This window comes from Mobula hypostoma, chromosome X1 (genome assembly GCF_963921235.1).
Source record: "Mobula hypostoma chromosome X1, sMobHyp1.1, whole genome shotgun sequence".
NCBI lineage: Eukaryota > Metazoa > Chordata > Chondrichthyes > Myliobatiformes > Myliobatidae > Mobula > Mobula hypostoma.
This window is the reverse complement of record NC_086128.1, coordinates 19,272,864-19,344,952: the sequence shown is the minus strand read 5'-3', so window position 1 is coordinate 19,344,952 and position 72,089 is coordinate 19,272,864. Positions and strand designations below refer to the sequence as shown.

The 72,089-nt window shown below is 43.8% G+C and overlaps 1 protein-coding gene across 1 annotated transcript; it reads right to left on the bottom strand.

The window, feature by feature from the left end:
* Positions 1 to 24,690: 24,690 nt before the first annotated feature.
* Positions 24,691 to 63,528, bottom strand: rdh5 (retinol dehydrogenase 5 (11-cis/9-cis)). Its single transcript, XM_063037754.1, has 6 exons — positions 63,317 to 63,528; positions 42,376 to 42,692; positions 40,911 to 41,169; positions 38,291 to 38,454; positions 26,199 to 26,422; positions 24,691 to 25,032 (listed from the first exon to the last, which is right to left on the bottom strand). The coding sequence occupies exons 2-5, from the start codon at positions 42,686 to 42,688 to the stop codon at positions 26,199 to 26,201; spliced, it is 960 nt and encodes a 319-aa protein (XP_062893824.1). The 5' UTR covers positions 42,689 to 42,692; positions 63,317 to 63,528; the 3' UTR covers positions 24,691 to 25,032.
* Between the last annotated feature and the right edge of the window lie 8,561 nt (positions 63,529 to 72,089).

Below are 72,089 nucleotides of genomic sequence, written 5' to 3'. Positions count from 1 at the left end.
ACTGCTCACAATACTCCAAGTGAGGCCTCACCAGAGCCTGATAAAGCCTCAGCATTACATCCTTGCTTTTATATCCTAGTCCTCTCAAAATGAATGCGAACATTCCATTTGCCCTCCTCACCACTGACTCAACCTGCAAGTTAACCTTTATGGAATCCTGCACGAGGACACCCAAGTCCCTTTACACCTCTGGTTTCTGATCTTTCTCCCCACTTACAAAATAGTTCATGCCTTTATTCCTTCTGCCAAAATGTGTGACCATGCACTTCCCTACATTATATCACATCTGCCACTTCATTGTCCATTCCCCCAATCTGTCCAAGTCATTCTGCAGACATCCTACTTCCTCACTGTCTGCCCTTCCACTTATCTTTGTATTGCCCGCAAACTTGGCCACAAATCCATCAATTTTTTTTATCCAAGTCATTGATATACAACATAAAAAGAAGCGGTCCCAACACTGACCCCTGCAGCACACCCTCCACTAGTCACCGGCAGCTAACCAGCAAAAGCCCCCTTTATTCCCACTTTGTTGTTTCCTCAAAAGATTTTTCAGGCAAGATTTGCCTTTTAGGAAACAATGCTGACTTTGGCCTATTTTATCATGTGCCTCCAAGAACCTTGAAACCTCATCCTTAATAATTGACTTTGTTACATACTTCATGGATATCTTGTGATTGTCTTTGTGAGGATGATGTAATGGTCTTGTGGAGGTCACATGATGTAATTTTCCTGCCGATATGAGGTCACGTGATGACCTGTTCTCACCAGGTATATAAGTGTAGACCCCTGGTGACGCAGTTAGTTTTCAGTTAGATCGTCAGTCAAATACTCCGCTACGCTGCTTATTAATCTCATGACACAGCATAGTTTTAAAACGGAGTTTTACTTTCTATTGTAAGGTACAGAAATGTTGGGCCGGTAGTTTCACCAATAGCTGTCAGATTTGTTGATGTACCTTTTCAGTAGTATTGGAGAGTGAAGGCAGGAACCTGAAGGAGTCGTTCGACGGTTGAAAGGATTGATCATTATTGAATTCGTTCAAGAAAAAGTGACCTGCATAAGATAGCCTCTGCTAAAAGCAGCAGAAAGGGCTGTGCAGGATCTAGTATTCAGAGGGAAAGGTCAGTGCCTTTAAACCATTTTATTTCCGTCGTTGTGAATCCTGCGGACAAGGCAGGTTCTGACTGGGATCGGCCATGACGTCGTGTCTTCGAGGAATTCTTTACTTCAGGAAAGTCTCTCCTAATTGACTGTATAAATATCTTGGACTTTCAAAATTACCATTCTAAGAACTGTGTCTGAATTTACCACTTTAAGAAATGTTTTCGCATTTATCGCTTTAAGAACTAGTACTGAGTGGCGGTTTGTTAAATGGCCTCATAGCAGTTTACTTCGGTTAAGATTTTAGTCTGTTTTTTTTTATATTGAGCAGAGTTGGATAAATGTTTGTTTGTTTTTATAAAACCTGACTCAATTCTATATTCATTGTTGCCGGTCACGTGACAACTTCAATATCTTTCTAACACTGAAGTCAGGCTAAATGTCAGATAATTTTCTTTCTTCCGCCTCCCTCCCTTTTTAAAGAGTGGAGTGACGCTTGCAATTTTCCAGTCCTCAGGAAACATTCCAGAATCTAGTGATTCATGAAAGGTAATTACTAATGCCTCCATATTCTCTTTAGCCACTTCTTTCAGAACCCTAGAGAGTAGTCGATCTGGGCCAGACCTTCTACTTTCTTATCTACCTTCAGACTTTTTAGTTTCCCAAGCACCTTCTCCTTAGTAATAGCAATTGCACTCACTTCTGCCCCCTGACACTCTTCAATTTCTGGCATTCTGCTAGTGTCTTCCACAACGATGACTGATGCAAAATAATTATTAAGTTCCCCCACCATTTCTTTGTCCCTCATTACTACCTCTCCAGTGTCATAAGACCATAAGACCTTAAGACATAGGAGCAGAATTAGGCCATTCAGCCCATTGAGTCTGCTTCACCATTTCATCATGGCTGATCCAGATCCCATTCAACCCCATACACCAGTCTTCTCGCCATATCCTTCGATCCCCTGACCAGTCAGGAAACAATCAATGTCTGCGTTAAATATAAGACCAGTCTTGGCCTCCACTGCAGTCTGTGACAGAGGAATCCACAGATTTACTACTCTCTGGCTAAAAAAATTACTCCTAATCTCTGTCCTAAAGAGCCACCCCTCAATTTTGAGGCTATGCCCTCTAGTTCTGGATACACCTGCCATAGGAAACATCTTCTCCACATTCACCTTATCTAGTCCTTTCAACATTTGGTAGGTTTCAATGCGATCCCCCAGCATTCTTCTAAATTCCAGTGAGTACAGGCCCAAAGCTGCCAGATGCTCCTTATATGCTAACCCCATTATTTCCAGAATCACATCCGTGAAGCTTTTCTGGACTCTGTCCAATGACAACACATCCTTTCTGAGATATGGGGCCCAAAGCTGTTGACAATACTCTAAGTGTGGCCTGTCTAGTGTCTTATAAAGCTTCACCATTATCTCCTTGTCTTTATACTCTATTCCCCTTGAAATAAATGACAACATTGCACTTGCCTTCTTTACCACAGACTCAACCTGTAAATTAACCTTTTGGGAGTGATGCACAAGGACTCCCAAGTCCCTCTGCATCTCTGATGTTTGAACTTTCTCCCCATTTAGATAATGGTCCGCACTATTGTTCCTTTTACCAAAATGTATTATCATATATTTCCCAACACTGTGTTCCATCTGCCACTTTCAGTTCAGTTTCGTTTATTATCATTTAGAAATGCATGCATTAAAAAATGATACAGTGTTCCTCCAGAATGATATCACAGGAAAACACAGGACAAACCAAGACTAAAACTGACAAAACCACATAATTATAATATATAGTTACAACAGTGCAAAGCAATACCGTAATTTGATAAAGAGCAGACCATGGGCACGGTAAAAAAAGTCTCAAAGTCCCGATAAACTCATCATCTCATGCAGGCGGCAGAAGGGAGAAACTCTTCCTGCCATGAACCTCCAAGCGCCACCAACTCGCCGATACAGCACCATTGGAAGCACCCGACCGCAGCGGACTCTGAGTCTGTCCAAAAACTTCCAGCCTCCGACCAGCCCCTCCGACACAGCCTCTCCAAGCACCATCCTCTGCCGAGCGCTTCAACCCCACCCCGGCCGCTGAGCAACAAACAAAGCCGAGGACTCGGGGCCTTCCCCTCCGGAGATTCTGGACCACACAGTAGCAGCAGCAGTGAAGCAGGCATTTCAGAAGTTTCACCAGATGTTCCTCCGTGCTCTCACGTCCGTCTCCATCAAATCAGGATTGTGCACGGCACCCTACTTGACAGTTAACAGACATCACCACCGGGGTGGCCGCTGTGAGCTGCGTCGTGCTGCCATCTTCTGCTCCTCCTCCTTTTTTGCTCATTCTTCCAATTTGTCTAAGTCCTGCTGCAATCGCATAGCTTCCTCTGTACTACCTACCCCTCCACCTATCTTTGTATCATCCGCAAACTTTGCCACAAAGCCATCAATTCCACTCTCTGAATCATTGACAAACAATGTGAAAAGCAGCGGTTCCGATACTGACCCCTGAGGAACACCACTAGTCACTGGCAGCCAACCAGAAAAGGCCCCTTTTATTCCCACTTGCTGCCTCCTGCCTGTCAGCCATTCGCTATCCATGCCGGTATCTTGCTTGTAACAGCATAGGATTTTATCTTGTTAAGCAGCCTCATGTGTGGCACCTTATCAAACACCTTCTGAATATCCAAGTAAATGACACCCACTGCCTCTCCTTTGTCTTTGACTTATTTTATCATTTGTCTCCAAGTACATCAAAACCTCATCCTCAATAATAGACTCCAACACTTTCCCAACCACGGAGGTTAGGCTAACTGGCCTATAATTTCCTTTCTTTTGCCTTGCTCCCTGGTTAAAGCGTGGAGTGACACTTACAAGCTTCTAGTCCTCTAGAACAGTGGTCCCCAACCTCTGGGCCACGAAGCATGCAGGGGTGCAGCGGTAGCCAGAGCACATCCAACACATCTTTAAGAAAAAAGCCGAAATAAACAAGCTATTTAATTAGGTGCTGCCCAGAAGCCAGTCTTCATTAGAGGAACTGAGGTGGAGAGGGTCAATAACTTTAAATTCTTCGGCATTAAGGATCGACGTTTCTCTCTCTGAAAAGTGTCACAGGATCTGTCCTGGGACCAGCACATAACTATCATTACAAAGGAAGCATGGCAGCGCCTATACTTTATTAGAAGTTTGTGTAGATTCAACATGTCACCTCGATCCTGACAGCCCTGTCTTTTCAGCCTGTCTGGGCTGGCATTTAAATTGACCAAACAATGGAACAGCTAAAGGCTCCAGTGACCTTGAAAGAGGAGTGAACATCTCACAGAGCAAGTGAAATCTGCAACTGCCTCTGAACTGGGCTGACATTTACATGCCGGGTGGCACCTAATTAATTAGCTTGTTTATTTCAGCTTTTTTCTTAAAGATGTGCTGGGTGCGCTCCGGCTACCACTGCACCCCTGTGTGCTTCGCGGCCCAGAGGTTGGGGACCACTGGTGTAGAACCATGCCAGAATCAAGTGATTTTTGAAATATCATGACCAATGTATCTGTTAACTCTTCAGCAACCTCTCTCACTACTCTGGGATGAAGTCCATCTGATCCAGGTGACTTATCCACCTTAAGACCTTTCAGTTTGCCTAGCACATTTTCCTTTGTAGTAGCAATGGTATTCACTCCTGCTCCCTGACACACACATACCTCTGACACACTGGTAGTGTCTTCCACAGTGAAGACAGATGCAAAGTACCCATTAAGTTCATCTGCCATTTCTTTGTCCCCCAATACTACCTCACCAGCATCATTTTCCAGTGGTCCAACTCTCACCCCCCTTTTACTCTTTACACAACTGAAAAAACTTTTGATATCTTGTTTTATATTATTGGCTAGTCTGCCCTCATATTTAATCTTTTCCCTTCTTATCGCTTTTTTAATTGCCTTTTGTTGGATTTTTAAAAACTTCCCAATCATCCAACTTCCCACTCACTTTTGCTACCTTGTATGCCCTTTCCTTGGCTTTTATGCAGTCCTTATTTTCTCTTGTCAGCCACAGTAGCCTCCCCCTGCCATTTGAGAACAACTACTGTGGGACATATCTATCCTGTGTCTTGTGAACTATTCCCAGAAACTTCAGCCACCTCTGCTCTGCCATCATTCCCATCAGTATCCTCCTCCAATCCACCTGGGCAAGCTCCTCTCTCAAGCCTCTGTAATTCCCTTTATCCCATTGCGATACTGATACATGTGACTTATGCTTCTCCCTCTCATTTTCCAGTGGGTTTTTTAGTTGCCCTCTACTGGTTTTTAAAAGTTTCCCAATCCTCTAGCCTCCCACTAATTTTTGCTATATTATATATTTCCTTTACCTTTCATGCTGTCTTTGACTTCCCTTGTCAGCCACGGTGGCCTCATTCTCCTTTTAAAATACTTCTTCACCTTTGGAATGTATCTATCCTGCTCCTTCCAAATTTCCCCCAGAAACACCAGCCTTTGCTGTTCTGCCATCAACCCTGCTAGTGTTCCCTTCCAATCAACTTTGGCCAGCTCCCCTCTCATGCCTCTCTAATTCCGGTTATCCCACTGTAATACTGATAGATCCAATTTTAGCTTCTCTTTCTGAAATTGCAGGGTGAATTCTATCATATTATGATCATTGCCTCCTACAAGTTGCTTTACCTTAACATGTCTAATCAAGTAAGGCAGGATCACATTTCAATTTGATGTCACATTCTCATTCTGAAATGTCTGTTTATAGCCTCCTCTACTGCCATGATGAGGCCAAACTCAAGTTGAAGGTGCAACACCTCACATACCATCTTGATAGCCTCCAATCTGATGGCATGAACATCAATTTCTGTAAATTCCAGTAATTACTCTCCCCTTTCCTCCCTTCTCTCTTTTTCCATTCCCCATTCTGGTTGCCCTCTCGCCCTTCTCTTCTCATCTGCCTCCCTCTCATTCCCCTCCTCCTTCCCTTTCTCCCAAGGTCCACTGTCCTCTCCAATTAGATTTCTTCTTTTGCCCTTTACCTCTTAACTATCACCTCCCAGCTTCTTACTTCATTCCCTCTTCCCCACCCACTCACATTCCCTCTCATCTGGTTCCACCTACCACCTACCAGCTTATACTCCTTCCCCTCCCCTCTCCTGTCACCTTCCTTCCCACTCTTGATGAAGGGTCTTGACCCATAACTTCGACTATTTATTGCCCTCCATCGATGCTGCTAGTCTTACTGAATTCCTCCAGCATTTTGTGTGTGCTGCACAATATTTCCAACATTTGCACAATCTCTTGTGTTTGTAGGTATTAATGGGCCTTTTTCTGTGTTGGATATGGGTGATATTATGATCAAGAGGTTCTTTGGAACTTAAGAATGAAGCATAAAACCTGATGGCTACAGACCTGATGGCTAGGTGTTACAAGAACAAAGAACAAACAAAAAAGAAGGAAGTCGTGGTGTCTTATACTAAAAACTAGCTCTGACTAGAAAGATAACATGATATTCTGACGATAAAGATTGGCTTTTAAAATAATCAGGTTCAGAGGCGTGCGACAAACTATAGAGAAGCTTACAGAAAAATACAGGATCAGCTATACTACATTTACTGAAAATTCACTGAATATCTAAACATATACCGGTGATTACATAAAAATTATAAGCAAACATAGAGAAAGTTAAACCGCAAGAAAAATAACAATTCTACATTCTAATCCACCACACGGTGGCTTGTAGTAAGTGGTTTGCTACAGGGTTGGGTTCTGAGACCTAACATTTTACAATGATATCCATAACTTGGATGAAGTTACCAAAGGTATGGCTGTTAGAGAAATGATAAGTAAGTAGGAAGGCAAATTGTGAGAAGGATGTAAGGAGAAGACAAGGGGATAGAGACAGGCTAAGTGAGTGGGCAAAGATCCGGTGAACGCATAAACTGTATAAGAGGCTGTGCCACAACTGTATGAGTGGACAGCCAGTGACTTGTTACCAGGGTGGCAATTGCTCATACAAAAGGGCATAATTTGAAGGTAATTGGAGAAAGTATGGTGGCGGGGGGTGGGGGGGGGCGGGGGGGGGAATGTCTGAGTAGGTTTTTTTTAATACAGGATGTAGCAAGTACCTGGAATGAACAGTCGGTGGTGGTGGTAGAGGCAGATACATTAGGGACATTTAAAAGATTCTTAGATAGGCACATGGATGAAAGAACAGTGGAGAATTACGGGCTCTGTAGGAGAGAAGGGTGGAGTAGATTAAAAGGTCAGCACAATATGGTTCACCAAAGGGCCTTACTATTCCACATTGTTTTGTGTTCTATGTTCTTCTTCACACAAGTGGCCAAACTGCTTCCAAGCAGGCAGCATCAAAGCATGGGTTGGTTGGCAGTTTGTGCGACTTACAGCTTCACTGGTCTCAGCTACACCACCTTGTGGCCAATGTAGGAGCCGTTTCTCCCTCAGGCCCAGCGGTCAGGGTCTTACTTTGGGAACAAATCTGAAAGGTTACTGTACATTAGGCAAAAATGTAATTAATATTAATATTGATACCCCACAAGTAAATATAATTTTGGGCCCTATATTTAAGAATGGATGTGGTAGTATTGGAGCGGGCTCAGTAGAGGCTTATGGGAATGATCCCAGGAATGAAAGGGTTAACATATGAGGAGTATTTGCTGGCTCTGGGTCTTTACTCACTGAAGATTAATAGAATGAGGGGTGATCTGATTGAAACCTATCAAATATTGAAAGGCCTGGATAGAGTGGATGTGGAGAAGATGTTTCCTATGGTGGGAAGAGTCATGGATGAGAGGGATCAGCCTCAGAACAGAAGGATATTCCTTTAGAACAGAGATGAGAAGAATTTCTTTAGCCAGAGGATACGAACCTGTGGAATTCATTGCCACAGATAGCTGTGGAAGCCAAGTCATTGGGTATATTGGGTAAAAAAGCAAAGCTTCGAGCCACTTTTCTTCAACTTGGGCAATCCGCACCAGGGGTGTGTGAGAAGAGTGACTTTTGAATCAGGGCGGTGATCGAGAACTCAAAGGCAGAGATTTGTGACAGTTTCTCTGAGTTGAGGAGTGACCAGTCAGCAAGAGGGATTCATTGGAAAGGGGGAATAAAAATAGCACAGATGTAAACAGAGTGGCTGTTCTTTGAGTGGCCATTCTTGTGAGTGTGTCAGTGGCTTTGGTTCATCATGTTTGGGTGAAGTAAAGTATCTTGTAAGTTTCTGCCTCTTTCCCCCTCTCTCTCCTTATTTGTTCATTCCTGATCTGTTAGGGCATAGCAGTTTAGTGAGAATGGCTCCAGCGGCAGTGTTCTGTACTCTGTGTGGGATGTGGGAAGTCTGGGAGACCTCCAGCCTCCCAGATAAACAGATCTGCACCAGGTGCACCGAGTTGTAGCTCCTCAGAGAATGTATTAAGGAACTGGAGTTGCAGCACGATGACCTTCACCTCATCCGAGAGACTGAGGGAGGTGATAGACAGGGGCTACAGGGAGGTAGTCACGCCTAGATTGCAGGAGTGACTGTCAGGAGAAGAATGGGAAGTGAACAGCCAGTGCAGAGTACACCTGTGGCTGATCCTCTCAATATTAAATATATAACTTTAGATACTATTGAGGGGGATGACTTACCGGGGGAGGAGTGGGGGGAGCCATAGTGATCGTGTCTCTGGCACTGAGTCCGGTGCTGTGGCTCAGAAGAGCAGGGAGGTGGAGAGGAGTGCGGCATTGATAGAGATTCCTTAGTCAGAGGAACAGAGACAAGGCTCTGTGGAGACACCCAGATGGTATGTTGCCTCCCTGGTGCCAGGATCAGGGATGTCTCTGATCGGCTCTACAGCATTCCCACGGGCAAGGGTGAGCAGCCAGAGCCTTGGTACATATTTTCACCAGTGACATAGGTAGACAAGGTGAGGAGGTCCTGAAGAGAGATTTAAGGCAGCTAGGTAGAAAGCTGAGAAACAGGATCTCCAGGGTAGTAATCTCTGGATTGCTGCCTGTGCCAGTGAGGGTAAGAATAGAATACTCCGGAAAGTGAATGTGTGGCTGAGGAACTGGTTCAATGGGCAGGGGATCAAATTTCACCAAAAGGATGGTTACACCTGAACCCGAGGAAGTCCAATATCCTTGCGGGCAGGTTGGCTAGAGTTTTTCATGTGGGTTTAAACTAGTTTGGCAGGGGGATGGGAACCAGAGTGATCGTGCTGAGGATGAGGTAGCTGGTTTACAATCAGAGGCAATGTGTAGTGAGACTCCTAGTAAAGAGAGGCTGAGGATAGGGCAAAGTTACAGTCAACCGGATGAGTTGTAACGTAAAAGGCGGACAAAATCAAAAAGAGTGAATGCAGGACTGAAGGCATTATATTTAAATGCATGCAGTATACGGAATAAGGTAGGTAAACTGCAGCACAGTTTCAGATTGGCATGTATGATAAGAACATAGAACCATAGAAATCTACAGCACATTACAGGCCCTTTGGCCTGCAACATTGTGCCGACCATGTAACCTACTCTAGAAGCTGCCTAGAATTTCCCTACTGCATAGCCCTCTATTTTTCTAAGTTCCATGTACCTATCTAAGAGTCTCTTAAAAGACTCTATTGTATCCACTCCCACCACCGTTGCTGGCAGTGCATTCCACACACCCACCACTCTGTGTGAAAAACTTACCTCTGACATCCCCCTTGTACGCCTTGTACGATGTTGTAGGCATCACTGAATCATGGCCAAAAGAAGATTATAGCTGGGAGCTTTATGAGCAAGGATACACATTGTATCGAAAGGACAGAAAGTGAAGGCAGAGGGGCTGGCGTTGCTCTGTTTGAAAGCAATGAAATCCAGTCATTAGAAAGCAGTGACATGGGGTTGGAAGGTGTTGTGGATAGAACGAAGGAGCTGCAAGGGTAAAAAGACACTGATGGGAGTTATATAGAAACCCCCAAACAGTATCAAGGAAGTGGTCTACAAATTACAATGGGAGATAGAAAATGCATGCCAAAAGGACAATATTACAATAGTCATAGGGGATTTCAAAATGCAGGTAGATTGGGAAAATCAGGTTGGTGCTGGATTACAGGAGGGGGAATTTCTAGAGTGCCAATGAGATGGCTTTTTAGAGCAGCTTGTGGTTGAGCCCACTAGGAGATCAGCTATTCTGGATTGGGTGTTGTGCAATGAACCAGATTTGATTAGAGAGTTTAAGGTAAGAGATCATAATATGATAGAATTCACCCTGAAATTTGAGAAGGACAAGCTAAAGTCAGATGTATCAGCATTACAGTGGAGCAAAGGGAATTACAGAGGCAAGAGAGAGGAGTTAGCCAGAATTGATTGGAAAAGAACACTGGCAGGGATGATGACAGAGCAGCAATGGCTGGAATTTCTGGAAGCAATTTGGAAGGTGAAGGATATACACACCCAAAGAGGAAGAAGTATTCTAAAGGTAAGATGACACAACCGTGGTTAACAAGAGAAGTCAATGCGAACATAAAAGCAAAGAAGAGGGCATATAATAAAGCAAAACCTAGCAGGAGGTTACAGGATTGGGAAGCTTTTAAATACCAACAGAAGGCAACTAATAGTCATTAAGAAGGTAAAGATGGAATATGAAAGTAAGCTAGCCAGGAATATTAAAGAGGATATGAAAAGAGTAAAGGAGGGGTGAGAGTGGATATTGAACCACTAGAAAACAATGCTGGAGAGGTAGTAATGGGGGACAAGGAAATGGTGGATGAACTGAACAGGTATTTTGCAACATTCTTCATTGTGGAAGACACTAGCAGTATGGTGAAAGTTTCATGTGTCAAGTTTCATGAAGTGTATGAAGTTACCATTACTAGGGAGAAGGTTCTAGGAAAACGGAAAGGTCTGAAGGTAGATAAGCCATCTGGACCAGATGGTGTACACTCCAGTGTTCTGAAAGTGGTAGCTGAAGAGATTGTGGGGCATTAGTAATGATCTTTCAAGAATCGCTAGATTCTGGAATGGTTCCGGAGACTGGAAAATTGCAAATGTCACTCCACTCTTCAAGAAGGGAGAAAGGCAGAAGAAAGGAAATTGTAGGCCAGTTAGTCTGACCTCAGTGGTTGGGAAGATGTTGGAGTCGATTATCAAGGATGATGTCTCGGGGTACTTGGAGGCACATGATGAAGTAGGCCGTAGTCAGCATGGTTTCCTCAAGGGAAAATCTTGCTTGACAAACCTGTTGTAATTCTTTGAAGAAATAACAAGCAGGAGAGACAAAGGAAAATCAATTGCTGTTGGGTACTTAGATGTTCAAAAGGCCTTTAACAAAGTGCCACACATAGGACTATTTAACAAGCTACAAGCCCATGGTATTACAGAGAAGATCTAGCATGGATAAATTAGTGGCTGATTGGCAGGAGGCAAAGGGTGGGAATAAAGGGAGCCTTTTCTGGTGGTGTTCCACAGGGGTCTGCGTTGGGAACTGATTCTGTCAATGATTTGGATGATGGAATTGATGGCTTTGTTGCCAAGTTTGCAGACGATACGAAGCTAGGTGGAGGGGCAGGTAGTTTTGAGGAAGTAGAGAGACTACAGAAGAACTTAGACAGATTAAGAGAATGGGCAAAGAAATGGCAGATGGAATATACTGTCAGGAAGTGTATGGTCATGCACTTTGGAAGAAGAAATGAAAGGGCTGACTATTGTCTAAATGGAGAGAAAATACAAAAATCTGAAGTGCAAGAGGATTTGGGAGTGCTTGTGCAGAATTCTCTAACGGTTAATTTGCAGGTTGAGTCTATGGTGCAGAAGGCAATTGCAATGTTCGCATTCATTTCAAGAGGACTAGAATATAAAAGCAAGGATATAATGCTGAAACTTTATAAAGCACTGGTGAGGCCTTAGTTGGAGTATTGTGAGCCATTTTGGGCTCCTTATCTTAGAAAGGATGTAACTGGAGAGGGTTCAAAGGAGATTCCAGGATTGATTTGCTTGTCATATGAAAAGCATTTGATGGCCTGGGCCTGTATTCACTAGAATGCAGAAGAAAGAGGTGTGACCTCATTGAAACCTATTGAATAGTGAAAGGCCTTCATAGAGTGGATGTAGTAGAGAAGACGTTTCCTATGGTGGGATAGTCTAAGACCAGAGGACACAGTTTCAGAATAGAGGGGCATCCTTTTAGAATGGAGATGAGGATGAATTTCTTCAGCCGGAGAGTGATGAATCTGTGGAATTCGTTGCACCGGCAGCTGTGGAGGCCAAGTCTCTATGTATGTTTAAGGCAGAGATTGATAGATTCTTGATTGATCATGGTATTAAGGCATACGGGGAGAAAGCAGGAGATTGCGGCTGCGAAGAAGATTGGATCAGCCATGAATAAATGGTAGAGCAGTTTCGATGGGCCAGAAGGCCTAATTCTGCTCCTATATCTTATGGCCTTATGGTCTTATATGTCAAATGGAGGTTGATAGGTTCTTGATTAGTCAGAGTGTCAAAGGTTATGGGGAGAAGACTGGAGAATAGGAATGAGAGGGATAATAAACCAGTCATGATTGAATGGTAGAGTAGGCATGATGGGTTGATTGGCCCAATTCTGCTCCTATGTCTTATGGTCTTATTATGAGTGACTTTACCTTCTAAGGAACTGATTAGAGATTCTGGAAATAAAATAATACTACCAGGGATCACAGGACTTCAGTCAGAATTCTCTGTTTGTCCCATTATTGCACCCAATGTTGAGGACACACCCGGGCCCAGTTGGAGCTTGCAGCCTACATCACAGAAGTGTAACATGGAGTGTTACCTTTATGGTCCTTGAACCGTTGTGGACCAGGGCAGCACCTACAGTGTCCTGTATCTCAGTGCAGTGCTGGAATCTTGAGCAAACGTTTTGCACTATGTTACGGGTGGTGCTCCCAATGTGGCCTCCTCTTCATCAGTGAGACTGGACGCGAGGCGAGACCAAACACCTTCACTCCAACTACTGTGGCCATCTGGAGCTCCAGGGTGCCATCCATTTTAATTCCCCTCCCCATTTCCACACTAACTTGTTTTGCCTTGGCCTCTCCAATACCAGGGCAAGGTTAAACACAAACTGGAGGAACAGAACTTCACCTATCCTCATAGTCTACAGCCCGACAGCATGAACGTTAAATTCTCCAACTTTAGGTAACCTTCTCCCTCCCTGTCCCTTTTCTCTCTCTCACCCTGATCTACCCAGTTCCTCCTACACCCACCCCGGCCTCCATCACCCTGTTCCTTTCCCCTCCCCACCCACCCAATCCATCTGTCCATCACCCACACACCTCTCAATGAGTTCCCTCCCCCACCCACTCCATCTGTCCATCAACCACACACAACTCCCACTGGGTCCCCTCCCCCACCCACTCCATCTGTCCATCACCCACATACTCCTCCCACTGGGTCCCCTCCCCCACCCACTCCATCTGTCCATCAACCACACACCCCTCCCACTAGGTCCCCTCCCCCACTCCATCTGTCCATCACCCACACACCCCTCCCACTGGGTCCCCTCCCCCACCCACTCCATCTGTCCATCACCCACATACTCCTCCCACTGGGTCCCCTCCCCCACCCACTCCACCTGTCTGTCACCCACACACTCCTCCCACTGGGTCACTTCCCTCACCCACTCCATCTGTCCATCAGCCTCACACCCCTCCCACTGGGTCCCCTCCCCCACCCACTCCATGGGTCCGTCACCCACACACCCCTCCCACTGGGTCCCCTCCCCCATCCACTCCATCTGTTCATCACCCACACACTCCTCCCACTGGGTCACTTTCCCCACCCACCCCATCTGTCCATCACCCACACAACCCTCCCACTGGGTCCCCTCCCCCACCCACTCCATCTGTCCATCAGCCACACACCCCTCCCACTGGGTCCCCTCCCCCACCCACTCCATGGGTCCGTCACCCACACACCCCTCCCACTGGGTCCCCTCCCCCACCCACTCCATCTGTTCATCACCCACACACTCCTCCCACTGGGTCCCCTCCCCCACCCACTCCATCTGTCTGTCACCCACACACCCCTCCCACTGGGTCCCCTTCCCCACCCACTCCATGTGTCCGTCACCCACACACTCCTCCCACTGGGTCCCCTCCCCCACCCACTCCACCTGTCTGTCACCCACACACCCCTCCCACTGGGTCCCCTCCCCCACCCACTCCATCTGTCCATCAACCACACACCCCTCCCACTGGGTCCCCTCCCCCACCCACTCCATCTGTCCATCACCCACACACCCCTCCCACTGGGTCACTTCCCCCACCCACCCCATCTGTCCATCAACCACACACCCCTCCCACTGGGTCCCCTCCCCCACCCACTCCATCTGTCCATCACCCACACACCCCTCCCACTGGGTCACTTCCCCCACCCACCCCATCTGTCCATCACCCACACATCCCTCCCACTGGGTCCCCTCCCCCAACAACTCCATCTGTCCATCACCCACACACCCCTCCCACTGGGTCCCCTCCCCCACCCACTCCATCTGTCCGTCACCCACACACCCCTCCCACTGGGTCCCCTCCCCCACTGTTCCTATCTGACCTCCCACCTTCATTATTTGGTTTCATGCTCCACCTTCCTTTTAGAATCAGACTTGCTATCATTGACATACGTCATGAAATTTATTGTTTAGTGACAGCAGTACAGTCCAATGTGTCATGTCTAGGCAAACATAGAAGGCCTCTTTTTCATACTGTACATGTGAGTTCAGAGTTAGTGCATAGGCACTCATGGTGGTTGCCATCTTTTTGTTGACAAGCACCAAACCGTTTGTCATGAGACCTTCACTGATTCCCAGTGGAAGTTCAGAGTTGCAAACTTAACACCGTGGATCCTGAATGTATCACCACAGGACTTAGGCTGGAATGATGGGGTCCTTATGGAGAATGCCTGTGTGTGACTTTGTTTAATGTGGCGAGGCTGATGCTTGGTCCTTGGCAGATCAGGTTTCAGGTTGTCTGTTAGTTAACAAATCATAACTTCCTTTCTTTTCAGCATCACCATGTACTGCAGTTTGCCAATCACCTGGAGTGTTCTACCTGATGAACTGGAGTGATGAGTTGGTTTGACTTGTGGGGACTAAGTGCCACCACATGCGTTTGGAGATTATAGTGATGTCTGATGCCTTGTAAAGTTGTAACTTGACCAACTGATTGTTGATAAATATGTTGACATACCTTCTCCTGGGGGTGAAGTCAACTTTGAACATGGTCCTTAAGTTCCTTGCAGATTTTGATGACTTTGAAACTTCTTGTCCTTGTGCTTCACTGGAACGAGGAGATAGTGAAAGACGGCAAAAGCATTCTTTGTGACCACAGCGTTGGCATTTGCTGCAAGTGGCTTCTTGTACTGTCAGTTGCTCGCATTATGCCACGCTCCATAGTTCCAACAAGCTGCGTATGGCCGCTTAGAGACCTGCTGAGTGACGATGTCAGTGCAGTTTCCAATGGCCCAGACACGGTTCTGTTGGACCAGATTGGAAACGTGTTTCCAGTTGATCAAACACTGACATTCTTGAGTGACAGCTTGTAGAGTCATATCAGGGTCTTGCTCCAGTCTGGTCAGGAGCCTTTTGTAAATGTCTGCATCAGCAGGTGCCTGGAGTCTGCAAATAAAAATCAGACATTTCAACTGTGATTCAGTCATGTTACCCAGCTGGAACTTTTTCACATTTGTAATTGATGACACGGCATATGTGCTGAAGTCATTGGTGTTGTATTTAATGAGTTTTAGCATTGGTAGTGAATGCTAAAGAGAATACTGCTTTCCAAAAACGCTTGTTAGCTGTTGGACAGTTTCATCGAGCGTTAGGCCACATGGGTTCTAGCATGAATGAAGTTGAAATAATGCTCAAGTTCAGCAGTACCCAATTTTTGGAGCAAGGTGCGTATCTTCCACGAGTCGTCTTTACTGGTGAACTCAACCAGGAAGATACCTTCGTAAACTTTAAACCATAATTCAAACATAACTCCTGAAGTGGCATTGAACTGGAAATCAGCCCTTGCACGCAACGACTAACTCACATGAGTCTGTTCAGTGTTTAACTTTTCACTTTTAACCTGCTGGTCAAAGTTTCCATTAATTTCAACTGGGCCACCTCAAATTGGGTTTTCTGCTGTTGTAGAGTTCAGCTGAAATTGCAACGTTGATATAATACACCACTTTGTCGTCAATTTGTTGTGTTTGCTCACCTATAACTATTGATGGTACCCGAAGCCGGGAGATAGGATAAAGCCAGAACTCGAAACACTGCTTTATTCAGTAAAACCACACAACTTCTACTAATCTCAAAACTCAACTCTACATCCCAGAGAGCATTCAAGATGTTGATTGAAACAACGATCAATTAGTGAAAGTCAGCCTGGGATTGGTTGTGATGTGAATATCACAAGGACCATGATTGGCACAGATTGTCAGGAAATATGCAAAAGGCTTGACCTGAGCGCAGAGCAACGGAGACAATTCAGCGGTGAGCGATAACCTTAATAATAAACTTCAAAGTAACAAGCCACGAGGAGCCATGAAACAAGAGAGAACAGATACTTAACACAACAAGGCAAAAAGGTAAATGAAAACACCAGGATTATTTCAAGATCAACATGGAGGTGGAACAAGAAAAGGAAAGCTTTTTGTGCCTAGTAGAATGACATTGGCAGCAAGGCCAAAACAGAAGTTACTCCAGAGCCAAAGCAAATGTCCAGCACAGGGTAAGGGGCTAAATAATTCTTGGTGGACTGAGAAAGATCTGGAAGTCCAGAAAATGGCACTCTGGTGACATGAGAGGCTTCTTCAGTGCTACCAAAGTAGTTTATGGTCCAAGTTCCTGATTTGACAAAGGCATTTGATACAGTAGACCACCAAGCTCTCTGGTGTATACTATCAAGACACGGCTGCCCTGACAAGTACCTATGAATACTGAGGCTTCTGTACAATGGCACATCAGCCACAGTATTTAGCGAAAGTGGCACTGAATCAGAACCTTTTACTGTCAAGACAGGAGACAAACAGGTCTGTATCATTGCACCCACTCTATTTGCCATCTTTCTTGCTGCCATTCTTCACCTCATTGGCCAAGACCTGCCACAGGGAATCCCAATTGTGTATAGAATGGACAACAGGCTTTTCAACCTCAACCAGTTCAAGGCCAAGAGCAAGGTCAGCACTGCCACTATCATGGTCTTCAATATACGGATGACAACACCATCACAGAACACTCTGAATAAGACCTCCAATGTATCCTGAATGCCTTTGCCAAGGCATATCATGCTCTGGGTCTTGTATTGAATATAAAAAAGACACAAGTCCTATATCTGACACCATCCAACCAGCCACTTATCCAGCCCTCCCTAAAAGTTGACAATATTGTTCTTGAAAATGTAGACCACTTTCCCAACCTTGGCAGCATTCTCTCCTCAGAAGCAGACATTGACGTAGAGATCAACCACCATCCAAGTGATGCTAGTGGAGCCTATGAAAGATCAAGGAAAAGGGCCTTTGAAGACCCCAATCTACAGGCCCAAAGAATACTTTAGGTCGGCAGAGCAGTTGTCCTGACGAAGGCTCTCGGCCCGAAACGTTGACTGTATCTCTTCCTAGAGATGCTGTCTGGCCTGCTGCATTCACCAGCAATTTTGATGTGTGTTGTTTGTCCTTCCTACATGATTGTATGAAGGTCAATCATGGACTGGACCACTTACATTCACCTCCTGAAAGCCCTGGAACAATACCCCCAAAGAGCCTTACGAAAGAGTTTGAGGATCAGCCAAAAGCACAGACACTCTAACACCAGTGTACTGGAGGAGACCAACATGAACAGCATCTCCACCACGATACAGCAACACCAACTCTGATGGATAGGTCTTGTCACTTAGTTGCTTAACTCACATCTCCCCAAACAGATCCTTAACTACCAGTTCAAAGGAGGTCAACAAGCCCCTGGTGATAACATGAAAATCAGCCTGAAGAAATTCAACATTACATCTAAAAACTGGGAAGACATTGCACTCAATAGATACACCTGGAGGAAATCTGTTCAATAAGGAGCTGCACTACATAAGAGTGATCTCCGCTGTGCTACACAGAGCGAGTGGCAGCTTTGAAAGAAGAGAATGAACAACCAAACCATGAACCACAGCCACCACTTACTCTTGCCCTCACTGCACTAGAATGTGGATCTTGGATCGTCTTTACAGCCACCTGAGACAACCCCTTAGGAGAACGTCATCCTCAATTCATGTAAGCTCGTGGGATTGCACTACTACAGTGCAATACATAACACAATTACTGTAAGTCACAACAAGAAATATAAAAAAGATAAACAAGTCAGGCAAAAAGTGAGTTAGTGTCCATGGGTTTATGGTCTGTCAGAAATCTGATGGTGGAGAGGAGAAAGCTGTTACTAAAACATTGAGTGTGTGTCTTCAGGATCCTGTACCTCCTCCCTGAGGGAATTAATGAGAAGAGCTCATGTCCTGGATGGCGAGGGTCCTTAATGATGGATGTCACCTTTTTGAGGCATCACCTGTTGAAGATGTCCTCAATGCTGGGGAGGCTAGTGCCCATGATGGAGCTGGCTGAGTTTATAACATTCTGCAGCTTTTTCCGATCCTGTGCAATGGCCTCTCCATATTAGACAGTGATGTAACCAGTTAGAATGCTCTTCACAGTATAGAAATTTGCTTGTCTTTGACAAATCTCCTCAAACTCCTAATGAATTATAGCCTCTGTCCTGCCTTCTTTGCAATTGCATCAATGTGTTGGGCCCAGGATAGATCCTCAGAGATGTTGACGCCCGTGAACTTGAAGATGCTCACCCTTTCAGGTGCTGACCCCCTCTGAGGACGAGCATGTGTTCTTCCAATTTCCTCTTCCTGCAGTCCACGATCACTTGCTTGGTCTTGCTAATGCTGAGTGCAAGGTTGTTGCCACGACACCACTCAACCAGACAGTCTCCCTCTTGTACGCCTCCTCATGGGCTTCTGAGGTTCTGCCAATAGCAGTGGTGTTGTTGGTAAATTTATAGATGGTGTTTGAGCTGTGTCTAGTCACAGTCATTGGTGTAGAGAGGAGTGTAGCAGGCTAAGCACACACCCTTGAGATGCGATGGCGTTGATTGTCGGCGAGGAGGAGATATTATTTCCTATCCACACAGACTGTGGTCTCCTGATGAGGAAGTCAAGGATCCAGTTGCAGAAGGGGGTACAGAGGCCCAGGGTTTGGAGCCTTTTGATTGGAACTGAGGGAGTGATGGTGTTGAGCACTGAGCTGCAATCAATAAACAGCAGTCTGATGTAGGTATTACCGTTGTCCAGGTGGTCCAAGTCTGAAAAGAAAGCCAGTGAGATTGCTTTCATTGTAAGCCTTGCTGTGGTGGTAGGTAAATCGCATTGGGTTCAGGATTTTGCTTAGGCAAGTGTTAATTCTGGCCATGACCAACTTCTTAAAGCACTTCATGACAGTAGATGTGAGTGCAACTGGGTGATAGTCATTGAGGCAGCTCACCCTGCTCTTCTTGGGCACCAGTATGATAAATGCTCTTCTGAAGCAGGGTGGAACCTCTGATTACTGTAGTGCAAGATTGAAGATGTCCTTGGGCACTCCTGCCAGTTGGTTGGCACAGGTTTTCAGAGCCCTTGCCAGGGTTGTTGCAGATGGTAGGATCTGACTCCCCTGCTATCAGATCCCACAATCCACAACCCTTCATCACCTACACTCCTCACCTCCCAGCCTCTGTCACTATCTCAACTTTGCCTCCTCCATCTGCCTATCCCTCCTCCTCACCTGGATATATCTATCTCCTGCCAACACGTACCCCAACCCTCTCCATCACCTTGTTATACTAACTACCTTCCCTCTATTCTTTCAGTCCTAATGAAGGGTCTCGACCCAAAAAATCATCCATCCATTTCCCTCCACAGATGCTGCCTGACCCATTGAGTTCCTCCAGCATCTTTATTTATTGAGATACAGCACAGAATAGGCCCCTCTGGCCCTTTGAGTTGCGCTGCCCAGCAATCCCTCAATTTAATCCTAACCTAATCACAGGACAATTTATAATGACCAATTAACCTACCAAATGGTATGTCTTTGGACTGTGGGAGGAAACCAGAGCACCCAGAAGAAACCCACAGGGTTATGGGGAGAACGTACAAACTCCTTACAGGCAGCAGTGGGAATTGAACCTGGGTCGCTGGTACTGTAAAGTGTTGTGCTAACCGCTACACTACCCTGCCACCTCGTTTTCTCATCTTGATTTTTCTCACTTCAGAAAGTATCTAATATTTCCTTCACCATTGCTGATTAACGTTCCAAAGTCACCATCAGATCAAGAGCCACTCCATTCTCAGGACCACTGCTAAGATGCCCAAGACCAGAGGGTGTAGGTTGAAAGTGAGGAATAAGAGGTTTAGGGTGGATCACAGGAAAAATTGTTTCCACAGAGGGCAATTAGAATCTTAAACACACTACCCTGAGGAGGTAGTTCAGGCAGACACTCTCAGTGTTTAAGAATCATCAAGACAAGTATTTGGATCACTAAGGCAGAGAAGGCTATGGACCGAGTATAGGTGAATAGGATTAGTGTCGTTGTGTACTTAATGTTCAGCATGGAGATGGTGGGCTGAAGGGCCTGTTTTAGGGCTCTAATTACTGTCCATCATAGCCTGGTGACAAATGAAATCCAAGAGACTGCACTCTTCAAGACAAGAGACTACAGATGCCTGATTCTGGAGGGAAGAAACCAAACTGATGGAAGAACTCAGCAGGTCGAGCAGCCTCTGTGCAGGTAAAGGGATGGTTGATGTTTCTGGTACTGATGCAGGAACTTGGCGTAATTTTGTTTTATGGCTCCAGATTTCAGCGTCTGCAGTCTTTTATGCTTCCAAGCATCAAACTTTGCCCGTGTATGAATGAACTGTGTACGTGCATGTTCCTCAAAGGAAATGTTATCTAAGAAGTACATATCTTGAGGAAGGATAGGGTTGCACTGTGTTACCCTAGGAACTGATTAGATCACACATGAGATACTGGATCCGTATATGATCATCACAGCAGTAAACGTTCAAACAAAAACTCTGGAGAAACAGCTTCAATGCATGAAGGAGAAAGGTCCCGGGAAACAAAGGGTGGGGTCGGGGGTTGAATCTTACTGTCTTATACAAAATACTAATGATCAAATTCAGGATGTTGCCTTAGAGCAAGGTGAAAGCAAGAGGAAGTGAAGAGTAGTCTAGGAAAGTTTTATTTATTCAAATAAAATATAAGATGACTTGGGCAAAAATATCAGGGTTATTTGAACACAATTATATTCTGCAATGAGGCAGTTAAAGTACCAGAGTATTAGTTCTTGTCTTGGACTCTAGTGGCAATTTTTTTTTAATTATCCAGAGCATTCGGCCCATCCCAATTTTAATCATTCTATCACAGCTGCCAAGGGGTTAACCTTTGGAATTCCTTCACTAAAACTTATCCCTCTCCTCCTTCAGGATGCTCTTTAAAGCCTCCATTTAACCATCTTCATTCATGGCCGATTTGTCTGGTAATCACTCCTGTGTGGGAGGGTTTATTGCTCTGAAGGTGCTAGGTAAATACAAACTAGAATCATAGAGCACAACAGCACAGAAACAGACCCTTTGGCCCATCTAGTCTGTGCTGACATGGTATTCTACCTAGTCCTATCAACATTCACCTGCACCATATTCCTCTATACCCCTCCCATCTATGTACTTACCCAAATTCTCTGATGTTGAAATTGAACCCACATCCATCATTTCTGCTGGCAACTCGTTCCTTAGGTTTCTCTTAAATATTTCACCTTTCACCCTCACCTACTGTTGTAGTCTCACCCAATCTTGATGAAAAAGTCTGCTTGCATCTACCCCCTCATTATTCTGTCTAACTCTTTCAAATTTCCCTTCATTCTGCAAAATTGATTATTGCTGTTGCTGTCGTAGCATCAGACAAATACTACAATGGAAGAATTTACATTCAAATTCACTGGAGGTTGTCAGCATCAAGAATTATCTCAGCTATATTTACTTTACTGAAACAAAAATATAAAGTGCTGCATTTTATATGCTTAATGTCAACAAACAGGAAACTGTGAAAAGGTGCATTTGCTGCCCTCTTGTGAACATTAACTTACTTAATAACAGTTACAGCGAGACTCAACAGTGCTGATACAGAGCGATCTTGGGGTCTAAGTCCATAGCTCCCGGAAAGTGGCCACACAAGTTGATCATGTGGTAAAGGAGGTGTATGGCACGCTTGCCTTTGGTCATTGAGGAACTGAGTTCAGGAGTCGAGAAATTATGTTGCAGCTTTATAAAACTTCAGCTGATTTGCTCATTATCACAGTGCTATTTGTGAGATCTTTCTGTGCACCAATTATCTACCGTCTTTGCCTGATTATGACAGTGGGTGTAAAAGCTTTGTGATTAGCTGAGGTTGTGAAAGATGTCATTAAAAACTCAGCTTTCTTTTCCCCTTTGGAGCACAGTGATAAGGAGGGTAGAGAGGTGCAGAGTCCCGGTTTAGTGCTGACGATGCTCGTAGTTCAAGGAAAGTTTGAAAACTTTCTGGGTGAAGTCCAGAGGACCATCACACCAACAGGTCATTTCCCTCACAGATACTGCTTGACCTGCTGAGTTCCTCATTGGTTCTATTGGCAGAACATGTATAGAACAAACAGTGACCTAGTCCAGACATTCAACTGACAAAGCAAGCAACTGATGTTTTGCATGAGCAAAACCAGCAGGCAGTCAGTAGGATTCTAGTCTCAGGATGATGACATCACCAGCAAGACTCACATCATTGTGTTTGCTCTGAGTTTTTTTTCCCCCAGGTGATCCAGCAATTTCATAGATTCCATTGCTAATTTCTTAATTCCAGATTCATTTAGTTAATTTAATTTAAATACCCCGGAGGCTGTGGAAGGGAACTTGACTTCCCATTTGCAAATCAACAGCGCAAATCCAGTAACATAATCAGTAGGCCACACTCCCTCACTGGTACCTGCAAGGCTGTTAAAGGGTGTGCACATTCCTATTAACACACACAAAATGCCGAAGGAACTCATCATCAAGACAGGCAGTATCTATGGAGGGGAATGAACAGTTGATATTTTCTAGCCAAGATTGTTTATTTCCCTCCATGTATACTGCCCAACTTGCTGAGCTCCTCCATCATTTTTTATGCATTGCTCATCTGGAATCTTGTGCATTCCTAGTGCAAAGTGCTTTAACAGCCGCTGAGTTAGATTTAGTACATCGTTAACGGCCCTCACCAACCAGGACATGCTCTCTTCCCACTGGGGAGCCTGAAGACCCACACTCAACATTTTAGGAACAGCTTCTGAGCAGAGGACGGCTTGGACTGAGGGTCCCCATCCGCTGGTTTGAAATGGGCACCAAGGAGGGAGTGACAAATTGTTTAAAGTGAGCAGCAGAGAAGGAGTGAGTAACATGGGTTTTTGGCTACAGCTGGCTTCAATCACATCGGGGTATTCACTCGGACCCTTATCCCGACATTGTTTGACCTCTTCACTTGGATTCTCTCGGTTAGGGACTGCAGCAAAAGACTTAGCCGGTAACTTGGCCTCCCCTATTTCAGTGACTGTCATTTGGCCCCTATCAATCAATGCTGCAATATTGTCGTCCCTATGAATCCACCACCGCGCGCAAAAAGGATTTGGGGTCCTGGAGCCAGCTTGGGAGCCGCACTCGGGTGTGCACCGTGATTTTGGAAGTAATTGCAGGTTGCACACTGGAACGCTGTCCAGGAGTTCTATAGGCTGGAGAGGAGGAGACAGCACGCTGGTCGCTGCTATTGTTCTCAGGCTGGCAATGAATTACAGGATATCCTCTTGGTTCAGCACTACTTTAAAGTGCAATAAGGTCTTGGAACATTTAATGACACTGGATTCAGTTTTATGTTTGGAAGATGAAATTAGGATAGCACAGTCCAACTGGAGGCGGTAATGCACCTTTAAGTAGGACTGCCAACCGCTGTTAAAAGATAGAAGGAACAGCTTCTTCCCCTTTGCCATCAGATTTCTGTACTGTCTATGAGCACTATCTCATTATTTGTCTTTTACACTATTTAAATTTTTAACTTGTAGTAATTTTATGACTTTGCACTGTACTGCTGCCACAAAACAACAAATTTCATGACACATGTCAGTGACAATAATAAACCTGATTCTGATCTTCAATCTTTACACATACCTGAGAGGGAAGATGGCATTTGGTGTGACATCTCATTCAAAAATGTGGCATTTCCAACACTGACACTCCCTTAATACTGGACTAAATTTTGTGCTCAAGTCTATGGAGCGTGACTTGAATCCACAAACTTTTGACTACAAGCTGGGAGCACTACCCTCCAAGGCATGAGATCTCACAAGTTATTAGTTAATGACATTAAGAGCAGAATGCATATGACACAATCTGCACCGAATCCAGGTGAAATGAAGAGAGGTGGGGGTTGGTTCACATTTAGTGTAAATGCCAGCATTCATCAGTTCGTTTGCTTCACTTTTGGTTGTTAAAAACATGGAATCAAATGAAAAGCCAAAAAAGTGCCAGAAAATTTTATTGTATTGATACATGTATTCTCAGCTTTGCTATAGTTAGCCAAAATTATCATCATAATTAATAACAATATGATTAATGTGTTTTACAGATAATATGTTTCACTCCCTCCCCCAGACTCACCAATTGTACCATGTCCTGAAGGCATAGACAGACTCCTTAGTGGGTTCCCTCCAGCACTTTCCCAGATGTAGCATTATTCTCATCTGAGAGCACTGGGAGCATATTCACTGAGCAATCAATTAAGGAGCCAGGTCTTGGTGTCACTACCTGTCCAGGGACCAATCCTAGGCAAATAAACCAGAAAATGCTGGAAACACAGCAGGTCAGGCTGCGTCTGCGGAGAGAGGAACAGTTAAATTTTCATCAAAAATGGGAAAAAGAAAACCAAAACAGTTTCTTTTCTTTCCCAGTTCAGACAAACGATCTCCAACCTGAAATGTTACCTGTTTCTCTTGCTGTGCTTGACCTGTTGAGAGTTGCCAGCAGCTTCTGGTATTATTTTAGATTTGCAGCATCTGCAGGTTTTTTTTGACTCATCGATCTTTTACTGAACAGCCTGATATGAATGACTCAGTATGAACATGTCAAGTTGCACTGTGCAAACAAGGCCAGTTATCCAAGGAGCTATTTATTTTTTACTGGCTTGATTTTTTTGCTGAAACTACATTACTTTTTCTGCTTTGGTTGTAGATTCTAGAGAATGCTTGCCAACAGGCACCTTGCTGACTATTATTCACATCGTCAATATGTACGCCTAAGTGACCAAGGCTGGAACTTTTTCCCACTTTCAACCCTCTCACAATTGGGGCATGACAGGATTGATATTGAGATGTTTTCAGCCATCTCAAAAATAAGGGCAGGTGTGTAGAAATTTCTTCTTGCAGAGTGGACCCCACAGGGGGTGGTGGTAGCACAGTTAGTGAATGTACAGTATTTAAGGTGGGGGTAGAGTAATTTTTGAACAATTGAGGAATTGAGGGTTATGGGGAAGCATCACAGAGAAGGGTTTGAGGTCTGCATAGATCAAACATGATTAGGTTGAATGGTGGGACAGGCTGGAGGGAACTGGAGGCCTTCTCCTGCTCCTATTGCGTTCAATGAATAGTTCCAGTGTGACTTTCAAGAGATGTCACAGGTAAATGCAAGGGGTGGCCTTGAAACCAAAAGCTACCCTGCCATGGTGGCCTCTTACCAACGGGAGTGACCGTCACTTCACAAGATCTAGTGGATAGGTTGAAGGACTGATCAGGCTATATCTCTCACCTAGGAAACATGGAGGGGGGAGTGGTGGTGACTTAAGTTTGGAGAGAGACAACAGTGCTGTTGATTTGCTCACTCGATGGCCTCAGGCATGATGCCAGTGATCCAGTTTCCTGGATTTGGAGAGTTGGGGAAGGGATATGACAGGAGAGAAACTAGCAAGTGAAAACTCGGGAAATGGCGGGAATTGGGAAAGTCCCATCCCTTCAATCCAATCTGAAGGCTGGCTTTCAACCTCACCTATTGGACGTCTGAGAAAGGCTTCGGAATCAAGGTAGAGAGCAGGAAGTCACAAACTACTGTCGGCATGTATGAAAGCGGAATCCAGACCAACTTGGCGTCCCATCCAGCTGCGTACCGCGTGCGTGGGTATTGGGCAGTGAGCGCATGCTCCATGCAGTCGGTGACTTTTGACAGGTCACTGTCACATAGGATCTTCATGGAAAACTTCTGGACCTTCAAATCTGGGAAGAGAAATGAGAAAAAGGAAGTTGTGTATTCTTGGTAACTGGTTTATTATTACCACATGTGCTGAGTTACAGTGAAAATCTTTCATTTGCCTGCAAGTCAGTCAAATCATTCCAAATATAAGTATATTGAGGTAGTACACAAGGGAAGAGAAACAGAATGCAGAATATAAACTCAGTGGCCACTTGATTTTATTTTATTTAGAGAAAAAAATCCATGCATTTTGTGTTGCAGTAGACTGTCCAGACTCCTTGCAGGCAACACTGAAATGAACTCCGAACTCAGTTGTATTTGCGTCCAAAAATACAGGCGCATTACACATATATCAGTTACACCCGTACACTTGCTCGTTAATGCAAATATCTGATCAGCCAATCACGTGGCAGCAGCTCAATGCATAAAAGCATGCAGACATGGTCAGGAGGTTCGGTTGTTGTTCAGATCGAACATCGGAATGGGGAAGAAATGTGATCCTAGTGACCTTGACCGTGGAATGATTGTTGGTGCCAGATGGGGTGGTTTGAGTATCTCAGAAACTGCTGATCTCCTGGGATTTTCATGCGCAACAGTCCCCAGAGTTTACAGAGGATGGTGCGAAAAACAAAAAAGAAATCCAGTGAGCGGCAGTTCTGTGGGTGAAAACGCCTTGTTAATGAGAGAGGTCAGAGGAGAATAGAACATTGAACCATAGAACCATAATGACACTAGCATAGATAGAAGATTGGCTAATTGGCAGGAGGCAAGGAGAGGAATAAAGGGAGCTTTCTCTGGTTTGCTGCTGGTGACTAGTGGTGTTTCACAGGGGTCTGTGTTGGGACCGCTTCTTTTTACATTTTATATCAATGATTTAGATGATGGAATTGATGGCTTTGCAGCCAAGCCAACAATACGAAGGTAAGTGGAGGGGTAAGTTGTGTTGAGGAAGCAGGGAGGCTGAAGAGGACTTAGATTAGGAGAATAGGAAAGTAGCAGCAGATGGAATACGGTGTTTGGAAGTGTATGGTCATGCACCTTGGTAGAAAGAATAAAAGCATAGACTATTTTCTAAACAGGGAGAAAATTCAAAAATCCAAGATACAAAGGGTCTTGGGAGTCCTCATATAGAATTCCCTAGAGGTTAACTTACAAGTTGAGTCAGTGGTGAGGAGGGCAAATGCAATGTTCGCATTCATTTTGAGAAGACTAGAATATAAAAGCAAGGATGTAATGTTGAGGCTTTACAAGGCACTGGTGAGGCCTCACTTAGAGTATTGTGAGCAGTTTTCATCCCCTTATCTAAGAAAGGATGTGCTGACATTGGAGAGGGTCCAGAGGAGGTTCATGATAATCATTCTGGGTATGAAAGGGTTATCATATGAGGAGCATTAGATGGCTCTGGGCTTGTACTCACTGGAATTTAGAAGAATCGGGGGGATCTCATTGAAACCTGTTGAATGTTGAACGGCCTTGATAGAGTGGATGTGGAGAGGATGTTTCCTATAGTGGGAGAGTCGAAGACCAGAGTACACAGCTTCAGAATAGAGGCACGTCCAGTTAGAATGGAGGTGAGGAACTTCTTTATCCAGAGAGCGGTGAATCTGTGGAATTTGTTGCCACAGGCAGTGTGGAGGCCAGGTGAGTGGGTATACTTAAGGTGGAGTTTGATAGGTTATTAATTAGTCAGGGTGTGAAAGGTTACAGGACGAGGGCAGGAGAATGGGGTTGAGAGGAAAATGGATCAGTCATGATGAAATGGCGGAGCAGACTCAATGAGCTGAAAGGCCTAATTCTGCTCCTAAATCTTATGGGCTTATGGACAATAGCCAGACTGGTTCAAGATAACCCAAAGGCGACAGTGACCATGCATTCCAATAGTGGTGTGCAGAAGAGCATGTCTGAATGCACAACACACCTTAATATTGAAGCGGACGGGCTACTGCAGCAGAAGACCATGAACCTACACTTAGTGGCCACTTTATTAGGTACAGAAGGGGTCTAATAAAGTGGCCACTGAGTGTATTGTTACAGTTACAGAGAAATGCAGTGCAAGGCATCAGATAAAGTGCAAGGACCATGACAAGGGAGACTGGGATGTAGACTTTCGCAAATAAAATGGCATGAGGTGTTTTATGTTTAAGATAAACAGTAACAACTCATTTATTGTACTCCAAACGCAGAACACAAAGCATGGCAAGAAAACTTCACGTAACTACATCATCATGTCAGACCAGCCTCTTAAAGTGAACCCCAAGTCAATGTCGGTGGTTGTGAATTATGTATTTTTCCACCCATTATGATACCCTACACATTTCCCCACCCCCGCAGAATTCACTGAAACCAGTATTGTGAGCCTGTCTGGAGGTCAGGCGAGCCGGTTGGCTCGGGTTCTGTGTTCCATGGGTGGAGGAACCGCAGGTGCCTCTGGCTCATCCAGAGATGTGTTGACATACTCTTGGTCATGTCGTGACGGCAGGGGCGTGATTGTGGAATCCTTCAACTTTTGGTGGGCTGGTTTAAGGTGATCTACTGAAATACATTCAGGTTTACCCCTTTTATCTATGATAGAAGTCTTTTCTTTCTGTTCCGAAATGCATCGTAAGGGGGCCTAAGGGGATGTTTGTGCATCATGGTGGACAAAGACAAACAAGGCAGAATGTCGGTCAGCTGGAACCCAAGAGGCTGTAGGCCATGATGGGATGTAGGAATAGGTGAAAAGGAACTGAATTTACTGAGGAGGGTGGAACACTGTTGAGAGGCCGGCCAGGCGGTCGTGGCTTCAGGAATGAAATTACCTGGCACTAGTAACGGCTGCCCATATCCCAATTCTGCCACGGGCGACTGTAGCATCTCTTTCAGAGCAGTTCTGAGCCCCAGAGGGACCCATAGGAGATGATCATGCCAACACCATCTGTCGGTGAAGCCCTCACAGCAGTCTTTAAGGAGCAGTGAAACCACTTGCTTAGGCCATTGGACTGTGGGTTGTATGCCATGGTGTGATGTAGCCTCATGCTGAGGTTCTGGGGCATTGCAGCCCAGAGGTCTGATATGAATTGGGGACCGTGGTCAGAGGAAATATCAGATGGGATGCTAAACCAAGCAACCCAGGTGCTGAAGAACACGCGAGCCACGTCTGCAGCCATCATCGATGCTGGAGGGACAACCTTTGGCCCCAGGTGGTATGATCCACCAAGGTAAGAAGTTGCGTAAAACCGCAGGAGGCGGGAAGAGGACCAACATTGACGTGGTCAAACCGTTGCTCGGGGACCTCAAAACTGTGCCAATGGTGCCTGTACATGAAGGTTAATTTTTTCCTGCTGGCACTCCACACAAGCTGCAGTCCAATCATGCACGTCCTTTCTGAAGCCGTGCCGAACAAACTTTAGTGCAATCTGTTTCTGTAAGGTTTGGCCCGGATGCGAGAGGCGATGTAGGGAGTTGAAAAAAGTCCATCTCTAGTTTGTGGGCACAATGGGGTGAGTGCGACCAGTCGAGACATCACACAGGAGAGAAACGCCAACTTCCCCGAACTTAATGTCAGCAGGCCCATGACTGCTGTTCGGTAAACCTGGATCTCTAGGTCAGTAGCTTGGTTGGCTGCCATGCCGGCATATTCAACCCCTATGTGTGTGGCCTCAATGGCTGGCCATGAGAAGCAACCAGCCACAGTACTTTTCAGCCCCTTGATATGTTGTACATCAGTTGTAAACTCTGATGTGTAGGCAAGGTAGTGTTGCTGCCGTGCAGATCAAGGATATTTTGGCCATTGCGCGCATGCCGTCAACGAATGCTGTGAAATAGCGACCTTCTGGAAGAAAAATTAGTGCACCGCCAGATTGAGACCGAGAAGCTCAAGGTTAAGCGTGCTGTACTAGGGACAGAGCTGCCGGCTGAAGAAGGCAAGCGGCTGCCCACACCTCCAACTGTTCATGCATAGCAGCCACAGCATCGTTTGGTATCATCAGATGCCCTGGTCATGTCTGCTAACTAATCAAGCACTTGATTAGGGATATTGCCTTTAAGCACACTATACAGGGGGAAGATAAGTCCAGCAGTTCACGGAATGAAGTGGCGATAGAAATTCACCAGAACTTAAAAACTCCTGTAGTTTTTTGTGGTGCGGGGCAGTGGGAAACCCATAATAGCGGCTGCTTTTGATGGGAGGGGTTTCGCATCTTCTGCGGAGATGCAGTAGCCAAGAGAGTCAATGGTTGACAATCCAAACAGGCATTTAGCAGGGATAATAATCAACCCGTGTTGGCTTAAGTGCTCAAAAAGTGCGCGGACATGAGATATGTGTCTGGATTTGGACACACTGGTGACATGTATGTCATCCAGGTAAACAAAAAGAAAACCTAAAGCTTTTAATATGGAGTCCACCAGCCGTTGGAGGGTCTGTGCTGCGTTCCTTAGTCCAAACAGCACGCGCAGAAACTCAAAAAGGCCAAACGGGGTTATCACAGCTGTTTTGGGAATGTCTTCCAAGCACACAGGCACCTGATGGTAGCCCCTAACTAGGTCGATTTTAGAAAAAAATTATCTTTCCAGCAAAATGTGCTGAGAAGTCTTGGATATGTGGGACCAAGTAAGGATCGGGGGTAGTGACCTTGTTAGGGTGTCGGTCATTGCCACAAGGGCGGCAACGATCATCGGACTTGGGGACCATATGGAGGGGCGAAGCCCAGGGGCTATTCAATGGGCACAGGCCCGGCGAAGTTAAGTCCTTCGATGTTGGCAAACTCAGCCTTCGCGGTTACCAGCTTTTTCTGGGTCCAGTCTATGCCATCCGTTTTGCAGCCGCCGTGTCCTTGCTGACTGAGCTTGCTGAGGCTGGGAAGGAGGAAGAATGATGCACCTCTGCCAGGCTGAGTGCAGACTATCAGCCATTTTAGCAAGCTCCCTATAGTCCGTCACAGGTGCATTTGCTGCATGAAGAGTTCTTTAAAAATAAAACAAGGATGGTGATTTCCCAGAAGGGACAGCATGTGGGCCATTAGCTCCGACAGCTTCACATCGCTGAGGCCAGGCAAGGAGAGCAAATGTTTGGTGCAGTTAACCTCTGATAGCCCAAAAGTCTGTAAAAGGTGAGTTTTCAGCGATCGGTATTTATCGTGTTCAGGTGGGTGTTCTAGTAGACTCACCACTCTCACAGCTGTGAAATTGGTGAGTGTCGCTACCACGTAGTAAAATTTGCTGTTGTCAGCACAGATTTCTCAGAGTGAATTGGGCCTCGGCCTGTACGAACCAAGGAATGGCATTTTGCTCCCAAAACTCCGACAGTTTCAAAGAGACTGCGTTGACTGACATGTTCAATAACTCTGGAATAATTCGAGAGCATCAGGGTCACCTATGAAGGTTTTTGCAAATAAAATGGCGTGAGGTGTTTTATGTTTAAGAAAAACCATAACAACTCATTTATTGTACTCCAAACACAAAGTAAAAATAAACTTCACGTAATTACATCATCACGTCAGACCAGCCTCTTAAAGTGAACCCCAACTCAATGTCGGTGGTTGTGAATTATGTACATTTCCACCAACTACGTTAACCTACAGGGAGGCCGAAGGTTCATCATTATTGTACAAGATGTCCTTTCAAGCTGCCCTTGATCTGGTGGTACATGTTCTCAAGCCTTTGTATATCCTGCCTGATAGGGAGAGAGGAGAAGAGAAAATGACCAGGGTGGAAGTAGTCTTTGATTATGTTGGCTACTTTCCCAAGGCAACAGGAAGTGTAGATAGAGTTAATGGAGGAAAGGCTGGTTTGTGTAATGGACTCGTCTGGGTTCACAACTGTGCAATTTCTTGCAGTCATGAGCAGAGCAGTTGCCATGCCAAGCTGTGGTGTATCTGGATGCTTTCTATGGTACACCTGTAAAAAGTGGTGAGGGTCATTGGGGACTTGACAAATTCCCTTAACTTTCTGAAGAAGTAGAGGTGATGGTGTGCTTTCTTGGCCATAGCATCCCCATAGCTGTAGCAGGACAAGCGAATGGTGATATCTGAAGCTGTAAACCACCTCCACCATTGATGCAGACCCTCCACTCCATTCGCCAAAACTACCCAATGCTCATAAACGCGAAAACATTCCCATTTTTTATCACATCTCCACTCCCCACAAATTGTGCTGTTCCAACCCCAGATGTAAGTGAGCTTCAAAGTTGAGTTTATTGTCTTATGCACAAGTACATTGTGCAGAGTACATAGAGCACTACAGCACAGAAATGGGCCCTTCGGCCCATCTAATCACGCCAGCCCATTTTCTGTCCCTTCATTACTCTCCCATTCACGTACTTATCCAGACTTCTCTTGCAATCAAACCCGCATCCACCACTCCTGCTGACAGCTCATCCCACACTCTCACCATACTCTAAGTGAAGAAGTTCCCCCACAGGTTTTTTACCTTTCACCCTAAACCTATGACTTCTAGTTCGAGTCTCACCCAACCTCTGGGGAAAAAGTCTGCAAGTATTTACCTCCGGACTGGTGACACTATTATCGTCAATGATTCCAATGACCCTGAGCAAATCCAGAACCCTGATTCCACGGCCGATGCCAGTTCCTACGACCCTGGACACCTTCAGACTGCAAACTGCGCGGCCTTTAGCTCCGGCTTCAGTCTGGACCTTGACTGCCAGATAAGGTTGAGACTTTACCTGCTGTTGCTGGGCCCCCTGGCCCCCCTTCCATCACCACCACTCTCCAATGCCATGTCTCTCAGGCCCCAGCATCACCTCTTGAGTCCTTGGAGACTCTATCCTCCTCCTTCCCCACTTTCCCTGAACACCCGAACCCTCCCCTCTCCTCTGGCACCACCAACTTTCTTCCCCCTCTGATCCCAGCTCTAGTCCTTGTTGTGTCTTCACCATTCCCTCCAACCTTTCCCTCTCTGAGGCAGAGAGTTCTGCCCTCAACAAGGGCCTCACCTTTACCCATGCCTTAGTGAGTTCTGCGCCTGCCATAATGCCGAGCTGTTCTTCCATCACCTCTGTCTCTGAGCCCACTTCTTTGGCCAGGATTCCACACCTCGCACGGATGACTCCTCCTCCTGCCTTCAACATTCCTCCTCCTCCTCCTCCTCCTCTTGGACAGCCCGCTCTGGTTCTCTGCCTGCTCTGGGTCTCGTCATCTCCAATTGCCGACGAGACATCAACTGGCTCAACTTCAGCACTCCTCTCTCCTCTCGGAGCCTTACCCCCTCTGAACGCACTGCCCCCGCTCCCTCCACACCAATTCCCACCGTACCATTAAACCTGCTGACAAAGGGGGTGCTGCTGTAGTCTGACACTCTGACCTCTACCTTGCTGAGGCCAGGTGGCATCTCTGACACCTCCTCTTACTTACCCCTTGAAAAGGATCCCACTCCAGACCATCAGGTCACCATCACTGACCTTATCAACTCTGGAGAACTCCCATCCACTGCCATCAAACTCATAGTTCTCCTACCCTGCACTGCTTGCTTCTACCTCCTGCCCAAGATCCTGACTGTCCAAGTAGGCCCATTGTCACTGTCTGCTCTTGCCCCACTGAACACGTGTACTCACACCTCAACTCCATTTTGTCCCCCTTGGTTCAGTCCCTTCCCACCTACACCTGTGACCCTTCACCTGCTCTCGATCTCCTCAACAACTTTCAGTTTCCCGGCTCTGAGCGCCTCATTTTCACCATGGATGTCCAGTCCTTATACATTTCTATCTCCCATCAAGAAGGCCTTAAAGCTCTCCACTTCTTGCTTGCCAACAGAACCAACCAATTCCCCTCCATGATCCCCTCCTTGCTCCTTCCACTTTCTCCAAACTAGATGGCTAGCTATGGGCAGCCACTAGGCCCCAGCAATGTCTGCCTCTTCGTTGGTTACATCGAAATGTCCATGTTTGAAGCCTTCCTCGGTAAAACTCCCCAACTCTTTCTCCAGTACATTGATGACTGCATTGGTGTTGCTTGTCAACTTTGCCTCTAACTTCCACCCTGCCTTTAAATTCACTTGGTCCATTTCTGACACCTCCTTCCCCTTTCTCGATCTCTCTGTCTCCAACTCTGGAGAGAAACTGTCAACCGACATTTTTTGTAAACCTACTGATTCCCATGGTTATCTTGACTATACCTGTTTCCAACCCATCTCCTGTATAAATGTTATTCCCTTTTCTCAGTTCCTTCATCCCTGCCACATCTGTTCCCAAGATGTGGATTTCCTTTCCAGGATATCAGAGATGTCCTCCTTCTTCTTAGAATGGGGTTTCCCTCCCTCCACTATTGATGCTGCTCTCACCCACATCTCCTCCATTTCCCGAACATCTGCACTCACCACATCTTCCCACCACTGTAACAGTGATAGAGTTCCTCTTGTCCATAAACCTCTGCACCCAACACGTTATCCTCTGCAACTTCCACCATCTCCAAAGGGATCCTACCACAAAACGTATCTTTACTTCCCCCCACCTTTCTGCAGGGATCGCTCCCTCCTTGATTCCCTTGTCCATTCATCCCTCACCACTAATCTCCCTCCTGGCACTTATCCCTGTAAGCAGCCAAAGTGCTACACCTGGTCATACACCTCCCTCACTTCCATTCAGGGCCCCAAACAGTCCCTCCAGGTGAGGCAACACTTCACTTGTGAATCTGCTGGGATCAGCTATTGTGTCTGGTGCTCCAAATGTGGCCTCCTCTGCATTGGTGAGACCGCTGTAAATTTGGGGACCGTTTCGTCGAGCACCTCTGCTCCACCCACAACAAGTGGCCAAGCAGTTTAATTCTGATTCCCATTCCCGTCCTGACATGTCAGTCCGTGGTCTCAACTTGTGCCAAGATGAGGCCACCCTCAGGGTGGAGGAGCAACACCTTATATTGCACCTGGGTAACCTCCAACCTGATGGCATGAATATTGTTTTCTCCTTCTGGTAAAAAAAATCCCCCCTCCCCTTTTCCTCTATTCCCCACTCTGACCTTTCACTTCTTCTCACCTATCTATCACCTCACCCTGGGTCCCCTCCTCCTACCTTTTCTCCTATGGTCTATTCTCCTCCACACTCAGTTTCCTTCTACTCCAGTCCTTGACCTTTCCTACCGACCTGGCTTCACCCATCACCTTCCAGCCAGTACCTTTCCCCTCCCCCTCCCTATATTTTTATTCTGGCATCTTCCCCTTTCCTTCTCAGTCCTGAGGAAGGGTCTTGGCCTGAAACGTCAACTATTTACTCTTTTCCGTAGATGCTGACTGACCTACTGAGTTCCTCCAGCATTTTGTGTGTGTTTCTTACTCATAATTTTGTATACCTATCAAATCTCCCCTCATTCTCCTAGGCTCCAAGGAATGAAGTCCTAATCTATTCAACCTTTGTCTATAACTCAGGTCCTCCAGTCCCAGCAACATCCTTGTACATTTTTTCTACACTCTTTTCAACCTTATTGATATCTTTCCTGTATACAGGTAACCAGTACTGCACACAACTCTCCAAATTTGGCCCCACCGACGTCTCATACAACTTCAATATAACATCCCAACTCCTGACCGCAGGGGCATTACAGGCACGCTGAATCAGATAAGCAGCATTCATCAGGTAAGTATATCGTCATGCACTTTGGAAGAAGAAATGAAAGGATTAACTATTTTCAAAATGGAGGGAAAATACAAAAATCAGAGGCGCAAAGGGACTTGGGAGTCCTTGTGCAGGATTCCCTAAAGGTTAATTTACAGGTTGAGTCTCTGGTGAGGAAGGCAAATGCAATGTTAGCATTCATTTCAAGAGGACTAGGATATAAAAGCAAGGATGTAATGTTGAGGCTTTAGAAAGCACTGGTGAAGCTTCATGTGAGCAGTTTTTGGCCACTTGTCTTAGAAAGAATGTACTGAAACTGGAGAGGGTTCAAAGGAGGTTCACAAAAATGATTCCAGGATTGAATGGCTTGTCATATGAAGAGTGTTTGATGACTCTCATTAGAATTCAGAAGAATGAGGGGTGACATCATTGAAATCAATCAAATGGCAAAAGGCCTTGATAGAGTGGATGTGGAGAGGATGTTTCCTATGGTGAGAGAGTCTTGAGACCAAAGGACACAGTCTCAGAATAGAGGGGTGTTCTTTAGCCAGAGGGTGGTGAATCTGTGGAACTCTTTGCCACAGGCAGCCGTGGAGGCCAAGTTTTATATATAGTTAAGGCTGAGGTTGATAGATTCTGGATTGGTCAAGGCATGAAGGGATATGGGGAGAAGGCAGGAGATTGGGGCTGACAGGAAACAGGGATCAGCCATGATGAAATGGTGGAGCAGACTTGATGGGCCAAATGGCCTAATTCTGCACCTATATCTTATGGTCATATCTTATATTCACAAGAAAAATCAAATTAAGCACAACATATTCTCAATTTTTACAAGAACAAACACAAATAGAACAAAGGAGACTAAGCCCATCGTTGTGCAGAGTGATGGAAGTAGTCATAACATTGCTATACTGAAGTAGTGATCAGGGTTGTGCTGGTTGGTTCAAGAACTGAATGGTGATGCCTGAACCTGGTGGTGTGGGACTTCAGGCTTCTGTACCTCCTGCCCTACAGTGGCTGTGAAAAGATGACATGGCTTAGATGGTGGGATCTTGATGATGATAGATGTTGCCTTCTAGAAGCAGTGCCTGCTGTAGCTATTATAGATGGTGGGGAGGAATGTGCCCGTGATGTATCGGAATGGGTCCACTACTTTCCACAGCTTATGTACCGTGATGCAACCAATCAGGATACTTTCAACAGCATATCTGTAGATTCTAGTGGCATGCTCAATGTCCTTACTTTCTCAGAGGATTAAGGAGGTTCAGCATGCCCTCTTTAATCCTCTAAGAAAGTAAAGACATTGATATGCAGTTCCCTCCTCCCTGAACTGGGTAGAATCACTGGAACATTAAATTCTTGACTGATCAACCTAGTGATACAAGCAAACTCCTCAGAGAGAAGTTCTCAGTCATGCAGCTATGAGGGAACCTGGCATGTTACTGAACCACACCCGCTAGAAAAGGTCTTGGCTTCAACCCCAGGGGATGCCCAATGTGGAGAGAGCTGAAGTTTGCCCTCTACCCTCATTTGTTCAAAATCCTTAAAAGCCAAGATTCCAAGAGGACCAGGAAACAACAGGAATTCTGCAGATGCTGGAAATTCAAGCAACACATATCAAAGTTGCTGGTGAACGCAGCAGGCCAGGCAGCATCTCTAGGAAGAGGTGCAGTCGACGTTTCAGGCCGAGACCCTTCGCCAGGACTTTGTTATTTGGCTTGGAGGCTTGTGTGCCTCAATGACCCGGAGAGCGATGCTGGCTGGAGTCAGGGCTTTATGCTTTGGCTCTTGGTAGGGACTTCCATGCCAAACGGGTCAAAGGATAGAGGCCAGACTAAGAACTGGTCCTCCAGGTTCGGGGGCTCAGCTTAGGGCTAACAACTCTGACTGATAAAACAAATTTTTTATGGAAACAGGAATGAAGAATCCTTCTACGGCTGAGTTTGATGATATTCCTGAGTCTCTACCCAGGATTTGCATGACTGACAGTAGTGAAAACTGAGAGTAAGCTATTGACATGATGAGGGACGCCCTGAACACCGTCAAAGATGGAGGACCTTCGTTGCTGCCCTAAACACCAGCAGTACAATGGGCAGTAAGTATGTCAGTTAAAAGCTGAGGAGAAGAACAGTGCTTCTGTGCCCAGAATGTAGGACAATATTATCCCAGATCATTATAAGCAAACAAGTTCACACATCGATGAATTTACTATACATTTAAGTCAGAATTTAGTTAGTAGGTAACACCTAACCTACTGACAGAAATAAGTGACTGAACTTGATTCAACTTCAGAATTTTCCAATAGTTGGAATGGGTGTCATGCACAACCCAAAATCAGCTACAGGCTACTCACAATTTTCAAAGTATTTCTGTCCGTAACTCTCGCGGACTTCATCAGACAGCCTGCCCCACAGTCTCTGCAGGTCACTTTCAATGGTCTCCAGATTTGTCACAGCTGTCCTGAAGAATCCGGGCTCAATAATGCTAACCTGTACACCAAAGCTTTGCATGTCCCGTCTGAAACATAAAGGCAGAAGAAATTACGAGGTTCAAGGCGTGTCAGAATCAGAATCAGGTTTATTACCACTGATATAACAGTATGTTGCAAAAATTGTTGTTTTATGACATCAGTACAGTGCAGTACATTAAAATACTATGCATTATAATAAAAAATAAATAAGCAAACAAACAAATAAATACCTAGTGCAAAAGAGGAATAGTGAGGTAGTGTTCACGGGTTTGTGGAATATTCAGAAACCTGATGGCGAAGGGTAAGAAGCTGTTACTAAAATGTTGAGTGTGGGTCCTCAGGCTCCTGTACCTCCTCCCTGATGGTTGTAATGAGAAGAGAACATGTCCTGGGTGAGGGGGATCCTTAATGATGGATGCAACCTTTATGAGGCACAACATTTTCAAGGTGTCCTTGATGGTGGGGAAGGTTGTGTCCGTGATGGAGATGGCGGAGTCTACAACCCTCTGAAGCCTCTTATGATCCTGTGCACTGGTACCTCCATACCAGATGGAGCAGAATTAGGCCAAGTCTGCTCTTCTGCATTTTACATTGGTTATTAGTTTTGTAAAGATCACCAATAACACTAGGCAACAAAGATTTTGCTTCCTGAGTAGTTTTGGGTGCATCTTATGGATTTTGGGCTGCTGATCTTGAAAATCACCATGAAGTTTCCCTATCACATGCCATTTTTCTGAAATCACCTATATTTGTTATTTTAATTCATAATTCAAGTCAATGAAAATGTTGCCCACAATGTAAGCTGAGAAGTTTTCTATCCTGTCCAGGCATGCGTGGGCAGGCTTAGGCTGGGTGGATGCTGCATGGCAGGACAGGTTTTAGAAAGGCTATAAAAACACCATGTGCACACACTTCTCTATGCATTGCACTTACAAGTATATCGATTTGCGATCATGTTGACGCGCATGCTCTACGCGCATCGCATAATGTGTGTACTCATTATAATAAAGCAATTGTATTTTCAGCAGTATTTGTGATGCAATGTTTCGCAAATGTTGCAGCAGCCGCAATACTTTCTGTTATATGTGTGGGGAGTATACACTTAAATCTCAAAGATGCAGAGTGACTCCTCTTATTAAAAAAGTCTATAAGCTCTGCTTTGGGTGTAAAATTGGCGACCAAGACTGGGCTTCTCACATTTGTGGTGCAACATGCACTGTTGATCTTGGAGTTTGGCTCACAGGCACTCTGAAGACGGTGCCATTTGCTGTCACGATGATATGGTGAGGGCAAAAGGATCATGTGACAGACTGCTGCTTCTGTCTGACCAGTATGTTTGGTTTCTCTGATTTTAAAAACAAGAAATCCATTGAATACCCCAATCTCTCTTCAGCCATGAGACCTGTGTTCAATGACGATAGTCTTCCAGTACCAAAGCCAGCAGAGACATGGAGTCCAGAGGAGGCAGATGTATGAGCCAGGAATGGAAAACTACTGATACAGATGTTAAACCTTTTATGTAGAGTGAGCCTCCTCTTATAACTCAATCTGAGTTGAATGACCTGGTTAGAGATATGGGTTTGTCAAGGGCAAAAGCAGAATTACTGGGTTCAAGACTGGCAGAATGGAATTTGCTGTGACCAGGCACAAAAATCTCTGTGAAGGGTTTCGATATTTGAGACAGGTGTTTCCCAGAATAACTGAAGCCAAGATTCAGGAAGGCATTTTTGTTAGTCCACAAATCAAACAGGTCATCAATGACAGGCAATTTGAAGAACTTCTAGTGGGACTGGAGAAAATCACATGGAAGGCATTCAAGGATGTTATTGAAAGTTTTTTCTTGGCGACTACATAGAACCAAACTATATGGTTGACAACATGCTTCAAGCATACAAGACCATGAAATGCAACATGTCACTAAAGATTCATTTTCTGCATTCCCATTTGGACTTTTTTCCTGCAAATCTTGGCGCTGTCAGTGACAAGCACAGTGAAAAGTTTCACCAGGGCATTGCGATCATGGAGAGATGGTATCAGGGCAACTAGAATCCATCAATGCTGGCTAATTATTGTTGGATACTGCAGGAAGAAGCCTCAGACACTGAGTACAAATGAAAATCATCAACAAAACATTTTTAGCTTAGTTGAACTATTGCAAAGCTTCAGTACCATTGCGCAATTAAATGCATTATATTCAATAAAAGTTAATTTCTTGTTTCTCCAAATTCTTACGTGATACAAGTAGTCTGAAATTATATTTGTGTTAAGCTTCAAGCGATCTACCATTAGCACACTTTTCTAAGGTAGCAACACTTTCAAGAAAATTTGCTGTCCAGTGTAACAGATAGAAGACAACTCCCCCTCATCAAAAATATTAGGGTGAAACATATCCCTTATACATTATATTTTAAAACCCCACAAGCTAAGGATAGTTGTCTTTTTGAAAACAGTTTGTGTTGCTGAACCTAAGAAGTCGTGCACATTTGCAAGTTAGGGTGCTAACCTCAAACTGTCAGAGAAAGACTCTACTCCATTCTTGGAGAGGCAGTATCCACCTCCCAGAAACGATATCCTGCCCAAAACACTGGCCACATTCACAATCCGGCCCCTGGCCTTCTTGACCAATGGAAGGAAGGTGAGCGTCACTTCCATCAATCCCAGCAGATTCACATTCAAGACCTTATAATAATCCTCCATCTCCATCCATTCCGTTGGACCAATTGGAGTGGATCTGCCTGCATTGTTGACCAATCCCCAGAGACCTGGAATAGAAAGCAGATATCTACAATTAGCAATAGCCAGTGGAATCAGCATACATTGGCCACAATTTTATTTCCAGACTCAAATAAAAAGAGGTTCTGTCTGAAAGTAAGGCTTGAAAACACAAGAATAATGTGAATGTCCTGAAACCAGCATAATTTCTCTGGTACATTTGAGATCTTCTATTGACAGATTTCACTGTACAGATTATAATGACAAAGGGAAAAACAGAGACTTGACTGAGACAAAGCTTGGCTTTACAAAGAACCTACAATGAACAATGGCAATCACTGAGTAACCGTGGTAGTTCTGGCTTCAAAGTTTGAATGTGTTTAAAGGCATAAAGGAGAATGTACAAATGGTTCAAGTTTGGCTCCCTTTGTTGGAAAATGCACACAAGATCAGTCAGGTCTGTTTCATTGCATCTTGCTTCCAAACAAAATTTCTCAATTCCAGAGAGCAGAACAAAATCATGAGAAGAGAACAGCTGCATGAATTACAGCACAGAAACAGGCTCTTCAGTCCACAGAGTCTGCACTGACAATCAATAAAGCATTTACACTAATCCAGCATTAATCATGTTTTTTTTAAATTCCCCATATTCTCATTGATTTTCCCCAGATTTTTAGCTCTCACCCAACACTAGGGGCAATTTACAGCGACCAATTAACCTACCAACCCTGCACATTTTTGGGATGTGGAATCAAACTGGAGCACCTGGGGGAAAGCTATGGTGGGGAAGAGGGTGTCACAGGAGAGCGTGCAAACTCCACACAGACAGCACCCAAGGTCACGATTGAACCTGGGTCTCCGGAACTGTGAGACAACTGCTCTACCTGCTGTGCCACTGTGCTGACCAATTGCTACAGTATAGGAGGAGGCTATTTAGATATTGAATCAATGCTGGCCTCCTGTGGAGCTGCATCCCATTCTTCTGCTCCTTCCCCACAGTCCAGGAAATTATTCGCTCTCAAGTGGCTATCCAATTCCCTTTTGAAGGCACTAATTTTCTGTTTCCACCACCCCTACAGAAAGGAAGTGTGCTGAGTTACTTTACTTCAAACATACACATATAGAAGGCACTATACCTGGTTTAACATTGTATATGTCTGTTGAAGACAGTCTGTTAACATTTGTGATGGTACTTTGTTTAAATGTGTTAAGAGTTTTCTTTGAACCTTAGATAAACAGAGCAGGCTCACGGTTACCTTTCTCTCCAACCTCTTCCTGGACCCATTCAGCTGTTTTCTGGATGCTGATGCTGTCAGCCACATCGAGCAGGATGGCTTTCAGTCTGGATGAGCTGCACCTGTGCATGGAGTCCACACCTTTTTGCGTCAGGCAGCCAGCAAGGACACGGAATCCCTGGCGGTCCAAGCACTTCGCCAGAAGGTTGCCAAAACCTGTGTCACAACCAGTGATAAGAATGTACTTGTCTTTGACATCCCGGATCTTTTGGCGATCCTTGATAAACCATCCAATGACAAGGAAGAAAGCAGCGTAGAGGAGGTACAGCAACATGAATCTGAAAGGAGGAGGCAGAATATTTTAATCCACAAAAGTAATCTTAACTGGTTCACAAGATGAAATTGCTTAAATGATTGTCTTTCTTTGATCTGAAATTGATGTCGTATGCAACAGGACAGGGTTGGCAAACCCTCTTGTGAGTGTGGGCCCAAACTGGCGAAAATCTTCTGAGAAATTCTCTCATGTGCTGCGGTAATTTTGAAAAGACATTATCATTGATTAATGAATTAGTAACAAGAATTATAGACTCTTAAGGAAAAAGGATGAGTCCTGCTGCTTATTTATGTGTATTTTTCATTTTACTATTAATAAAATTATAACAGAGACAGATTGAAATAAATGTAACATTTTAAAAACCTGTTTGAAATTACGAATATTAATCTTTTAAAAAGACAACTGAAAAATATAATTTTCATCATTTCTAAATAGCATTGATATTGAAACTGTTTGCTATCCAAATACTGATGTGTACTCTGTGAGGGTTTCAAAACATATCATCAAACATTATGTGTTCTTGCAACCGTCTAGCTGGCACCTAGATGGTGTGAGACATTTCCTGTGAAAACATCTCACAGCTCTTGTGCTGTGAAAAATCATTTGCTGCTTCATTTGGCAGTAAAGATAATCATTATGTATATTTTTCTTATGCGTGGGGTTCAAAGAATCAAGGGCGCACCGCATACCACAAGGCAACAAAATTTTACGCGTGCCGACTTGGGCACGGTGCCATAAGCTCGCCACCCCAATACGTGCCCTGATACTACTATAAAGTCTCAGTCAAAGTCGAGTTTATTGTCATAGGAGCACATATATGTAGGCACAGGTGCAATGATAAACTTACTTGTAGCAGCATCACCAGAGCATTAGAGACACAAATATTCACAAGAAATTAAACATTTTTATACAAGAAAAAACATGATTAAAACAAAAAAAGTAAATTTTAGTGCAAAGTGATCAAAGTGGTCACAGTGCTTCTGTACTGAGGTAGTGATTAGGGTTATGCTGGTTTATTTAAGCATGGTTGAAAGGAAGTAGCTGTTTCTGAACCTGGTGGTGTGGGACTTCAGGCTTCTGTACCTCCTGCCCGATGGGAGCAGCAAGAAAATTATTTACCATATAAGTCATGTATACAAGCAAACTTTTCTCAAAGATGTCGAATGATCTTATCAGAGCAGGTGAGGCAAAAGAAGTCAGCCCTATCTTTCATGAACACAGTACAATGCCAATTAAAAACCTATTTTGAAGTGAGCAACTATAGTTAAAAATAAAACTTTAAAAATGACTTGTAATTGCCCTATATGCTGCCACAACCATGGACTCTGTTGCAAGGTCTGTGTGCTCGTGCAGGCAGGCTGCAGAACAGGTTTGGAAATCGTGCCCATGACTATGCACATTCCAGCTAATTAGTAATACACACAAAATGCTGGAAGAACTCGGCCGGCCAGGCAGCATCTATGGAAAAGAACAAGCAGTTGACGTTTCGGGCCGAGACCCTTCTTCAGGACCGGAAAATAGAGATAAGATGTCTGATAAAGAAAGTAGGGGAAGAGAGGAGGAAGTACTATGTAGTAGGAATAGGTGAAACCGGGAGAGGGAAAAGGATGAAGTGAAGAGCTAGGAAGTCAATTGGAGAAAGAGATACAGGACTGGAGAAGCGGCAATCTGATAGGAGAGGACAGAAGACCATGGAAGAAAGGGAAGGGGGAGGAGCACCAGAAGGAGGTGATGGGCAGGTAAGGAGATAAGGTGAGAGAGGGAAATGGGAATGGGAATGCATGAACATCGATTTCTCAAACTTCCGGTAATGCCTCCCTTCTTTTTCACCATGAGCCAGTACTCATCAGGAAATTAGAAGCAGAGGGGGTCAGCAACTTTAAATTGCTCAGTGTTATCATTCCACAGGATCTGTCCTGGTTCCAGCACATAAGTGCCATTATGAAGAAAGCATGGCAGTGCCTCTACTTTCTTAGAAGTTTGCGAAGATTTGGCACATCATCTAAAACTTTGACAAACTTCTGTAAGTGTCTTGAGGAGAGTATATTGACTGGTTGCATCACGGGCTGGTAGGAAACACCAATGCCCTTGAACAGAAGTGCCTACCAAAAGTAGTGCTTACACCATTGAGCACACCTACATGGAGCGCTGTGGCAAGAAAGCGGCACCCAGCATCGGGGACCTCCACCACCAAGACCATGCTCTCTTTGTGCTGCTGCCATCAGGAAGAAGATACAGGAGCCTCAGGACCGACAGCACCATGTCCAGGAAGAGCTATTACCCCTCAGCCATCAGGTTCTTGAACGAGAGGGAATTACTTCACTCAACTTCATTCACCCCATCACTGAGCTGTTCCCACATCCCATGGACTTACTTTCAAGGACTCTTCATCTCATGTTCTTGATATTTATTGCTTAATTATTATTTCTTTTTGTATTTGCACAGTTTGTTGTCTTTTGCACATTGACCAGGTGTGGTCCTTCATTGATTCTATTTAGTATATATTGTGAATGCCCACAAAAAGTGAATCTCAGGCTTGTATATTGTGATGTACTTTGATAATAAATTACTTTAAACTTTGAAATGCAAGCAGGCTTTTTCCACTGAAGTTGGGTAAAAACTAGAACAAGAGGTCATAGATTAAGGGGGAAAGGTGAAATACTTAAGGGGAACCTGAGGTGAATTTCACTCAGAGGATGGTGAGAGTGTGAAATGAGCTGCCAGCGGAAGTGCTGGATGTGGATTCAATTTCAACATTTAAGAGAAATTTGGATAGGTACATGGGCAGGAGGGTTATGGAGGACTGTGGGGTCCAGGTGCGGGTCCGTGGAACTAGGCAGAATATTATTTTGGCATGGACTAGATGGGCCAAAGGGCCTGTTTTTGTGTTTTATTGTCCTATAACTATGACTATGACTACTTTTAAGGTGAAAGTAGTTAGATTGTTGGCAGTAGGATGACATGTTGACATGGTTAGGTTGGAATGCAGGGCTGATGTTACTGCTATCTTCTTATTGAATGATGGAACAGGCTCAAGGGCCAAATGACCACTCTTGCTCCTCATTCAGAACTACCAAAACAAAATGAGTAACAGAAACAGTGTTTACCTGTGGTGATTCACGAACTGTCAAGGAAATGTGTGTGCAATCAAACATGCTTTGTCTGAATGTGGGAAAATGGTCTCCTAACATTGAAGTCAAAAGATACCTAAGACTTTACTAGTTTAAAACTTACAATTTCAAGTTGTTCTTCTATTTTTAATCAAATGCAGCTCACGACTGCTTCACTAGTCATGTCTGGTTGTGCAATTTGTATTTTGAAACTGCATATAACGTATTTGACACTTCTGACCACTGATTAGATGATAATCTAATAGTAATTGCTTACTAATCTCTCACACAAGATTCTCAGCTGACTGTGAGTTACAGGAAATGACTAATTCTGCAAGTAGATTAAAGAACTGTTATAAACGTTTGAAGGGCTCCAAGGGCTTCCTTATTCAGGACCTTATTTGGACCCGAGAATAAATGGCACCATTTATCCTTCTGCATGAGATTGGGGAAAGCTGGATCTCAATGTACTAATGTATTCATTAGAGCAGGGGATCCCAACCTGGGGACAATAGACCCCTTGCTTAATGGTATTGGTCCATGGCATAAAAATGGTTGGGAACCCCTGCATCAGAGGTTAAGACAGTTTAAAGAAATATCTTAAAGAGAATTTTTACACCAATTTTCTTTAAGGTGCTAACACACTGCTTCAGCAACACTTTGATCCATCACACCACTCCCACAGAACAATGACTGAAACTGTGAGCACACACCTGCATACACAAGCACTCAAATACTTGCACTAACAGCACTTTGTGCATTACTGTGATATTCTGGTGCTGCTACAAATTATTTTCTGCTACTTATCTATTTAAGACTGTTTTTCTATTACTGTCTTGTTTTTATCTACCGCTTTATTTAATTGCCTGAGAGGAAGCCAAACAGAGTTTCATCGTACCTATGTATAATGACAATAAAGATCGTTCAATTCAAACAAAATGCATAGTCAAGTGGAGCCAGTCAGCCACATTGGGTAATCTGATCAAAATCAGCGATCTTTTTCCTCCCACTGAGTGTGGAATTTACTGGCATATGTAGAAAATACCACCATAAAGAACAGCTGAGCTGGATACACCCCATGCAGAAAAGAACTGAAGAATGTTGATGGGAGGTTTCTATGTTTCTATGACATTAAATGGCATTCATGTTGTTGGGGTTACCGTTGTCCAGAAATTCATCCGGACCAGCCACATGAACACAATGTTCCCAAGAGCAGTTTGGAGGCTGGGTAACCTGTTGCAAATGACTTTTCTCCTGACACCTCCAGGTCTTTCCAACATCTACCAGGCACAAGTCAGGAGAGTTAGGTATGTGACAAAACACTCTCCACATGCTTGGGGTGCAAGAAGCTCAATACCAGTCTCAACAAAGCAGCCACTTGACTAGCACCTCATCTTCTCCCCTCAGCATTCACTCCCTTCACCACCAATGCATGAGACTGCAGTGCGTACCATTACCAAATGCACTGTGTAATGATTTCACTACACGCTGGAGGAACTCAGCAGGTCGGGCAGCATCCGTGGAAACGATCAGTCAATGTTTCGGGCCGGAACCCTTCAACAGGATCAGGTTGTGAGTGTTGATTTGACCCCAGCATCTGCAGAATATTTTCTGTGTAATGATTTATCTATATGAGCAATATGCAAGCCAACTTCTTCACTGTATCGTAGAAACATAGAAAACCTACAGCACAATACAGGCCCTTTGGCCCACAAAGCTGTGCCGAACATGTCCTTACCTTAGAAATTATCTAGGGTCACCCATAGCCCTCTAGTTTTCTAAGCTCCATGTACCTGTCCAGGAGTCTCTTAAAAGACCCTATCGTATCCGCCTCCACCACCATCACCAATAGCCTATTCCACGCACTCACCACTCTCTGCATAAAAAACTTACTCCCGACACCTACTTCCAAGCACCTTAAAATTGTGTCCTCTCATGTTAGCCATTTCAGCCCTGAGAAAAAGCCTCAGACTACCCACATGATCAATGCCTCTCATCATCTTATAGACAATGGCACATGTGGAAATAGTAAAGCAATACCATTTATTACGTCACTAAGATGGATTGCAAAGAGTAATTGCTCTGGTATAGATCCCTAATTAGTAACTGGTTTCCATTAACGTAGACTGGCCACTACTAATGAAAGCTGCACAATGCATCCCATTCCCTTTCCAACAAAGGTCTTGCTTAGTTACCAGTTGTGATGAACCTTGTCAAAAGCTTTCAGAAAGACCAAATGTGCAATATTTGTGTCACCTGCATCAGCCCGGTAAACTCTTGAAGGAATTCATCCAAACATGATGATCTTTTTCCCGAACCACGTTGTCTGCGTTACCAGCCTTTTCTGACAAGACATTCAGTTAGGGCAGCTAATGATCTTCCAAGAAAATTTCCTACAATGATGGTAAAGCCCCAGATTCTGAGGTTGCCATAACTGAATATCCTACAACACAAATTTCCCTCTGTCACCAGAATGATTACTAAATGCCAGCAAACGTTCAGATAGGGGGTTCACTTGGGGTTAGTGGCATGAAACCTCCAATAAACAGTCAACATTTTGAGACAAGACCCTTCATCAGGGCCGGAAAGGAAGGGCAAAAAGCCAGAATAAGAATGTCGGTGGGGTGGGGGGAGGAGGAAGAGGGGAAGGCATATAAGCTGGCAGGAGATAAGTGAAGTCAGGTGAAGAGGAAGGTAGGTGGTTGGGGGAGGGGGGGAAGAAGTAAGAAACGGGGAGGCGATAGGTGGAAATGGGAAAAGGCTGAAGAAGGAAGAATCTGATAGGAAAGGAGAGTGAACCATGTGATAATGGGAAGGAGGAGGGGGACCAGAGGGAGGTGATAGGCAGGTGAGGGTAAGAAGCAAGCCAGAATGGGGATTGGAAAAAGAGAGAAGGGGGAGGGGCAGAAATTATCGGAAGTTAGAGAAATCGATGTCAGGTTGGAGCCTACCCAGACAGAATATGAGGTGTCACTCCTCCAAACTGACAGCAGCCTCATTGTGGCAATAAAGGAGGCATGGACTGACGGAATGGGAAAGGGAAGCAGAATTAAAATGGGTGGTCACCAACTAAATCCTGCCTGTTGCAAATAGAGTGAAAGTGCTGTAGTTGTAACATTCTGAAATTGTAAAATTGTTTCTAAGCACTTTTTGTAAAAAGCAGGTGCAAACTGTCCCATTTATATGAAGACTATCTTGTTATTTCTATTTTTTTTGACTATTTATTTACTTTTGTAATTTATGGTAATTTTACATCTTTGTACTGTACTGCAGCCGCAAAACAACAGATTTCATGTAATCTAAGTCAGTGATAATAACTCTGATTCTGATTGGTTCAGAAATCTGATAGCAGTGGAGAGAAGCTGTTCTTGAGTTAGGAGGTCTAGGCTTTCAAGCTCCTGTATCTCCACCCAAAAGGTAGAAGAGAGAAAAGGGAATGACCAGGGTGGTAGGAATCCTTGACCGTACGGTTAGTCTTCCTGATGCAATGCACTGTGAGGATTGGAAAAAGTGTCAGCATTGAAGCCTGAGATATGAAGGAATGAGTTCTCTTCAGGGCTGAGAGCTTTGGAGGCCAAGTCATTAATTATATTCAAGACTGAGATTGTCAGATGTTTAGACTTCAAGGGAATTGAGGGTTATGGGGAGCAGGTGAAAAGGTGGAGTGAGACCAACTATCAGATCAGCCACGATCTTAACAAATGCAAAGCAGCCTCCAGGGAGCAAATAACCCATTCCTACTCTTATTTCTTGTATTCAGAATCGGCTGTCCTTTAGGGACATGCAGATCACAGCGTGGCACAACGTAAATCATAGTCTGAATGACAAAATGAAAATGAGCAGGAATACAAGGTCACGGAAAGCGTTAAAGCTCCTTAGCAAATACATTTATACACTGTGGCTTCTGAGCAGCCTCAAAGGGATTCCTTTTTAAAAACAATGTGTTCCTCTAACAGGATTTTAAGGGCTTAGGTCTAAGCAGAAAATCTCTGAGTTGCATTAGGATTTATTTAATGAGGTCTCTGACAAACCAGATTCTTTTTTTTTGCACTCAGGATTTGAAATCCCATGGAGACTTGGATCAACTGAAGTCATAGGAACGGAAACAAAACACTACTTAGTTGCAGTCACGCACGAAGGGCAATATCAGTGCATCTGATCGTCGGCATTTAGTTCGTGGGCAGATATAAACTGAACTCTTTGCATCTGTGCATTTAATCTGCAATACTGGATGGTGAAATGCACCTCATCCCTGATTGCCTGTTGGCCACTTGATCCCTTCCAATATGATGACTTGTCAGCAATGGATCAGTGTTCTTGCCTTTCTCCCTGTGAGCACTCAGCAGAGTGAGGTCTGGTCTGGAGGCGCAAATGGACCTGGAAGTCCTAGTGCAGGATTCCCTAAAGGTTAACTTGCAGATTCAGTTGGTAGTAAGGAAGACAAATGCAATGCTGGCATTCCTTTTGAGAGGACTAGAATATAAAAGCAAGGATGTAGTGCTGAGGCTTTATAAGGCATTGGTCAAGCCACACTTGAAGTACTGTGAGCAGTTTTAGTTCCCTTATCTAAGAAAGGATATGCTGGCATTGGAGAGGGTCCAGAGGAGGTTCACAATAATTATCCAGGGAATGAAAGGGTTAACATAATGGGAGTGTTTGATGGCTCTGGGCCTATACTCAATAAAGTTTAGAAGAATGAGGCGGAATCTCACTGAAACCTATCAGATATTGAAAGGTCTAGATAGAGTGAATGTGGAGAGGATGTTTCTAATAGTGGGATCAGGACCAGAGGGCACAGCCTCAGAATAGAAGGACATCCCAGTTAGAGCATATTCTAAAATTAGGGTATATAGCAAATATTAATTTCAGCAACCAATCTTTAGACCTGAATGTGGATTGTAGATTAAATGTAAAATGCAGGCCTGGACAATAGTTTCCTGGAGCCGTGTACATCAGTTAATTAAAAACCAGACAATGCTGATTAGCATTCATGTTGGGAGTCTGGAGAGTGGGTGCAAAGAAGGAGTTGTGAAAATTATTTGTAGTTCAAAGGAAGCATTGTAACTATAGAACTGTCTTACTCCGGGGTTCGGATCTGAGCTTATTTTTTGGTTCGGAATGCTGTTGTTTACTTCAATTAATAGGCATCCGTTAGTCTCGTGAGACCATGGATTTGCGCCTTTGGAATGTTTCCAGGGCGCAGGCCTGGGCAAGGTTGTATGGAAGACCGGCAGTTGCTCATGCTACAAGTCTCCCCTCTCCACAACACCGATGTTGTCCAAGGGAAGGGCACTAGGGCTGATACAGCTTGGCACCGGTGTCGTCGCAGAGCAATGTGTGGTTAAGTACCTTGCTCAAGGACACAACACACTGCCTCGGTTGAGGTTCAAACTAGCGACCTTCAGATCACTAGACCAACGCCTTAACCACTTGACCACGCACCAGCACTTCAATTGTTTGCATGATTTACATATTTTTTTCTTTCTCTTGCACATTGAGTGTTGGTCTTTTATTTTTATTTTTATTCTTTTTTTTAGTTGGGTTCTTTCAGGTTTCTGTGAGCAAGCAACTCTCAAGGTTGTATAATTTATACATTCTTTGAGAATAAATGAATCATGAATCTTGATCTTTATCATATAAAATGTCATATAATGTTGGCTCAAAGAGACCTTTTCCTCCAGAGAGTGTCTCATCTTGTTGAATAAAAGACTACTTTTATATCTACCAGTTGCATCTCTCCAGTGACTTTGTTCATGTTACACCAGTCCCTCTAGAATGGAGATGAGGATGAATTTAAAGCAGAGGTTGACAGGTTCTTGGTTATTAAGGGTGCCAAAGCTTACAGTGAGAAGGCAGGAGAAAGGGGTTGAGAGGGATAATAAATCAGCCACGATGGAATGTGGAGCAGACACGATGGGCCGAATGGTCTAATTATGCTCCTATGTCTTATGGTCAGGACTTGAATGGGAGACCATCTGAGAAGAACACATTCAGTATTCATGCAATCATAGAGCATACAGAATGTTAAAAATATCCATGCTGACTGATTCATTCCTTTAAGGAGAGAATTAGTTTTTTTCCCAGCAGTCCTATTTGATTCCTTCTTCATACGTGCAAAAATGTGTAACACAAAATTGTATCAACTTGGAAATGTGGTAATACTTCGGGAATGTACAGCAGTATGTAGGCTTTAGATTAGATAACAGTGGAAAAGATATCCTTTTGAAAAATATGCCATCTCTGTCAAGGCTAAAAGTTATGAGAGATAAAAAGGTATAGATTGGTGCCATGACTGAATGAAAAGTACAAGGTAGGGGACTGGAAGGGTATTAAAAAAAGAGCTGCTCCTTTGTGCAAGGACAGAGTATATCGCTCTAGGCTGGGGTCGCAACCAGTGACAAGGGACAGACTGACACAAGTAAGGGAGAAGGCTGCAGAACAGGCTGCCAAACACCTGGGGTTCCCTCTGCCATTTTATCAGAGTGGCTACAAGTGTTTTTCTCTCCTCCTGCATTTTATTGAAGCAGTTAATGAGCAGCTTTATCAAATTTTATAGCCTTTAACTCACTTTCAATGTCTCATTTCTTTATGAATACATTTTGCAGCTGAATCGGGAATGAACAAGGTCAAACTTTAAAATATTTTGTTATGGCTCCCGAGCCCCGCTCATCTAATATCACAGAAGCACTCACCCCTTGGAAACAGCAGTGTTTGAAGCCCCCTGTGAAAGTTGGTCCTGACATAGTGGCCAATTTAACATAGAACAGTACAGCACAGTACAGGCCTTTTAACACATGATGTTGTGTCGACCTTTTAACCAAGATCATTTTAATGCTTCCCTCCTGCATATCCCTCCAATTTTATTTCATCCCATGAGTTTATCAAAGAGTCTATTATATGTCTCTAATGTATTTGCCCCACCACCAACCCTGGCAACACATTCCACGCAAGCACCATTCTCTGGGTAAAAAAAATCTTACCTCTGACATCACCCCCCCCCCCGTACTTTCTGCCAATCACCTTAAAAAATATGTCCTCTCACATTAGCCATTTCCACTCTGGGGAAAAAGGCACTGGCTGTCCACTCTATATATACCTCTTATCATCTTGTAACCTCCAAGTCATATTTCACTCTTCTTTGCTCCAAAGAGAAAAGCCCTAGCTCATTCAACCCTTCCTCATTAGACATGAGGAAAGAGTAGCTTCTTGGGGGCCTAAGTGAAGAATCTGATCTGGGCCCATCACTGTCCTGGCAGCTGCTTACAGAGGCTGCCCACACAGACCATCCTAATCTCACATGAAGGTCCCATTGTGTGGAGGACTCCTCTGTTGTAGATAACTGCGCTGCACTTTCTCTGCAACGGTAACACTATATCCTGCATTCTGTTTTCCCTTTGTTCCACCTCAATGTGCTTATGCATGGAATGAGCTGTCTGGACAGCATGCAGACAAAAGCTTTTCACTGTCCCTATGACAATGAACAACCAATTACCTGTGACCAACATTTGGATGACGGACAGGCATTCAAGCAGAAATGAAGGCTGACACATTGTGCTTCTGCAGCCTTCAAAACCACTCGAGGAGATAGCTTTCCCCAGCAGCCTATTTATTGAGATACAGCGCAGAATAGAGTCTTCGAGCTGCGGCGCCCAGCGACACCCCCAATTTAATCCCGGCCTAATTTACAATGACCAATTAACCTACCAACCGGTACGTCTTTGGACTGTGGGAGGAAACCAGAGCACCCAGAGGAAACCCACACAGTCACAGGGAGAATGTACAAACTCCTTACAGGCAGCGGCGGGAATTGAATCCCGGTCACTGGTGCTGTAGAACATTGTGCTAACCACTACACTATCGTCCCGGCCCTATCTGTGCACGCAACCAAACCACCATGATTCCAAGGGGCACCACCACTTGTGGAAGATAAACTTGTGCTGGAAACATCACAGGGCTTCAATGGGTGGCAGTCTGGCTTTGGAGCTTTTCTACCAGGTATGAGCCATAACAAGAGAGGCCATAGATGCAATTATCAGTGCTGATTGCCTTCCTGCTGCTGCTGCGGCTATGTGGGCACCGACTCAACTATACAGTTGTTAGGTGTTCCCAGTTCAACTATACAGTTCCCGACTCAACTATACAGATGTTAGGTGTTCCCAGTTCAACTATACAGTTCCCGACTCAACTATACAGTTGTTAGGTGTTCCCAGTTCAACTATACAGTTCCCGACTCAACTATACAGATGTTAGGTGTTCCCAGTTCAACTATACAGTTCCCGACTCAACTATACAGTTGTTACGTGTTCCCAGTTCAACTATACAGTTCCCGACTCAACTATACAGATGTTACGTGTTCCCAGTTCAACTATACAGTTCCCGACTCAACTATACAGATGTTACGTGTTCCCAGTTCAACTATACAGTTCTCGACTCAACTATACAGTTGTTAGGTGTTCCCAGTTCAACTATACAGTTCCCGACTCAACTATACAGATGTTAGGTGTTCCCAGTTCAACTATACAGTTCCCGACTCAACTATACAGTTGTTACGTGTTCCCAGTTCAACTATACAGTTCCCGACTCAACTATACAGATGTTACGTGTTCCCAGTTCAACTATACAGTTCCCGACTCAACTATACAGTTGTTAGGTGTGCCCAGTTCAACTATACAGTTCCCGACTCAACTATACAGATGTTACGTGTTCCCAGTTCAACTATACAGTTCCCGACTCAACTATACAGTTGTTAGGTGTTCCCAGTTCAACTATAGTTCCCGACTCAACTATACAGTTGTTACGTGTTCCCAGTTCAACTATACAGTTCCCGACTCAACTATACAGTTGTTAGGTGTTCCCAGTTCAACTATAGTTCCCGACTCAACTATACAGTTGTTACGTGTTCCCAGTTCAACTATACAGTTCCCGACTCAACTATACAGTTGTTACGTGTTCCCGGTTCAACTATACAGTTCCCGACTCAACTATACAGATGTTACGTGTTCCCAGTTCAACTATACAGTTCCCGACTCAACTATACAGTTGTTACGTGTTCCCAGTTCAACTATACAGTTCCCGACTCAACTATACAGATGTTACGTGTTCCCAGTTCAACTATACAGTTCCCGACTCAACTATACAGATGTTACGTGTTCCCAGTTCAACTAAACAGTTCCCGACTCAACTATACAGTTGTTAGGTGTTCCCAGTTCAACTATACAGTTCCCGACTCAACTATACAGATGTTAGGTGTTCCCAGTTCAACTATACAGTTCCCGACTCAACTATACAGTTGTTACGTGTTCCCAGTTCAACTATACAGTTCCCGACTCAACTATACAGTTGTTACGTGTTCCCAGTTCAACTATACAGTTCCCGACTCAACTATACAGATGTTACGTGTTCCCAGTTCAACTATACAGTTCCCGACTCAACTATACAGTTGTTACGTGTTCCCAGTTCAACTATACAGTTCCCGACTCAACTATACAGTTGTTAAGTGTGCCCAGTTCAACTATACAGTTCCCGACTCAACTATACAGATGTTACGTGTTCCCAGTTCAACTATACAGTTCCCGACTCAACTATACAGTTGTTAGGTGTTCCCAGTTCAACTATAGTTCCCGACTCAACTATACAGTTGTTAGGTGTTCCCAGTTCAACTATACAGTTCCCGACTCAACTATACAGATGTTACGTGTTCCCAGTTCAACTATACAGTACCCGACTCAACTATACAGTTGTTACGTGTTCCCAGTTCAACTATACAGTTCCCGACTCAACTATACAGATGTTACGTGTTCCCAGTTCAACTATACAGTTCCCGACTCAACTATACAGTTGTTAGGTGTGCCCAGTTCAACTATACAGTTCCCGACTCAACTATACAGATGTTACGTGTTCCCAGTTCAACTATACAGTTCCCGACTCAACTATACAGTTGTTACGTGTTCCCAGTTCAACTATAGTTCCCGACTCAACTATACAGTTGTTAGGTGTTCCCAGTTCAACTATACAGTTCCCGACTCAACTATACAGATGTTACGTGTTCCCAGTTCAACTATACAGTTCCCGACTCAACTATACAGTTGTTACGTGTTCCCGGTTCAACTATACAGTTCCCGACTCAACTATACAGATGTTACGTGTTCCCGGTTCAACTATACAGTTCCCGACTCAACTATACAGTTGTTACGTGTTCCCGGTTCAACTATACAGTTCCCGACTCAACTATACAGATGTTACGTGTTCCCAGTTCAACTATACAGTTCCCGACTCAACTATACAGTTGTTAGGTGTTCCCAGTTCAACTATACAGTTCCCGACTCAACTATACAGATGTTACGTGTTCCCAGTTCAACTATACAGTTCCCGACTCAACTATACAGTTGTTAGGTGTTCCCAGTTCAACTATACAGTTCCCGACTCAACTATACAGATGTTACGTGTTCCCAGTTCAACTGTACAGTTCCCGACTCAACTATACAGTTGTTAGGTGTGCCCAGTTCAACTATACAGTTCCCGACTCAACTATACAGATGTTACGTGTTCCCAGTTCAACTATACAGTTCCCGACTCAACTATACAGTTGTTACGTGTTCCCAGTTCAACTATAGTTCCCGACTCAACTATACAGTTGTTAGGTGTTCCCAGTTCAACTATACAGTTCCCGACTCAACTATACAGATGTTACGTGTTCCCAGTTCAACTATACAGTTCCCGACTCAACTATACAGTTGTTAGGTGTTCCCGGTTCAACTATACAGTTCCCGACTCAACTATACAGTTGTTACGTGTTCCCAGTTCAACTATACAGTTCCCGACTCAACTATACAGTTGTTACGTGTTCCCGGTTCAACTATACAGTTCCCGACTCAACTATACAGATGTTACGTGTTCCCGGTTCAACTATACAGTTCCCGACTCAACTATACAGTTGTTACGTGTTCCCGGTTCAACTATACAGTTCCCGACTCAACTATACAGATGTTACGTGTTCCCAGTTCAACTATACAGTTCCCGACTCAACTATACAGTTGTTAGGTGTTCCCAGTTCAACTATACAGTTCCCGACTCAACTATACAGTTGTTAGTTGTTCCCAGTTCAACTATACAGTTCCCGACTCAACTATACAGATGTTACGTGTTCCCAGTTCAACTATACAGTTCCCGACTCAACTATACAGTTGTTAGGTGTTCCCAGTTCAACTATACAGTTCCCGACTCAACTATACAGTTGTTAGGTGTTCCCAGTTCAACTATACAGTTCCCGATTCAACTATACAGTTGTTAGGTGTTCCCAATTCAACTATACAGTTCCCGACTCAACTATACAGTTGTTACGTGTTCCCGGTTCAACTATACAGTTCCCGACTCAACTATACAGATGTTACGTGTTCCCAGTTCAACTATACAGTTCCCGACTCAACTATACAGTTGTTAGGTGTTCCCAGTTCAACTATACAGTTCCCGACTCAACTATACAGATGTTACGTGTTCCCAGTTCAACTATACAGTTCCCGACTCAACTATACAGTTGTTAGGTGTTCCCAGTTCAACTATACAGTTCCCGACTCAACTATACAGATGTTACGTGTTCCCAGTTCAACTGTACAGTTCCCGACTCAACTATACAGTTGTTAGGTGTGCCCAGTTCAACTATACAGTTCCCGACTCAACTATACAGATGTTACGTGTTCCCAGTTCAACTATACAGTTCCCGACTCAACTATACAGTTGTTACGTGTTCCCAGTTCAACTATAGTTCCCGACTCAACTATACAGTTGTTAGGTGTTCCCAGTTCAACTATACAGTTCCCGACTCAACTATACAGATGTTACGTGTTCCCAGTTCAACTATACAGTTCCCGACTCAACTATACAGTTGTTAGGTGTTCCCGGTTCAACTATACAGTTCCCGACTCAACTATACAGTTGTTACGTGTTCCCAGTTCAACTATACAGTTCCCGACTCAACTATACAGTTGTTACGTGTTCCCGGTTCAACTATACAGTTCCCGACTCAACTATACAGATGTTACGTGTTCCCGGTTCAACTATACAGTTCCCGACTCAACTATACAGTTGTTACGTGTTCCCGGTTCAACTATACAGTTCCCGACTCAACTATACAGATGTTACGTGTTCCCAGTTCAACTATACAGTTCCCGACTCAACTATACAGTTGTTAGGTGTTCCCAGTTCAACTATACAGTTCCCGACTCAACTATACAGTTGTTAGTTGTTCCCAGTTCAACTATACAGTTCCCGACTCAACTATACAGATGTTACGTGTTCCCAGTTCAACTATACAGTTCCCGACTCAACTATACAGTTGTTAGGTGTTCCCAGTTCAACTATACAGTTCCCGACTCAACTATACAGTTGTTAGGTGTTCCCAGTTCAACTATACAGTTCCCGACTCAACTATACAGTTGTTAGGTGTTCCCAGTTCAACTATACAGTTCCCGACTCAACTATACAGATGTTACGTGTTCCCAGTTCAACTATACAGTTCCCCCCTCAACTATACAGTTGTTACGTGTTCCCAATTCAACTATACAGTTGGGATTTCTCAGCTCTTTACAAAGTACAAAGTTAACTAAGGAAACTAGTGCCACAGTTCCTATTTGGAGAGAGTTTGGAAAGAATTGGCAGCCTACCTTGATGGAGAGTGTAGAGGAGCTAAAAGAATCTGCAAATGCTGGAATCTGGAGCAATGCACTAAAAGCTGGAAGAACTCATTATAGAAAGGATGTGGAAGTTTTAAAGAGGGTGCAGAGGAGTTTTATCAGGGTGCTGCACAGATTAGAGAGAATATCATATGAGGATAGATTGAGTGAGCTAGGGTTTTTCCCAAAAGATGATGATTAGCTACTTGATAGAGGTGTACATAATGATTAGAAGCAGAGATCAAGTGGGCACCCAGAAACTTTGGCTAATACGAGGGACATAATTTTAAGGAATTGAAGTGTAAGAGGATGTCAGAGGTAAGTTTTTCACCCCACTGAGAATGATTGAGTTCGTGGAGGGGAGGTGATGGAGGCAAATACATTGGGGGCATTTAAGAGGCTCTTAGATAGGAGCATGGATGATAGAAAAATAGAGCACTATGTAGGACAGAAAGGTTAGATTGATCTTAAAAGTAGATTGAAAGGTCTGCACAACATTGTGGGCCAAAGGGTTTGTTCTGTGCTGTTATGCTCTATGAACTCAGCGGTCGGACAGAGTCTGTGGAGGGAAATGAACAGTCAACGTTTCAGGTTGAGATCCTTCACCAGGACATATAGAGTCCAGATGGAAAGTGTAGAGGACTGGTTGGCCATGTTTCCAGCCACACTAGTGTATGCACTTCAGAATCTAATTTGAAAAATCAATATTTCCACTCTTCCAACTCCAATTCTTGGCCCTATTGTAATGTTGATCCCTACTATCATGTATGAACAGGCCTTGAGCCCTACTGTAATACCTTGAACTAGTTTTCCACCCACTTGCATTTCATTTATTAAACTTCATTACACAAGCAGCTTCACAGTGAAAATGGCATTCTTCATACAGGATTAGCTTCATCCTGCTAATCTGGTTAAATCCTAACTCAGGAAAATTAACTATGAATTGCCCACAAACCAGAGACCAATTTATACAGAGGGCCATTAAGAGGGAGATCCAAACAGCAATGCTGTCTAGAAACAGAAGACTGAAAAAAAAGGATAGATTATCACTGAATCTGTAATTGCTAATGAATAGGATAAATCCAAATCCTGATCCATTTGTATTATGAGCATTCAGTTTGGTAGTTTGGATGCTAGTGTCACCTTTTACTCTTTCACGAGCATGCAGCAACAGGAATCGAAAGATATACACTTGAACCTGTTAGTTGCACCGATAATGAAACAGTATTAGACAGTAGAGTTCAGTGCCAGTGATTGACAGTGGCTGCAGGCTTTCTTCCAGGAGTTGTTTTGGGGGAGTCCCTATCGAATAGATCAATCAAGGAAATGCTGTGACAGCTGTCATGTAGAAGTGTGTGGGTTTCAGTAACCAACTAAGGATAGTAGGGGGAGGTGTCACTGGTTTGGCAGAGTGAATCTGAAAAAAAATGACAACATGCATAAATTGAAAAATTAGCGTCCAGAGGCTTTCAAGTAGGAACAGTTTCAAAAGTGCTTTAGAAATATGTAAGAAATAAAACTTATTAAACAAACAGTTGTATGTTTGTTCTTTTTACTGCATTGAACTGAAAGGCCTATGGGAGCTTTTATGGTATGTTGCATTGGACTAATACCTAAACCAGATAGTTTAAGGCACTCTGTTGCAAAATCCTCCAAGAACACCACAACCTTGTCGTGATTTGGAGGCGTGCCAAGAGAGCTGGAGTCAGGGCTCTATGCTTTGACTCTTGGTAGGGTCACCGATGCCAAACAGGTCAAAGAGCAGAGACCAGATAAAGAGTGGTCCTTTGATCCTCCAGGTTAAGAGGTTCAGCCTGGGCTAACAACCCTGACTGGTCAAACAAAACTGTTATGGACACAGCAATGAAAAATGCTTTTTACAGGTGAGGGGCCAAGGACAGACAGGGATGGAGGACATTCACTGCTACCCTAAATGCCAGCAGGTGTAATGGATAGTAAGTAAATAAGTTGCAAAATGGAAGAATATTGATTTTAGGTTGCTACATTAGCTAAATATTTATTTTGTCTGTTCAAAATTGAATGCAAACATTACAATATGTTGTCTATAAGGACACTGGAAGTTGCTACAGCAGTTTCTACAGATCTTGCAAATGTAAGCAGTAATTGCACTCAGCTGCATGACATACAAGTGCTTTAGGAATTGAGGGAAAGAAGCTGGTCACTGACTCTGCCCACAGGTTGCGACTCTGCTTTTGGCCACGCCACTGCGACAAGCAGCTGAGGGTGGCTTGGTTGGTTTGGTGCACCTGTGGAGTATAGTGTGCTCAGCATAGTGTGTTGTACAGAGACATGTAGAATGCAGAAGAAAGAATAAATATCTGAAAGTGCAAGCATATTATTTCAATTTCAGATCCACAACTCACATATATTGCAAAACAAACACAGACCATTTGTTCTTGGCTCATGGTTATGTTTCACATAAACTCCCATTCCTACTTGTGTAATTTTACCAACATGTCCATCTATTCCTTTATCCAACATGTGTTTATTCAGCCTGGAAATACAAAGGCAATGCTAGGCCCTGAGGTGGGAAGGGGAAAACCAAAATGCAAACAAGCAGTGTGGAGGCAAGATGCTTTCTGATAACTAACACATGGGACTATAAAGTAATGGAATCTTTAGATTCCTGCTTGTATGTACACCTGAGTCACCGTCTCAGTGTGCAGCTACTGAGAGGTACCTGGCAATTGCACCTTCCAGACACAAGGAAAACTATTCCCAGGTCATTCACAAAACTTCCATTTATATGGAATTATGCTAAGTGCTCAGGATATATTGAACAGTTATTTGATACTCTTTGAAGTGGCCAGGCTGAGAATCACACCAGCGATTTTGTTCATGGAAGACATGCGTGCAACAAATGGGGAATGTCGAGTCATTTGTCTGGAAGAGCCACTTTGCAGCCCTTCAATGCATTGCCACGGACTCTAATGCTTTCCTGATAGGCAGGTAGGATCTCAGTTTAAAATCTGATGTCATAAGATACACAGCTGAGGAGTGAGCATTTTACTTTCAAGGCAATTGTAGTGGGGAGGTCTTGAATTGGACCTGGGCTCTCGTGATAGTGCCGAGATCAGGATAAGCGAGTCAGACATCCCACCTCTCCCGGAAGTTCCGGGAGTCTCCCACATATGAATAGTGGCTCCCTGATGAGCGAGAGCGACCACGAGAGAGAGAGCGCGCGAGAGAAAGCAAGCGAGAGCATGAGAGAGCGCACGAGCGACCACGAGAGAGCAAGAGCACGAGAGAAAGCAAGCAAGAGCATGAGAGAGCGCGCGAGCGACCACGAGAGAGCGAGAGCACGCCATGCAGAGTGTTCCAAAAAAAAGAAAACATAAAACGTACATCACCCCAGACTACACTAAAGTGTACCCCTGCCTAATAGGGGTCAAAAATAATGACAGTGTTGCTTGCTGCACTGTTTGCAACAGTGACTTTTCTATTGCCCACGGTGGGTTAAGACTGTAAAAGATATGTTGAGGTGAGTTTAACAGGTGTCATTCGTTCATTAGCATAGCTAACGTTATTTAAACTAGCTGACCAGCTGCTAAGGAGCTACTGTATTGCAGACATCCCACCTCTCCCGGAAGTTCCGGGAGTCTTCCGCAAATTGATGGTGCTACCTCCCTGAAATGAGTTTTTGCAGGGTGGGATATCTGGCAAGTACAATAATGAACCTGAATTATTTGTTTTTCTTCTGCATGGGTGCAATTTCAGTAACACTGCACACATGTAAAAGATAGCCATTTAATCTCTCAGAGTTGACTTTGATACAATGGGAATAATTCATACTTTTAGGAATAGTGTAAAACAAACAACAGAAATGAAAATTGGAACAGATGCAGAACGTTATATCATTGCTGGGGTTTCTTCCAAGAGCACAATTTGCATTGTATTATAAAATATGAAGTTCTGATTACAAGCCCTCAAATGAGCTGTTTCAAAACCATGTGGCAAAAAGTGCAAAGAGAGGTTCTTGCTGAATGACAACTTTTGAATTGTTATCAATTTAATCTTACCACGCAGATCTGTTGGATTTGAAAATATCCCAACTGCTGCAGTTCAGGCTGGGAATTTTAAGGAAGATCTGTTTCAATGACTAGAAATTAACTTGCAATACAATACAAATTATAAGATATAAGAGCTGGCAAAGAAGCTAGGCAAAAAAGAGATTTTTTTCCCCGCACAACAAATTGTAATAATAATTGAATCTATATTCCAGACTATATTGAAAATTAGAGTTATAGTTCAAAGTTCAAAGTAAATTTATTATCAAAGTACATGTACGTCACCACATACTACATTTGAGAGTCCTTTTATTGGGAAAGAGCAGAGGAAATAACACAACTTGGAACTTTCTACCAAGATAAATCTCAGATGCACAAACTGCTAGATTAGCAGACTCTTAACACAGGCAGTATCTCAAACTTGAAGGGGAGAAAAAAAATATTAAGTAGGTTCCCACTTCTGATTCTGGAATCGCAGCTGGAAAACATAAGTGAAAGGTATGACACATTATACTGAATTGCTGCTAGCTCCAAAAGATTGCTTCTTGCCCAAGTACATTTACCAAAATTGCCCGTTGCCCTAGTAACCCAACATATCACCCATCTTCCTCAGAGAAAAGTTCAAAGAAATGTGAATAAAATCGACAATAAAAAGTGATATTATGCAAATGAGATTAAAAGATTGAATTGGAAAAGCCTTTTGATGTTAACGGCTGGGCAAAATATACATTGTTTGGTCAGCCAGTCTTTCCATTGGAGACTCTGTCAATTTAGCTTCTGCTTCTGTTCATCAGCAGCCTTAATAGTCTTAACTTAACTTACCCAGAATATGGGAAAATGAACTGACACTTCTTATCCAGAGCGTTCCTGTTTGCACGCACTGAGCTGTTTTAGATGCTTAGAACTGAGAGTTTGGGAAACCTGTTTTAATTTAAGCAAAGCGATATAGAAGGGTGTGACCATATGCACTCATGGAGGGTGGAGTTTGAATATTTAAAGTCGTAAAGAATCTTATCACTTCAGATCATTAAACATTCAAATCCATAATGCACTTTCAGTTATAGGAGATTTCAATAGAATTACGTTGATTTAAGACTGACTAATATATTAACAGGATTACAGCTCTAATTAAATGTTTCATTTTTATGTGGTTTTAGGGGCTAGCTGGACAAATTACCGTATTTCTTAGAATTCAAGCCCACCACAGGTTGCCAGTCACCACAAAATGTTCAGAATTCTTTTTAGCAGATGCTAAGTCTGGGTTTAGCATCAAAGGACATAGGAGATGCATGGGAAATAAATCACAACAATATATAAATAGTGGATGAAAGTTTTGCACAGTAAAACAATAAAATGGATGACAGCAATAGGATGAAGCTAATAGAGACTCACTGGTTTATGCTAGATTCAGTACTCAACATGTCCATGTCTCAAGGCCAGTAGAAATCAAATGACGTAAACAGTAAAATACTGGTTAGAGCAAATGATGATCAGTATTTGGTCAGAACTTTGTCTATTGCTGGTCACAGGAGGCATTCAAAAACTAGACACAGTGCTGAGAAAAACAATGCCTAAACCTTGAAGAATTAGATAAGTTTTATTTATGCTGAATGTCTAGATAGATCATCTCAGTACTGTTCCTATGGGGGAGAGTCTTGGAAACGGAAGCGGCTGACCACGTTTACTGTAACCCATGAGGATAATACAAGGGGACTCCTATACAAAATAGCAAAAAAATAAGTTTAGGACTGAATTGGGAAATTCTTCACACAAAGCTCAGAGTAGACATTGTGATACATGTTGGAGGACAGACCCTGAGCATTGCTTCAGCAGTGAAATGCACAGAGAAGGAAATGCAATGCCATTCGCAGTAAATCAAAGATCAGGCAAATGGGTAAGATAATTCACTACTGAACTCAGAATTTCACTAAGCATACATGTATATCTGCAGCATTTAAACTTCACTAAACTGTGAATTTTCATGCATGTCTTATGGTCTTATCTATAAGGAACGAGGCAGCTCACTCTCCCCCCCCTCACCTTCACAAGGGTAATCATGGATGTGCGATCAATGCTGGTCTTGCCTACAATGCACAGATCCTGAAAGCTGAATAAGTTTCCATGCTTTGGCTATGCTTAAATCCACTGTGGAAAATTCAAATCCAAATTAATTGGAGTAATAGTCATAGAAAAGTACAGTACAGAAACAGGCCCTTTGGCCCATTAGGTCTGTGCCGAACCATTGAAGTTGTCTATTCCCATCAACTTGCACTGGGACCATAGCCCTCCATATCCCTACTAACCATGTACCTATCCGACCTTCTCTTAAACATTGAAATTGAACTCGCATGAACCACTTGTGCTGGCAGCTCATTACACACTCTCAACAAAGAAGTTTCCCTTCATGTTCCCCCTAAACATTTCATCTTTCACCCTTAACCCATGACCTCTGGTTGTAGTCCCACACAACCTCAGTGGAAAAAGCCTGCTTGCACTTACCCCATGTATACCCCTCATAATTCTGTATATCTCTATCAAATCTCCTCTCAATCTTCTATGTTCTAAGGAATAAAGTCCTAATCTATTCAATCTTCCTTATAACTCAGATCCTCCAGACCTGGCAACATCCTCGTAAATTTCCTCCGTCCTCTTTCAACCTTATTTACATCTTTCCTGTAGGTAAATGACCAAAACTGCACACATTACTCCAAATTAGGCCTCGCTAATGTCTCCACCAATGGTGCAACTTTCAATGAATTATGTACCTGTATTCCCAGATCCCTTTGTTCTACTTAACTCCGCAGTGCCCTACCATTTACTGTCTAAGACCTACCCTGGTTGGTCCTACCAAAGTGCAACACCTTGCCCTTATCTGCACTAAGTTTCATTTGCCATTTTTCAGCCATTTTCCCATCTGATCCAGATCCCACTGCAAACTCTGATAGTCTTCCTCGCTGACAACTATACCCAAATCTTGGTGTCATCCACAAAGCTGCTGATCCGGTTAACCACACTATCATCCAGATCATTGACACAGGCGACAAACAACAACAGACCCATCACTGATCCCTGCGGCACTCCACTAGTCACAGGCCCGGTTACAACATTATCATCCATATCATTGACATAGATGACAAACAACAATGGACCCAGCACGGATCCCTGCAGCACTTCATTAGTCACAGACCTCCAGTCAGAGAGGCTACCACTCTCTGGCTTCTCCCACAAAGCCAATGTCTAGTCCAATTTATTACCTCATCCTGAATGCCAAGCAACTGAATCTTCCTGACCAATCTCCCGTGCAAGACTTTGTCAAATGCCTTGCTAAAATCCACACAGACAAAATTCACTGCCTTGCCTTCATGCACTTTCCTGGTAACTTCCTCAAAAATCTCTATAAGGTTCGTTGGACATGACCTACTATGCACGAAATCATGCTGACTATCCTTAATCAGTCTAAGACTATCCAAATATTTATATACCCTGTCCCTATGAATACCTTCCAATAAATTTCCCACTACCGATGTCAGACTCACCAGCCTGTAATTTCCTGGGCAACACACACAAAAATGCTGGAGGAACTCAGCATGCCAGGCAGCATCTATGGAAAAGAGTAAACAGTCGACATTTTGGACCAAGACCCTTCTAACTTCTAACTTCCCACCGTTTTTTCCAGTCCTAATGAAGGGTGTTGGATTGAAGCATCGACTGGACTCATTTCCATAGATGCTGCCTGGCCCGCTGAGTTCCTCCAGCATTTTGTGTGTGTTGCTTTGGATTTTCAGCAACTGTGTATTTCTCTTGCTTGTGTTTATAATTTCCTGGTTTATGTTCCAAGCCTTTCTTAAACAGCAAAATAACACTTCAATCCTCTGGTACCTCTCCTGCCACTATGGATGATTTAAGTATCTCTGCTGGGGCCCCAGCAACTTCTGCACTTGCCTCCTGCAGGGTCCAAGGAAACACCTTGTCAAGCCCTGGGGATTTATCCACCCTGATTTGCCTTAGGAAAACAAACACCTTCTCCTCTGTGATCTGTACAGGGTCTATGATCTCGCTGCCGATTACTGAAATTCTTCTCCACATTGCCAATCCAGAGACATTATCTTAAGCTTGTCAGTGTTATATTAAAAATAATCAACTAACAGTAAAAAATTTATACAAGCAGACCAATTCTTCAAAAAATATTGCTTTTCTTGAAAATACATATGTATTTGTAGCCCAGACTGACCTAATGAACTGCTTACATGGACTCCACCTGCCAAAACGTAGTTTTGCGTTTTTATAAATTATACATTATACATTAAGTGCATAGACAGCAGAGGAGTGCATGATAAGAGAGAGTCTGAAGAGATTAGGAAAGAATTTAAAAAAAAAACAATTAGAAAGGCAATTATTGAGAAATATAACAATAAAATATTTAACAGATACAGAAATAAAAATGCAGGCTTAGAATGAGGATAGATAGGGAAATTTAACAGATAACAACAGGGAGAAAGGAGGATTAAACCATTATTGGCATTGGCATTTACTAGGGAGATAAAACTGTGGACATGACGTGGGATGATGAGATGATTCATGTGCCTTTTAAATTAGTAAACGAGGAGGTATTATATTTGCTCATCAAACTCAAAGATAAAGCTTTTGTTGATGGATCGTATCCACACATTTTAAAAGTGTATGCAACAGACAGAAGAGGCATGATTACACGTATTTATGCTGTGTAAGGACTGGCAGACAGCTTATGTAATACCTACGTTTAAGAAGGAAGAGAGAGCATGTCCTGGGAATTATGGGCTAGAGAAATTGTTGGAAACACGCAGCAGGACAGGTGGCATCTGTGGAAAAAGTAGCAGTGCTAAATTTCAGGTCAAATTGCCTTGCCAAGGATTCCAGCATTTTCTGTTAGTATTTCAGATTTCCAGTCTCTGCAGTATTTTTGATTCTTGAATTGTAGACCAGCCTGACATCAGCTGTAGGAAATATAATGGAATGTTGAACCAAAGACTATACAGCAGAAGAGCATAAGAATGAATCATCAGCATTAAGCTTGCACCAAACAGCAATGTTGTGAAAATGGCAAATTTCACATCTGGGTCAGTGCTGGTATCTCCAACCTCCCTCTTGGCTAGTCCTGGGGCTTGCAGTCTACCATCCATTCCTACACCCCAGACTTACCTCTATATAGCAAACAATTGTTAGTAAGGCTAAACATTATACAGACATGATTTAATGGAATTAATTAAGTGATTTAAAGAAATATAAGAAGTGCTCATGTGCTTTAATCTGTTGTAGGTTTTCACAAACAAAGCAAAATGTGGCATTTTATGTTTAATGAAACCTGTAATACATTTTATTGAACTCCAAAACCCAAACACCAAAGTGCACTAAAACTCTTTACGCAATTACATCATCGCATCAGACCAGCCTCTTTAAAGCCAAATCCCAGTTCAATGTCGGTGGTTGTGAATTATGTACATTTTTCCCAATTACATTACCTTACACAGACCCACCAGAATTCACTAAAACCAGTATTGTGAGCCTGTCTGTAACTCAGATGAGCCAATCGGCTTGGGTCCTGTGTTCCATGGATGGAGGAACAGGAGGTGCCTCTGGCTTGTCCAGAGGTGCGTTGACACGCTCGTGGTTATGCTGTGATGCCAGGGGCATGGCAGCAGAATACTACAAATCTTGGTGGGTCTGTTCGAGGCAACCTACCAAAATACGTTCAGGTTTACCCTTCTTATCTGTGATAAAAGTCTTTTCTCCTCATTCCAAAAAGCAGAAAAAGCCATCGTAAGGGAGCCTAAGGGGATGTTGGCGTGCATATTAGTGGATAAAAACGAAAGAGTTGGAATGTAGGTCAAAAGGAACCCAAGAGAGCTGTGCGCCGTGATGGGAGGTAGGAATAGGTGAAAAGGAACTGAATTTACTGAGGAGGGTGGAACGTCATTGAGGGGCCAGCCAGGCGGTCATGCCACTTATAATGGCTGCCCGTATACCAACTCTACCACGGACGACTGCAGGCCCTCTTTTGAAGCAGTTCTTTTGGTTGGTTCGGGGCAAAAAGGGTGTGGGAGTAAAGGGAAGCTATTCATAGCAGTGCAAGGTGGGAGTGGTGTTCCAAAAGGATCAGTCCTGGGAATGCTGATGCTCACAATCTGCTTTAATGATTTAAACCTGGGAAAACAGAAATACAATTCCTTAATTTGTGAATGGAAAAGAGTCAGCTCTAAGGAGAAAGGGAGGAAGGAACTGATAAACCTGTAGACCATTCCTGCTCTACATGCCCTCCTCTCATTGCTACCACCAGAGAAGAGATGCAGGAGCGTGAAGGAATACACTCAATGTTTCAGAAACAGCTTCTTCCCCTCTGACATCAAATATATATACACTTCAAAAAATGTGACATCAGGTAAAAGGTGTCAGTGCTCTTCCTCACAGCTGAGTCAACCGCTATAAATGGCAGAAGGTCTCTTAGTTAAGTGACTTGATGACAATATTGGCTGAGGTGTTGACTTGACCTCCATGCAATATGTCAAGTGAGGTGCCAGTATTTCATGTCTAACCTGCAGAGTTAGTCAATGCCAGCAAAGGTAGGTGTGATAGGACAACTAATTGCGATTTGGCTTCACTCTACCGGGCAGAGCAGTCAGTCAAATGTTCTTGTTCTGACTACAAAACCAAGTTGCATTTATTTAACACCTTTAAGACCATAAGACCATAAGACAAAGGAGCAGAAGTTGGCCATTCGGCCCATCGAGTCTGCTCCACCATTTTATCATGAGCTGATCCATTCTCCCATTTAGTCCCGCTCCCCCACTTTCTCACCATAACCTTTGATGCCCTGGCTACTCAGATACCTATCAATCTCTGCCTTAAATACACCCAATGACTTGACCTCCAATGCCACCCGTGGCAACAAATTCCACAGATTCACCATCCCCTGGTTAAAAAAATTTCTTCACATCTCTGTTCTGAATGGGTGCCCTTCAATCCTTAATTCATGCCCTCTCGTACTAGACTCCCCCGCCATGAGAAAAAATTTTGCCACATCCACTCTGTCCATGCCTTTCAACATTTGAAATGTTTCTATGAGGTCTCCCCTCATTCTTCTAAACTCCAAGGAGTACAGTCCAAGAGCAGACAAACCTTCCTCATATGTTAACCCTCTCATTCCCGGAATCATTCTAGTGAACCTTCTCTGAACCAACGTCAGCACATCCTTTCTTAAATAAGGAGCCCAAAACTGCCCACAGTACTCCAAGTGAGGTCTTACCAGTACCTTATACAGCCTCAACATCACATCCCTGCTCCTATACTCTATTCCTCTAGAAATGAATACCAACATTGCGTTCGCCTTCTTCACCACTGACTCAACCTGGAGGTTAACCTTAAGGGTATCCTGCATGAGGACTCCCAAGTCCCATTGCTTCTCAGAACTTTGAATTCTCTCCCCATTTAAATAATAGTTTGCCCGTTTATTTCTTCTACCAAAGTGCATAACTATACACTTTCCAACATTGTATTTCATTTGCCACTTCTTTGCCCATTCTCCCAATCTATCCAAGTCTCTCTGCAAACTCTCCGTTTCCTCAGCACTACCAGCCCCTCCACCTATCCTTGTATCACCAGCAAACTTAGACACAAAACCATCTATTCCATAATCCAAATCGTTGATGTACAACGTAAAAAGAAGCGGCCCCAACACGGACCCCTGTGGAACACCACTGGTAATTGGCAGCCAACCAGAATAGGATCCCTTTATTCCCACTCTCTGTTTCCTGCCAATCAGCCAACGCTCTATCCATGTATGTAACTTTCCTGTAATTCCATGGGCTCTTATCTTGTTTAGCAGCCTCATGTGTGGCATCTTGTCAAAGGCCTTCTGAAAGTCCAAATATACAACATCCACTGCATCTCCCTTGTCTAGCCTACTTATAATTTCCTCAAAAAATTGTAATAGGTTTGTCAGGCAGGATTTTCCTTTAAGGAATCCATGCTGAGTTCTGCCTATCTTGTTATATGCCTCCAGGTACTCTGTAACCTCATCCTTGACAATCGACTCCCAACAACTTCCCAACCACCGATGTCAAGCTAACAGATCTATAATTTCCTTTTTGCATTCTTATCCCCTTCTTAAATAGCGGAGTGACATTTGCAATCTTCCAGTCCTCCGGAACCATACCAGAATTTATTGACTTTTGAAAGATCATTGCTAATGCCTCCACAATCTCCACAGCTACTTCCTTCAGAACACGAGGGTGCATTCCATCTGGTCCAGGAAATTTATCTTTTAGGCCATTCAGCTTCCTGAGTACTTTCTCTGTTGTAATTGTGACTGCGCACACTTCTCTTCCCTGACACCCTTGAGTGTCCGGTATACTGCTGATGTCTTACTCAGTGAAGACTGATGCAAAATACTTGTTCAGTTCCTCCGCCATCTCCTTATCTCCCTATCTCCCATTACAATTTCTCCAGCATCATTTCTATCGGTCCTATATCTACTCTCGCCTGTCTTTTACTCTTTATATACTTGAAAAAGCTTTTAGTATCCTCTTTGATATTATTTGCTAGCTTCCTTTCATAGTTCATCTTTTCCCTCTTAATGACCTTCTTAGTTTCCTTTTGTAAGCTTTTAAAAACTTCCCAACCCTCTGTCATCCCACTAATTTTTGCTTCCTTGTATGCCCTCTCCTTAGCTTTAACTTTGGCTTTGACCTCTTGTCAGCCACGGTCGCATCCTTTTTCCATTTGGAAATTTCTTCTTTTTTGGAATATATCTGTCTTGCATCTTCCTCACTTCTCGCATAAACTCCAGCCACTGCTGCTCTGCCAACCTTCCCGCCAGTGTCCCTTTCCAGTCAACTTTGGCCAGTTCCTCCCTCATGCCACTGTAATTTCCTTTACTCCACTGAAATACCGACACATCGGATTTCAGCTTCTCTTTCTCAAATTTCACAGTGAACTCAATCATGTTATCATCACTGCCTCCTAAGGGTTCTTTCACCTCAATCTCTCTAATCACCTCTGGTTCATATCATTAATGTGATGATATATCCCAGAGCATCACAAAATAAGATCTGACATTGAGCCACAGTGAGAGATATCAGTGACTATAGATGCTGGAACTTGGAGCAATACAAAAACCACTGGAGGAACTCAGTGGGTCAGGCAGCATCTGTGGAGGGAAATGGATAGTCGATGTTTTGGGTTGAGACCCTTAATCAGGACTGAAAAATAGAGGGGAGGTAGCCGGTATAAAGAGGTGGAGCAAGAGCTGGGAAGTGATAGATTGATCCAACTGACATTTAGAAGAAATTTGGACAGGTAAATGGATAGAAAAGTTTAAGAGGGATAGGGATCAAATGTGGGCAAGTGGGACTAGTTCAGGTATCAGTATGGTTGAGTTGGGCTGAAGGGCCTGTTTCCTTGCTTCCTTTATGACCAGAAGTTTTTAAAGAGGTAACATTTTTAGAGCTTCTTGAAGGGGAGAGAGCTAAAGAAGTGAAAGGCCAAAGAAAGGGAATTCCAAAGTTTAGAGCCTTGACCTGGTGGTGGGACAATTAAAGTTGAAGATGAGCAGAAGGCCAGG

Bases quoted from the DNA above. Each gene is read 5' to 3' on its own strand.
- rdh5 (XM_063037754.1), bottom strand. From the start codon at position 42,688: ATGTTGCTGTACCTCCTCTACGCTGCTTTCTTCCTTGTCATTGGATGG. The intron at 41,170-42,375 runs GTAACCGTGAGC...TTTCTATTCCAG, and splicing joins GGAAGAGGTTGGAGAGAAAG to GTCTCTGGGGATTGGTCAAC. The intron at 38,455-40,910 runs GTTAGCACCCTA...TTTATGTTTCAG, and splicing joins TCTTTCTCTGACAGTTTGAG to ACGGGACATGCAAAGCTTTG.